Source organism: Arachis stenosperma, chromosome 10, assembly GCF_014773155.1.
Source record: "Arachis stenosperma cultivar V10309 chromosome 10, arast.V10309.gnm1.PFL2, whole genome shotgun sequence".
NCBI lineage: Eukaryota > Viridiplantae > Streptophyta > Magnoliopsida > Fabales > Fabaceae > Arachis > Arachis stenosperma.
Window position 1 is genome coordinate 119,372,551 of NC_080386.1, and position 71,301 is coordinate 119,443,851.

The window sequence follows — 71,301 nt, forward strand, 5'->3', positions numbered from 1 at the left end:
TTTTTTGTCTCCAATTCAATTTTAAGTTTGTCCACCTGAATTGAGAATTTCAGAGTAAGCTCAAGAACTATAATCATATACGTGACAAATTCTCCAGCTCATTCATGCATAACCTGATTTTGCAGTTCACCAGCACGGGCATGAGCCTTCCCAACCTGCTCCTCAACGTCCAATGAACCTTTTTTCTGAGAAGAAATATTAATTTGGAGTTATTTTTAATATAAAAATAAGTCAAAATGCTCCATGAATTATATTAAATTATTAAGTATGAAATATAACTAACAATTTTTCACCTATTAATTAAAAATGAAAACTAAGGAACACAATGAGCAAATTATTACCACAAAAATCTATAGTCCTAAACACCTCACCTGGAGAGAAGCAACCTCATTCTGCAGGGACTCAATGGTGCTCAGTCTTTCTTGGATAACTTTTTCCTTTTCTGCAATTATCTCATCCTTCTTCTTCAGTTCATGGGATTTTTCACTGATTTTCGATTCTTCAAAACAAAAATTAGGCACCACATGTATTGGCCATCAAAAAGTATTAAGAAAAATAAATATATAAAACCAAATCTGCTTTTAAAATTATCTCTTCATAAAAACTACGGAAAATAGCAACTTGCTCGGACATCAAGCATCAACAAAATCCATAAATCGCTTCTCAAAACACAAAAAATTTCATTTCCTTTCAGTAATTCTAACTAAATTATTAAGAAATGATAACTAAACTAAATCAGAACGCGACAAACACAACGCCTCACTCACATCACTGTCCTAATAATATAGAAATAAAAAAAATAAAAAAATAAAAAACTGATCACAAGCTCTGAGTAACCGAACGGCGTAACTACCAAATACCAAGCTTAAAATCAACGAAACCGAAGGAAATCAACTAATTAATTAATCCATTTCAGTAATTGTTTAATTAATTAATCAACTAATTAATCATCAAATCAGAATCATAACAAAAATAGTAAGTAAATAGAGAGAAGAGAAGAGAAGAGAAGAACAAACCTAGGTGTTGGATCTTAGAGTTCAGTTGATCCAGTTGAGCAGCAGCAGCGGCAGCGGCAGCGGCGGCGGCACCTCCATCGACGGAAACATCGTCGGCGGAGGCGGCATCGGCGTTAACGATAGAGGAAATTAGGGTTACAGAGAAAGCGAGGAAGAAGAAGAGAAAGAAGAAGTTCTTAAGAGGCGCCATGAAGAACACGATGATTTGCTTTGCCGCCAACAAAACAACAAAGCGTAATTATTCACAGCGCCACAACTGAAAAACAAAATAAAAGAAAACAAAATAAAAAATAGAAACCAGAGAAGAACAATGAATAATATACTTGAAAGTGTGTTTCTGTTTCTCTGGTTTGTGATGAAGAAGATTGATAGATATTTAAGTAACGGTGCGGCTCAGTTATTAATCATCCTTCTTTCTTTCTAAGCTAGGCGAAGCACCCAATGAAACTCAATTTAATTTTTACCTTTTTTATTTTTTAATAAATTGAAATGCTACTCCTATTTACAGTACTACTAAGTATCAATAATAATAATAATAATAATAATAATAATTTATATAACCTGTAAAAAAGCTCTAAAATAAGTTCCCTTTTACATATGAGGAAATATATAGAACCAATAGAGTATCTATATAATGTGTATAATAGGGTTTACAAATGTTCGATTCCATAGAATATTAGGTGTTTATTATTCCTGGTATCCGTATGATTATTTTAAATAATATGAGTGTATTGTGTTTGAAAAATTAATAGTATTTTATTTTAAATATTTATTTTTTAACTCATAATAGGCTAAATAAATAGTCTATTGTACACATTATACAAATATTCTATTGGCTCCTAACAGGATTTTTTTGCATATATATTTTTTTCTTGGTATCTAATTTTTTTAAATATTCTCAAAAATATTTTTACCATTTCTAATAATTGGAAGATCAAAGTATTTGTTTATCATATTAATAAAATTTTTATTTATTATTATGAAATATTGGTTGATGTTATAGAAGATATTCATAATATTGTATTGTATAAGAAATATTATATCTGATTAATTATATTAAATAGTGTTAAATCTCTAAACAGATGATAATAGAAAGTAAATCCATATTAAATTGGATGTGTCTTTTTTCCCCTTGCTACAAGCTTACTCTAAGAAGATAATAAGAATTAACTGCTTAACCAAAAAAGGGGGAGTTTAATATTAAGAAAAGAAACATATGTGGTTGGATTAGGAGGATTTGAGGAGGCCGTGTGCCTTTTGGAAAGGAATCCCATCTTTGAGAAAAGAAAATAAAATAAAGTGCACTCAAAACATGTGGCAAGCGAGGGGCACACAAAATCTGCAGATCCCCAATAATAACTTTCTTTTTTATTCTTAACACAGAAACTTTGAGTCAGGAATTTTTAATATTTTTTATTATTATTTGATTAGTATAAATATTAAATTACTTTTATTAAATAAATTTTATTAATTTATATGTATAAATTTTGTAAAATATTGGTGTAAATTATATTAATTTATGTATATAAAATTTTAATAATATATGTACAAAGTATATATTTTTTGTGTGTAAAACGTCTATAAATATGACTATAAATTATTATTGGTCATGTAGTATTATTCTTTTTAATATTAACAATATTTTTTCTTTTGTACTAATAATTTTTTTTAGTAACCTATAAAATAGCGTTTGTTTTGGGTTACTAAGACTAAAATTGGGAGACTAAAATTCGGTATTATGTTTGTTGGTCTAGGACTAGAACTAAAATTTAAATTTCATAATACAATTTCAATCCTTTCAATACCTTCAAAAAATAGGAACATAAGAGACAAAAAGTTTTGGAAACGAAAATTGAAATTTAACTAACATTTTCTTTGAAAAATACCCTCAATCCAAATTAATAATTCCAACTTTGCCATTTGTGCTAATTTCTTCCGTTCTTCTCATCTCCTTCCCTTGTCAAACGCAAATATACCATCACCAAAGAGCCCTAGCAGAAGCCCCTGCCTTATTGCCGCCGCCAAAATCACCACAACCTCATTATCATCAATCCCACCGCGAACAAGATTAGTCTCCAAACAAGGTTAGCCACTGTGTTTGTGTCGTTTTTCAGTTTGTGGTCTCTTCTTCAATCATCTCTTCTTTTATCTATTCGGAGGCAGAGCCTTGCAAGAATCAGGAGACAATGAAGTAGGTGACGGCACAGTAGAGGAGGAAAAGAGCAGGGCGGTCGGAAACTGCAAGTGCGGAAAGGACTCCAGCGGAGGAGAATGGCAGCGAGGGAATGAACGTGAGAGTGTGCCTTCAAGACGAACTCCCATCAAGAGTGCATAGAGTCATCACAGAGGTAGGGCAATTGCGTAGTGGTGACAATGGCTGTAGATGAGGAGTTCGACGACGACGGTGAGAAGTGGTGGTTGTTGTGATGGTGTAAGTCGATGGTGGGGTTAAAGCCTTTTGGGCTAGGATTATTTGTTTTTGAATTTTTTCATTTAAAATAGTATTTAGTCTCTATTTTTATTTTGAACCAAATAAAATACTAAAATATAATTCAGTCATGTATATTTTTATACTAAATACAATGTCCCAGTATTTATCTCTCAATCTCTGTATCTTAGTCTTAGTCTCTCTTCCAAATGTTACCTAATAATTATGAGATAAAAATTATTTTCAAAGTCATAAGTACTGATACTCTATGATGTATTCTGTGCATATGTAATTAAATTAAACGCTTTCAATATTTATTTTCTCATTTTATATATATATATATATATATATATATATATATATATATATTAAGAAAAATTTGATTATACTAATGTAAAAGAGTTTAATTATAGTGCTATGATAACTTTAATTATTTTATCATGTCAACGATACAAAGAACACACAAAATAATGACAGTTTTTCAAGAGATTTGGGGTGGTTGAAAATCATCGCAAAACAGACTTTAATTGCAAACACTTGAGTGGTGTTATAGTTTATTAAACTACTTTCCACCTTAGCCCATTACAACAATAAAGAAGTCTCGTAGTCTACAAATTCAGCCCAATAGAATACATAAATTCAGGGAAAAAGATCCTCTCCAGTTTTTTTAACAATTGATAGAATCCAGTGTGATCTATCACCTTTGATTCTATGAGTGGGACCAGAAATAAATAAGAGAGAGAGCACAATGAATGGTTAGATTGAACACTGGATACCATCTAGTTTTTTTCTCACTGGAGAGGATCCACTCCCTAAATTCAGTTACAATTTTATTCTCTATTATCTTATCTTATCTTATCTTTATGTTATCTTCTTATCTTATCTTATCTTATCTTATCTTATCTTACTTTTATCTTTCGTAAATAATACTATATATATTTAGTTTTACCTTCACAATTCAATCAGTCAGCAATCAATAAAAATTTCTTCCTCTTTTCTTTTCCTATTCTTTTACAATTTTATCATGGTATCAAAGCCTTAATATCCTCGTTGAAGAGGATACATAAGCTATCATCTTTCTGGTGAAAAATTACCTCACTTTTTTTTTAATCTCCTCCCACAATGAATAATCAATCTTCCAATTTAGCTCAGAATCTCTATTACATCTATCCAAGTAAAAATCCAACATCAGTCTTGGTTACCCCTGTTCTAAGAGGAAATAATTATCATTCATGAAATAGTCACTATGGCCTATCTGTGCCTTCTTCGGCAGTTCCATCTGCGCCTTCTTCCGACAGTTTCGTCTGCATTCTATTTCAGCAGTCATGTCTGCATTTTATTTCAGCAGATCAATCTACATTTTGTTTTAACAGTTCCATCTGCACTATTATTGCACTCCACGCGCCCTCTTTTTTTATCGTGTTCTACGCGTCCTCTCTTATTGCGCTTTACGTGCCCTCTTTTATTATGCTCTACGCGTCCTCTGAAGATCAATCTTACCGCGCTCTACGTACTTTTTTTAAGATCACTGCTTGCTCTCTCTCCCTCAAGCACAGCATCTCCTTTAATATTTTTGCCGTTGGCAGCTCTAGTTCTACCGCACGCATCTCCCTCTGCGTCACTACGTCAGAGGCATTTTCCTCCACAATTTCATCAAAACTTATCCAAGCTGTGGATTATTGACATCTTCCATCCATCAGCTTGCAGGGCGTATTAAACTACTCTTCCACCTTAGCCCATGATAACAATGAAGAAGTCTCGTGGACTATAAATTCAGCCCAACAGAATACATAAATTCAGTTACAATTTTAGTCTTTATTATCTTATCTTATCTTATCTTTACTTTTATCTTTCGTAGACAATACTCTATATATATTTCGTTTTACCTTCACAATTCAATCAATCAACAATCAATAAAATTTCTGGGGTTTTTATTTAAATTAAAAAATATAATATTTACCGATTTAAATAAACGTATAAGTATTTACCAAAATACATTTAGGGTTATATCTCGGATACAGTGAGAGAAACCACAAAACGAACATATCTCGCGTGCACTGACCCCGTTCTATGATATGGGACGCGCTGGTCAGGAGATATGACCATGAGAGCATCTCGGATACACTGCATTGGAGATATGCTCATATTCTGACATGGACCAATGCATCCGAGATACGTGCAAGGAAGCAAGACAGAGGTATTACATCCAAGATATAGTCAAGATCCAATGCTTTTTTATGAAAGTATTGTAATGTTGTAGATGAAAAATGGTCCCATAACAATCGAAGATAGTAGTTATACAGAAATTATGCTTCATTACACATTAAGCACATTTAATAACAATCAGTACATTAAAGTGACAACATTGGAACAAAAAGACCTAAACCATAAACTGCATGCGTCGTCATGGATCTGAGTGGGGCGCATTGGGACACCCATGTCTGGTGTGGTCCTCTCTGCGGCAGAGCCCACATCTCTTCTCTGCACGTTCAATGGCATCCATCTCATTCCGGATCTGAGTGGATATCGGGTTACCCGATGTCTTCATCCTCATGGCAGAGTTGGGCTTCAGGCGTGCACCATATCATGGAGGCCATATCTTTTCGTCTAGTATCAGCGAAAACTCCCTCTCGTATACCTTGAATACAGAGGCCATTGTGTACACAGGGTCCACAAAAATACCCCACTCAATACTCGCAGCTGCACATGCCGCCAGGGCGTGTTGACATGGGAAATGCAATGACTGGAATAGACCGCAATCGCATGTACGCTCGGTCATATGAACCCAATATGAAGTCTGTGACCAACCATCTACTGGCTCCATCTCTTCCACGTTAAAAACGGATGCCCTACGATCACAATGGGTGACTAGCACCATCGGCAGACTCTCTCTGTTCTTATCTATAGCTGCTAACAGCTGCTGCGAGTAGATCTGACCACCCTGTAACTGAGCATGGGCTTCGCGTCCTCTGCGCATGAACAACTGTTGTAACCTCTCATACATTGCCCAAACAATCGCTGCGACCGGAAGATTCCTCGTTCCCTTCAGCCCAGCATTTATACACTTCAATAGGTTCGTAGTCATGTGACCATACCGACGACCTTCGTCGCAATGTTGCAACCACAATTCCTTCCTGAAACAAAGAGCCCAATCCACCATATCATGGGATAGTGTACCTAAAATATCCAAGTACCAGTTGCATCCTTCCTTACTCGGATTGTACGCCACATTTATCAGATACCTCTTATCCTCGGTCGATTTGAACCTGGAGTTGAAGTTTGAAGCCATGTGTCGGATGCAGTAAGCATGATATGCTGACGAGGGATGCCATCCACTGTGAGGTGCATTGAGAGTGGCGCGAATGGCCTGTGATCTATCTGATATGATCAGGATTCCTGGCTGTGAAGTAACATGTTGTCTCAAATTTGAGAGGAAAAACGACTATGACTCCTTTGTCTCAGACTCCACTAATGAGAAAGCTATAGGAAGAATATTGTTGTTACCATCTTGAGCCACATCAATTAAAAGCACGCCCCGGTACTTACTGTATAGATGTGTTTCGTCTACCGATATAAACGGCTTGTAATGCTTAAACACTTCAATACATGGAGGAAATGCCCAGAATACCTTATCAAACTTACTCCACTCTTCGTCAACCATATTCCCATTGTAATAAGGGACATCAATGCATTCATGGATTGTACCTGGGAGGCACACCTGCAAGGCTTGTAAGAGTGCCAGAATCCTATTGTATGACTCCTCTCAGTCGCCATAGATCATGGCAATTGCCTTTTGCTTTGCCATCCACACCTTCTGATACGAGGGCTTAAAATGATAACTTTAATGGACAGCACTTTGCAACACTGGGATAGAAACCGATGAATTAGTCTTTATCATTGGTAACACAACCTTGAAAATCAACCCACTATCCAGTTGCGCATGGTCTTAAGACATGGTTGGTGCCAGAAAGGTATGTGATCCACCGAATCGACGTACCTCCCTGCGAATTATGATCCAATGTCAACAACATGCTAAACAAAGACTCCACGAATTATGATCTAATGCATCCACAATATAATGTAAAATATACCAGTAATTCAAGTTCTATCGTAATGCCATACGAAGACTCCACGGACAACCATTGGAAAATTGCTTGCATCAGCAGTGATATTTTAGCCTATCTGATTTCAGCACTCTGTACTCCGTATTTCGTCAAATATTGCAGTTCTTCACCGCCATTAGGGCTACTTTTCGGTCGCTGAACCTATGCCCAATTTGGAATTCTACCCTACCATCCATGTTGTAATCCTCCCTGTCCCCAGCGTTCAAAAGATCGTCCGAGTGCATTGCATCCAAGTTCAACATCTGATAATGGCTAGGAACATCCGACAATCGAGGAATGGCCAAAGGCGGAGGTAGCAGAAACATAACAACGCTGCCACTAGGAGTCTCCAGCACAAACTCATCTTCTGACACTGTATCACTTGACAACCCGGACCCGGCAACATAGTTAGAATCGCCCTCACTATCGGAATCATCGACACTACCATGAGGCTGGGCATAGTGAATCAGTGTCGCCTCGAGCGGCACGACTTCAGGAGCCGAAGGAGATGACCCATTCCCAACAACTACATCATGGACCACAGCATACAACTCCATCACATGTTGGGGCATTAGTCGTGTATGTATGTCGAACATTACCCTCACATGCTGATCCCCATCTATCCAAAATAATCAGTTCGTAAATCCACTATTCGGAAGTACATACAGAAATTTATATGCAATACTCCCAACCTCCTTTATTCCTACTTCTCTCATATTGCTTAGCATGATCGTCTTTAGCGCATCCAGGATATCAACCTGGTAAGTACGCAACATCACAGTATTGTCAGACTAAAAAGTCACTCCTTCATCACCTTGTCTGACTATCCCATTCGAATAAACCACCACAAAAAAGTATTGATTGTTCACCATCAAAACAAAATCAAAAGAAGAGAAAGAAAAGAATGGTTTGTGAATTGTGTGAGGAGAGGTATTATGATGGTCTCCATAAATAGACTTATTGTATAACATATCTTGGATGTTGAGACCTTAATATAATCTTGACTATATCTCGGATGCAGTTCCCCTGTCTTGCTTCTTTGCACGTATCTTGGATGCACTGGTCTATGTCAGAATATGTGCATATCTCAGATGCAGTGTATCCGAGATGCTATGTTTTTCGTATCTCAGGTATGCCCGGGATATGACCAGCGCGTCCCATATCACAAAACAGAGTCAGTGCACCCGAGATGTGTTCGTTTTGTGGTTTCCTCCACTGTATCCGAGATATGACCATAAATGTATTTTGATAAATACTTATACATTTATTTAAATAGATAATATTATATTTTTTAATTTAAATAAAAAAATCAAAATTTCTTCATCTTTTTTTTTTCTTATTCTCTCACAATTTTATCGTGGTGAATTATAAGGTAAAGATGTAAGTTTACAGATCTTTTCTTTTATGTGATGAAAGAGAGATTGAAAATACTAGGACCCACATGTTGAACATTAATAAAATAATAAAAAATAACTATAAAAGGAATTTAACTCTCTCTCTATACAACCTCAATCTATATAGTAGAGTACCCCTTTTATCATAGTTGTCCGTGATCAAAAGATTTTATTGTAGTATTCATAGTTTAGTTGAGGTAGTCCTAATAAATTAAGAGGTTGAGGTAGAAATCTATGTTTAGATAAATTGTTATATACAGAATTAGCAACATTAAAAGTCATATTTGATGGTAAGAGGATGCATAAATTAGGACTTGATCAGCTAAATAAACATATTATAGATACAGTGCTTTAAGTGTAAGAGATTGATGTAAAAATCTATGTTTAGAGAAATTATTATATACAGAGTTAGTGGCACCGAAGATCATATTTGATGATAGTAGAATGCAATTGTCAGAGAACCCAAGACAATAAAAGAGACATTGAGTTATGACTCTTAAAAATTTTAGTTACATTTTTATCATTTTTTATGTAAATCATTGTAGGAAAACACAATTTTTTGTTTATATGTAAATTATTTTACTCTACAATAATTTAATAGAAGTTAGTGATCATTGTATTAAATTATTGGAGAAATTTAATAATGTATAAATTTTTGAATGTGTAAATCGTTAGAAGGATACCGCATTACTAAATTGTGTCGCCCTCTAACGAATTTACTCATTCTCAGCTTTACTTATTAATAAAATCATAGAGTCTATTAGGTAGCGTTTGTTTGCGAGATAGAGACCAAGAAACAGAGACAGAGAGACAGAGACCAAGAGACAGAGATAGAAATAAGTATTAGTATTGTGTTTGGTGTGAAAATGTACAGGACTGATTTATATCTCAGTATCCTGTTTGGTTTAAAATAAAAGTAGAGACTAAATATTTAAAATTACAAAAATGCCCTTTAATTTTAATTAACAACCCTACCCCCAAATCCAATTTCATTTTACTCAGCATGCAACCCTAACCCGTCTTTCTCCTCTCCTCTACCCTCTCTCCTTTCCTCTCCCGTGAATGAATCCTGGAGTCTGACCCACCGCCGGTAGCACCTCCAAAGGTCTGAACGACGACGACGCCTCTCCAATTCTCTACCAGTTCATCTTCATGGGCCAGTTGCTCTCCTAGGTTTGTGACCTTGCTGTCATTTGCGGGCCCCTGGGTTTGCGTCGCCATGGTCTTGGAGCTGTGCCTTTGGTCTCCGCGGTTTCTTTGTCAACGGACTTGGTATCTTCTTTCAGCTTACCTTATTTGCTTCTTAATTTTGTGAAGTTCGAAGTTGATAATTTCGTATGGCATTTTTTATTCCCTCATTTTCTGATTTGTGAAATCCTCATTTTCTATTTTTTTCCTCATATGGATGAAAATGTGTAAATCCCTCACTATTTGATTTGAGATTTGTCCTGCTTTGCTTAAAATTGGTGATTTGTGCTTCATCAATTATTGAAGATTTCTGAAGTTATATCCGAGATCTTATTTGCCCTCATTTGCTTTATATTTCTGATTTTTGTGTCATATTTTTTTAAAATTTGGGAATTTATGATTGCTGAGTGTTGATTTCATGGTTTGCGTATCATATAAATTTTTTTACCTTACTTGTGCTTGTTAATTGCTTATTTGTGAATTTGTGATTGTTATATTTATAAATTTATATATAAATTTGTGATTGTTATGATTGTTAACTGCCTTACCACTAATGTCAATATTGTATACTAAATCACCACATGCTTTAACTGGTGTAGTTTCATCTTCAAACATATGATTGAAATATCTTGAATTGAAAAATTTGTTTTGATTAGTTTCATTAAATAATTTTACTTGGACTAGTTAATTTATTCTTGTGTTGTGTTACTATTTCTTGATAACTTGGTAAATGATTTTTGCTTACTGTTAAATGTATAGCAGCCTTGTTAACAATGGCTTCCACAAGTAGAAAAAATATGTTTGAAGCTTGATTTTTGTGTTATATTCTTTTCGTATAAAAAAATGTTGATGATGGAGCAATAATAGTGAGTGGGGTAAAAATGTTCCTACGCCATGCTGGAGGTACAATTCTTAATTGCAAATTTGCAACATGTGATTCTTAGTATTCTATGTTATATAGTTTATGATGTGTATCTCATTACTGCTTTTTGTTTTATTTGTGCAGCACCTGATCAATTTATGCGGGAAATTGTTCTATTCAAGTTTTGATTTAGGTGCAGCTATCAAGAAATTCAACCAAAATTAAAAGTCCATCATCAAAATAGATCACAATTTACCCTTATAAACCCTAAATAATGATGGCTACTTCCTCAGTTCTAGTTGTAATGATATGAAATAAAGTACTTGTTTATTATTGTTTCCCCTCATGTGTGCAAGCATGTATATATGATGTCTTATGTTGTAGTGAGGATTGTTACAAAAGTGTTTGATGTACAACAATGTAAGGTCACTATTGCTCAAAAGGAATATCAAGACAGCTATAAATGCTTGTGTAATTTGAGATCTGTTTAATAGAATATGTTACTTGTGTTCTGAATTTAGCAACTATGTGCATCTTTTCCCACTTCTTCATGTACATACTTCAATAAAACTAGTATAGACAGTATCATATCACCAAAATTTTTATAACACTCATAAACACAAATCTACTGCTTCCGGATAATGCAGGAAAATAATCTTTATTAAGAATATATGCACTTCTCTACAGCTTTATACAAGTTCAAAGTTCAAACAAAACTCAACAGTGAGCCGGTTGCTAACTCACCAATATGAATCTAACTTAAGCATTTAAATCAGTCACAATGAATTCTCACCAAAGCTATTTTGCAGTTTTTCATTCACACAGCATGGGATTTTCTAAGTAAGACATATGACCGGTGAAAAAGTATATTGATAGTTTATCAGAATGGGACAGTTGATGACCAAAAATTATCAGAATTTTTATTAACATGATCATGACCATAAATATTGTACTTAACCAACAATTCCTGCTCAAGCGACCAAAGCAAAGGCCATATCACAATACCAAAAAGATTGTACGAAGAACATACACCTATTCAATACATACAAAAATAAAGGCATTACCAAAATATCTATCCAAATGTATACCAAACATAAGTTTGTACGTTAAACCATCTTAAATATAACTATCTCACAAAATAATAAAATCCTATAGTGAAAAACTTAATACCCTTAGCCAACAGTCAACTTCATATAATGGAACGCACAAGGCCAATCATCTGTGAATATGTCAAACCCCGAAAGTGTGCATACACATTAGAACTCTCAGCAAACTTCAAAATCGCCCTCACCACCTCGTCATCACCGAACCCAAGCTGTGTGAGCTTCTCACCAACCTTAAACTTCTCGTTCACACCAACAATGACATCAGCAATTAGTTGGGCATTCTTTCTTTGGTCAGCCGAAGATTGCTGGATATGGTCAGCCATCCTCACCAAAACGTCAGCTTGCTTTCTCTTCCTCCCATATCGCCTTGTGCTGCCTGCACTTGCACCAGCTTTAGAATATGATGCTTGTCCTTGCATTGCAATTCCTCTATCTAATTCTGGTTGTGGGGATATCTCAGAGTCATCAAATCCAATTGCAGTGTCTTCTGTCTCTTCGTTAACCTGTTCCTCCGCATCGAAGCCACTAACTGTTGCTGCTCCCGTGGCTCTATCCCTGCCAAATATACCCTCTAGCCGGTGAAAAAGAGGAAAGAGCTTGCCAGAACTGTAAAAATTTGTTGGATGTGCATGTGAAAATATAAACCCGATTTAACAAACATTAATGAGGTTCCTGTTGTAAAGCTAGTTACATTAAAGAAGTTCCTAATAAAAGTGACAATGCCACAGCTACATTCTCAAATAATTGGTAGTTACTATGACAAACACAAATATTATTTTACTCTAAATCCCATTCAGAGTGGCTCGGATACAAATTTAAAAGTGACTCAAATTCAGTATAAACCATATAGTTCTATACAAATCCTAAAAGAAAGATAATTAAAGGGTACCAAATGCTTATATGATATCCTAAAAAGCATGAATCACATTCACCTTCAATCATGCAGCAAGGACATCTTTGCTGTCAACCTCGACTAATTGTTTCTCATGATTCCAGCTGAATCTACTGCATTCAAGCATGTCAGCGGCGTACTGATACTTCTCCTTCAACCGCTTGTGCTTGTTCTTGCAGTGCTTCGCAGTCGGGGTACAACAAGGGAAGGCCTCCAGCATCTTCAGAGCTAGTTTCTCGAATGTTCTGGGTTTGAACTGCCCACAGTAAGCCCTCTAACCGTCTACCACAAATTTCTCCATGAAGCCAACAAAAGTATTAGTCTCTTCATCACTCCACATGTGTTTGTTCTCCATTTTTATTTACCAAAATTAAGATAATCAACCTTGTGCAAAATTCATTTCTATGTACATGAATTAACTAAATTGAAATCAATTAACATAATGTAACAAAAAATAATAAAACAGCAAACAATAACAAGAAGTGAACCACAAATAGTTAGTTGCCATTACAAATTAAGAGGTGCTATGACAATGTTTCTCGTCTCAACAAGTGATACAAATTAAAATTCAGCCATTACAACAATACTCAATTGATTACAATATTCATTACGCTGCTCTTACAACACTACTCCATACGACTTGTACGCCACTCTTCATACATCTCAGTTGCTATGTTGTCACGCCAGTGAGTTCACTTATTCATGTTTTCAACCACATCAATAATTCCATCATGTTCTTCATCTCCATCAGGCATAAATTCTTCCAATATGCTACCTTCCTCCTTCGGATTGATACCCATACTCTTTCGAATGAAATTTTGAAGCAAACAACAAGCAATAATTATTTGAGATTTTGTCTTTAGAGGGTAAAAGCTAGGGCTTCTTAAGATGGACCACCTCTTCTTCAGCAAACCAAAGCATCGCTCAATGATATTCCTGGCGGAAGAATGAACCCTATTAAAATATTATTGGTAATTGCGCAGTGCACATGCTCCTTGGGTCCACTCTCTAACATGATATCGAGTGCCTCTATACGATGCTAGAAAATCCGGACCATTTGTGTAACCAACATCAACTAAATAGTAATTACCTATAGACAAGTAATGCAGACAACATAAGCTTAACTATCGTGAACTCAAGCTATATGTATAGGCTTATATTTAAAGATGGCATAATTACCGTGGGGTATCTTAAGACTATTACGACGAGTTATTGCATCTCGAAGTACCCTCGAATCAGATGCCGATCCCTCCCATCCACTGAGTACATAAACAAAACCCATCTCCCGGTTACACACTCCTAAGACGTTGGTGCAGATTTTACCCTTTCTTGTTCGGTATCTTGCCTTTTCAGACTCGGGAACTGTCACCTCTAAATAAGTGCCATCTAATGCTCCCAAGCAACCCTATCATCCATAGAAAGTTATGATACTCAGATATGGAATCCTTCAGGCAAATATGAATCATACACAACATCGAATAAGCTCTACCTTAAACCTTCTCCATGTAGGGTCAAGACAATCCTCTTCAACTGGTGTAACCTTGACAAACAAAATGCTTTGAATACATATTACAACGTTCAAAACTTTATTAAAATACTTACTAACTATCTCGCCGGACTGCTCTGGCAGGCTTACATGCATGACCATTCTCTTTAAGTCCTCCTTGAACTTCAAGCAGCTCACCCAAATTAGCAAAGGTATTTGTGTTCATTTTTAACTTCCAAATACAATTCCGATCACCCTCACCAACAATACACTCTAAAGCCTCACGTCTAATTCTACTATTCATTCTTCCGCCTAACGACAGTTGGCCACTAGTTCTATCCCTAAAGTAAACAAATAGCGTAAGCACAAAGAACAACATCAAATCTTCATGCTTGGATCTCATCTCTTCATAAAAATACACGCATCGCTTAATAATTTCCGACCGCTCCATTTCTTCTAGCAAAGTCGTTACATTAAAAAATGCATAAACATTCAAATTAATCTAACAATTCTTCATGCAAAATCTGCTTTATCTTCTTAGAACTAGAAACAAGAATAAAAAATTGGAATAAAAAGATAATTAACTCTATTTACTTCTCAATTTTAATTAAGTTTCAACTTGAAATCAAAATAGAAAATACAATATAAACACAATAAAAAAGATAATATCGATTTTTCTCTCTCGTTTCATAAACTGAAAGTGACTTTTTCAGGTACTTTAAGCAAATAAAAGTCTTTCAAAAGGCAAGAAAGAAGATTCGGTAATTAAAATGTGAAGTGGTTCACACTTGACACAAATAACTGTGCTGTCATTATCACCTAAGCCGTATCAAGCATATTTATATGATATCATGTACATTCAACAATTTCACTTACCAGTTTAGAGAACAAACATTCTTTCCCTCAAATAGATATGTTAATAATTGTATCCTACCTAACAATAGTTCTAATATATAAACCAGAATGTTGTTATAAAGCTGCACATATTGAGGTTTGAAGCTTCACTAATCCAAGTATTACAAACCAAACAAAGACATCGAAACTTATTAAAATGGCCAAACTTAATCACTGACCCTGCTATCAAACTGACCAAACTTAACAACTGATCCCAGATTGTTCAGTAATTAGTTCTTACGAGACAAAAAAATGAGATAAACATCATAAACTCATGTTATTATAAAGCTGAAATAAACAGGTTAGTTAGCTTAGCTTTCGTTCTCATCAAAGAAACTTTCACAAATTAGGGCATGACGGAAAAGATGAAAGGAACAAATCCACGAATTAGGGTATGACGGAAAAGATGAAAGGAATCAGTAAATTAAACAACTTTTATATATAACTAACCTGGGTCAGAGCAGTTAGGATGACGAGTTGATGGTTGACATCGACAGCAACCGGCGAGAGGCGGTAGCTTCGTTTTTTGACTTTTCTGTGAAGGTGAAAGAGGGGAGATGAGAAGATGGGAACCAAGAAGATGACTTGCAAGCGGCCAACCACTTACCTAGCAGTTGCGAGGACAGCAGCACGGTGAGGCAGCGGCTGTTCTTGAGATGGTGCTTCAAAGGCTTCAATGGCTGTTCTGAATAAGAATGAGAAGATGGAGTCACGAGGGTTGATCAAGAAGCCCTGATTTACAAAGGATAATTTTGAAATTATTGAATTAGAATGGGGTAATTTAGGTACAAATTATAATTGAAATTTCTGTCCCCGTCTTTAAAATTTTCTGTCTCCAGTATCCCTACTTTTTGGAGGTACTAAAATACTGAAATTTTGAAGATAGAGACAGAAATTTAAGTACTAGTCTCTAGCTCAACAAACATAATACTAAGTTTCTATCTTTCAGTCTCAGTTCCAATCTCTGCAAACAAACGCTACCTTAGAGCTGAAAATGAGACGAGCTGAGTCAAATTATACCAAATTCAAGTTTATCTCACAAAAATTAAGCTTGACTTACAGCTCGAATAATTAACAATCGAACCTATTTCTTAAGCTCAAGTTCAGCTCACCGAAAGCTCACGAGCTAGTTCGAACTCATGAGCTGGCTCAAATAATAGAAGCATAATCTATAATTCTATATCAATAAATTATAACTTATATATTGTTTATCTATTAATAATTTATAAATTTTTTATTTTTTATCCTACATTAAAATTAAATATAAAAAATAAATATGAAATTTTAAATAATTAAGATCATTAATATATATAATTATATATTACTATAATATATATATATATATATATATATATATATATATAATATTAAAAGTATTGATTAAATGTATATAAAATATGTGTATTAATAATTTTATATAGTAAAGTATCGTTTTTGTTCCCAACATTTTGGGTAAATCTCAAAGTTGTCCTTAACGTTTGAATCGTCCTATTTAAGTCCTTAACGTTTTAAAATTGACTCAATATTATCTTGCCGTTAGGAATCTGTTAACGGAATTGACGGTGGGACAAAATTTAGACGATTTTGAAACGTTAGGGACTTAAATAGGACGAAAACGTTGAGGACAAAATAAATTTTAATTTTATCCTTCACTAATATCAATCTTTTAGGGTACATAGTTATTCAATTATTTTTTAATCACATTTAAGTAAATTACACTTAATCACATTACTTTGATTTTAAATAAATTTATTTTTTTATAATTTTTACTTATCATATTTGTAAAATGACTAGAATCACATTACTTTATTGTATATGTATCATTTTTTCCCCACAAGTTTATGTACTAGTTATTCTACAAATATTTTATGATAAGTAAAAATTTTTAAGAGTAAAATTATAAAAAAAATAAATTTATTTAGAATAAAATTAATGTGATTAAGTATAATTTACTTAGATGTGATTAAAAAATAATTGAATAACTATGTATCGTAAAAAATTGATATTATTGAAGGATAAAATTAAAATTTATTTTTATGTATCGTTTTTGTTTTCAACATGTTCGTCTTATTTAAGTCCCTAACGTTTTAAAATCGTTTCAATTTTGTCTCACCGTCAATTCTGTTAACAGATTCCTAATGGCAGGATAACATTGAGTCAATTTTGAAACGTTAGGGACTTAAATAGGACGATAAAAACATTAGGGACAACTTTGAGACTTACCCTAAATATTGGGGACAAAAACGATAATTTACTATATATATATATATAATCAAGTAAGCTCACGAGTTAATAAGTTGAGCTTATCCAAACTCAAGTTCGACTCATTTAATTTATGAGTTTAATTTCAAACTCAAGCTTGATTCACCAACTCACAAATTTAGCTTATCAAACTATTAATGAGTCAAAGTCAAACTGACTCATGAACACACTTCCAGCCGATGATTTAGTACCATGATCCCGAACTTCTATTAAATGATCGCATAATAAGTTTTAAATTTATATTCTACCATGATTTACATAAAATAAAATTGGACAAATAAATAAGCAAAAATCATTTATGACATCTCAAGTAATATTGAGGTCAATTTAATTCATGTGATTTTCATATACTTTGAGTTAATGTAGGGTTTAGTATTTTACTGATAAATATTAGAGCATGATTTGGATAAAATAATTAAATTAAGGAAATTATTCTTATATTTTTAAGAAACTAGAGGATAAATTATCCTTACCATGTATAATCATATGATAGGTTTAATTATGTATGCATTTAATATCTAACTTTTAATTTATTTAACTTTTTTTTGGTTTCTAAACGGTATCTCCTAATCTGACAGGTAAGGATCAATCTACCGCAGATCTGAGCTCTATTTAAGGGTCTATCACTGACCAATAGATTACTGCATGCATAAGGCGGGATTCGAACCCCCGACACTTGATTAAGCGAACGAGTAAATTGACCACTCGACCAACCCAAATTAGTTAATTTATTTAATTCATGGATAAAAAAAAGTTTTTAAATTACACATTAAATATATTATGCAAATATCTTCTGAATTTATACTCTTAACAAGTATTAGTTATTGATAAATTAATTATTTAAAATTTTAATTTAAATACAATATTCCAAATTTAAATAATTAAATATATAAAGATATTAATTATATTATTTTATATAAAAAATTAGTCATTAAATTAGTTATTCTTATAAAATACGTATTAAAATATAAAATATATTTTAGATATAAAAAATAATATAATATTTATATGTAAATATAATAGTTTAATTTAATGACTAATTTTTAATATAAATATAATATTTTAAAGTTTATTTATTTTATATATTAAATATGTATATAAATTATAATACAAATATATGATAAACACTAATTTATCCGAAAATTACTTTTGATATTGAATTAATAATAGTAGAATGTTAACCTCAAATATGATACTGTTTAATTTAAGAGTATAGAAATTAAATTTTTTAAATTTTGAAAATACAAAAATTATATATTTTTATTTTTTAAAAATAAAAAATTTGAAATCGTACTTTTAAATTTAGATTTTTTTTATTATTTTTAAAAATATAAAAAATTATAATATTAAAATATATCACTGATATCATTTTTATTAAAAAAAAATGAGCTTAATTTATCTTCTAAGTTTTTAAAGATACTATAGAATATAAGGTTGGAGGAATGAATATTGAATGGTGTAGTTGAGTGGATGGGTGTTTGGGGGTTGGGGGTAGGTGTAACGAGTGAGAGCCGCCAAATAAGGTTTTACTCACTTTATAGATTTGAAATTAAATCACCTATGATAGTGACCTGCCACATTTATATGTAGTAGTCACAGGTGGCTCCCTTTTAAAAAATAGCACATGCAATATTACTTTACTATTAATTAATATAAGAAAAAGGGAGCTTTCAATAAAGTTTTCTGTGCTTCAAATTTCTACATGTCATTCGATTTCTTTATCTTAACCCGGATGTTAATTACCGTTGTTGAATGAACAAATAAGATTGGTGAAAGTGGGATGTAAATATGATATAAGTTATAAATTTAATGATGATTAATTTTTTATTTATATTTTTTAAATTTTTTTCCAAAATTTTATCTTTTAGAAAATAAAAACAGTTATCAATTTTTTTTCCCCAACAAGAGTGTCTAATCTGTTAGACAAAGTTATGTCATGAGAAAATTGTAGATATTTGTTAGTGGAGAATAGGGCACGAGGTTCAAGTTTATATGTTGTTTAAGAGTAAATTATTATTTTTTTATTCATAAATATTTATAATATTAATAAAATTATTTACAAAAAATAAAAATTGACGTACTCATTAAAAATAAATTCTGATTTATAAAATTATTCATATTTTAAAAAATTATCCAAAATGATCAAATTACTTCTCTTAAATTACTTCTTCTAATTATCAGCTATGTCTGACTATTTGTGGTTATGGCATAGTTTGGTAAATTGGAATCCTCTTGGAATTGGACATCAACGATTTGTCTAACTGTTATTTTATAGTTCCTAGATATTTGATTAATTCTGAAGATGAATATTCAAAAAGGTTTTTAAAGAATTTCACATTGAATATTTATATTTTAAAAAAGATTTGATTATGTTAAGATTTTTGAATACTACAAAATAAAATATATAAATTCTATTTTAGTTAAATTTATTATTTTTAATTTGACAAATAAATTATCAAAAATATAACAAGAAATTTTATATATCTTATTTTTATAAAGTTTAAAAATCTTAATATAATAAAAAAATTTTGAAGACAAAGAAATTTTTTAGAAATTTATTTAAATATATACTCTTAAAAAAATTTTATGGAGTGTAATTTTTTTTGTTTTTCATGATATCTCTTAGTTTGACAGCTTAAAAATTAATTCATTGTGAATTGAACTCTATTTAAGAGTTTGTTATTATACAATTTAATTTTTTTTTTCCGTAAAAAATCTGTTGAATGTGTTTTTTTTAAACTGGAAAATCCGTTGAAATTTATCTTGCCAATCCAACTAAACAAGAAGATTGCTAATGACTTTTTCTTTGGGTCAATGAAAAAGCTATTTGGGCTAAACATAGTATTGGTATCAAACTGCTTGAAAAGACAAAGTGAATCAATAGGCAAGCCCAATATACTACCCGTTTTTGTTTTATGGACTTTTTATAAATAAAAAACAAAATGTTCCTAACTCAGTCCAAAAAGAATGTTCCTTGATTACTTCTTATTTGTTTCTTACTTTTCATTTTTTTAGACCAATTAGAATGTTGAAAAATGGGAATATGTTGTGATAAGAATGGGAAGCGGATGTGCATTCCTATGAGGAACTTATTTTTTTAAAAAAGAATAATATTAAATGTATGTTGAAATTAAACTTCTAATATATGTATAAATAGATGTCTTTGTCTTTAAGAGAAACACAAGCACACAATAATAATTTTCTCTCTTTCTTTGAGCAATATCTCTCTCTTATAATATATATATCTCTCTCACTTTTATATAATTATATACACATTATTTCATATAATATTAGTAAATATATATATGAATTATTATTGAACTAATTATATTAATATTAGAATCTTTTATTTATACATTTTTATTTTATATTTAGTATATTTTTTATTTATTTTATAACAGAATAAGTGAAAACTGAAAAGCCATAAATATATTAGTTCCTTAATAAAAGATTTTGAGAATGAAAAAATCTTTCTTGGAATTCTCTTAGAATTCTACCTTACTCACGTGATTTCCTTTAACTCAAGACGGACAATTAAATTTCTAATAATAAATTTCAAATGTCAATAATTTTATCTAAACTAGTAAAAAAAAAATCCATAATAATAGGTCGATTGAGTTAAATTCTATTTTGGTTTTTGAGATTGGTGAATTAGACTGATTTAGCCTCTAATTTTTTAATTGTCACAATTTAGTTCTTCAGATTAAAAAAAATATACTAATATAGTTTTTCGTGTATCTTTCGTCATCAAAATTTAACACCGTTAGTGGTGTAGCTAAAATTTTGTCACGTTAGACATATTAAAATGAAGCTAATTTTTTTGGATATGCAGATTCTGTGTGTGTTGTGCATAGGTGTGGAGGTAGGTGGTGTTAGACATGAACGTGGGATAATTTTTTTTTGAACTATAAAGTGAAAAAATCGGACTGTGCGATTTCTTTGTTAAAAAAATTTTGAACACAAATCGGATGGTCCGATTTGTGAGGGAGGAAAAATTAGATGGTCCGATTTGTACTTTTAAAATTTTTTTTATTTTGAAAACAAAAATCGGATGGTTCGATTTTAATATTAATTTTTTTTAATTGTTTAAAATACAAATCGGACGGTCCGATTTGTGTAATGTAATTTTTTTTAATTTTTTAAACACAAATCGGACGGTCCGATTTGCTCTTCACACCACAACTGCGTAAAGCACCCATACACTCCATAACTCTGTCCTATACCATTCTGTCTTTCATATCTAAATTAAAAAGTGTTAAAATGACGTGGTATGCGTTTTGGCTTTAAAGAATGCACTAAATAACGTCGTTTGAGGGTTTGAACAATATTAAAACGTTATATCCCTCCTTTTTAATATTGTTCAAACCCTAAAATAACATTATTTTATGCTCTTTTAACGTTAAAATGTAAAATATCATTTTAATATATTTAATATGGCAAGATTTGAATTATCTCATAATATTAAATAAAGACTATATTAGTACATTTTTTTAAATTTAAAAGACCAAATTATAATAATTAAAAAATCAAGAACCAAATTGATATAATACATCAATCTTAATGGCTAAAATGAAACTTAACTTTAGATTGATCACTACATCTTAATGATAAGCCTCAATTAATGATTTAATAGGTTTTTAAATCATATATGTTATTTAGATTTATATATAGTGAATAATTTCACTTCACGGCTTGTAAATATTTCAATAGATGTTCCCAATCAATGAATAGAAAAAATAATTAATTTTTTAACATTCAAGTATCACACTTAGTGTAGACTATAGACATCTATTGATGAATCATTTTTAGAATTTCGTTTGAACTCCACTTTATTATATTAAAGTTTAATTTGATAAACAGTTTAATTAAGTTTATTTTAAAAAAATAGTTTAAATAATAAATGATTATATTAAAAATAGTTTATAAATAAGTTTTGTATTTAAATTTTTAATTCTAAAAATATTTATTTTATAGAAATATAATAAAAAGTTGTAGTATTATGAGAGAATTTATTTTTTTAAATTTTTTTATAAATTTTAAAATAATTTTTTAAAAAACTGTAATTTGATTTTAAAAATAATACTAGACATTAATACTATTATTTTATATAAGTCAAAAACTCAAAAGAGTTACTTTTAAAACTTTTATTTTCTACACTAACTATTTTTAGAATTAGAAATTCAACTACCATCTATTTAATAAAAGTTTTATATTTAATTTTTAAATAAGTCCAACAATTCACTATATAGTTGCTCTTTGTATTTTTTTATATTATTATTTTTTTACAACATCTTCTAATTCAGTAGGTGAAGATTAATCTAGCGCAAATTTATTCTCTATTTAAGAGTATATAGATGAACTATACATTATTACATATATAAACTTATTATAAAGTAAAATTTAAATGCTGATACTTGATTAAATAGACAAATATACTTATTAATTGACTAATTTAAATTGGTTATTATTATTATTATTATTATTATTATTATTATTAGAAAAAGTATAGGTATCAACATATTATCTGTTAACTTATTATTAATAATGATTAATTATTATATTTTAAACACATATATAAAGAGATATATCTAAAAAATTATCTATAAAGACACTTTTATTAAACACAATTATAAAAAAATATTTTTATTAGACACATCCACAAAAATACTTCTATTAAACACTCTTATAAAAAAAAGTTAGAAATATTGGCAGAAATATTATTGGTAACGTAGCGAAATTGTTATTATTATGGCCATGACTTTGGGGATCAGATCTCGCATCATTCATTCACCTGGTTTATACATTGAATTTCCAACTCTGTGAAATAATACTTCTAATGAAAGGAATTAAAAAATAATCCACGTGATATGAACAATAATTCATGCTACGAGAAGGCCAATAAAATTGAAATTTTAATACATTTAAAATTTGTTGGTACAGCAACAACAACGCGGTTTCTGCCATGCCTCCTTTCAAAATTTGTTATATGATTAAATCAAAGTATCTGTCTAATTCGATCTAAAGCTAATAAAATATTATTAATTATATTCCCACTAAAATGTTAAGCATATAGAAGTATAATAGATTTTAAGATTTGCATTGTGTTTCTTTAAGGAAGCTACGTACTGCCTACAAGAACAGAAACATAACCAAGCAAATGGACATTATTATTGTTGACCACTTTTCAATTTCCTTTGCTTTTAATTTTGATTTCAATTGAAAATAAGCATAATATATATATATATATATATATATATATATAAGCTAATTAAGTTAAATGAAGTTAAGGTATATATATATATATATACACATAAGCTAATTAAGTTAAATGAAGTTAAGGAAGACATGGAAGAATGGTACATACATACATAGTACGTGTGACCTTTATTAGGTAGATCTCTCTCTCTCTCATAATGTTTTATAAAAAGTAAAGTATTAAATTAGTCTTTTTATATTTAGATTTAATTTTGTTTTGGTTTTTAAAGTTTAAAGTATTCTATTTGAATCTAAAAAAGTTTTATTTAATTTTAATGTAGTCCTACTATAAAGTCAATGTTCAATGTTAAATAATTAACTTCACAGTTTCACCAAATCTTAATGTCCTTCCCTAAAGAAGAGATACAAACTCGAGAGACGCAGGATGCATTACTACGAGCCATTAACCTTGGTTTAAGCACATGGAGAACATTGTCGAAAACTCACTTTTCGCAGGAAAGTTCACTGGTGGCGACAAGAATAAGACCATCGTCACCTCTACAGTGGGGAACTCCCCTTGATAATCGAAAAATTTGGTTATATAAGTTTTTCATATTTGAAAACTGAGTTTCGTTAATTATTTAACATTAACTTCACGGCATGACTACATTGAAATTAAATGAAACTTTTTTGGATTCAAATAGAACACTTTAAACTTGAGGAACCAAAATATAATTAGGTCCAAACGTAGAAGACTAATTTAATACTTTACTCTTTTATAAAATATAAAATAATTATTGAATATAATATAATTTAAATTCTAAGATATACAATCTTATAAAATAAAATAAAAAAGTGTACCTAATAATGCATATACAATAGCTCTTATTGGTGCATTTATTTTGTATATATATGCCAGCTGCATTGTGATTCTATAGTAGTGCCAAATAGTTGGACAAAATTATTGCTACTATTTAATTATATTGATAATTCCACCATCGAAGGGCACTAAGTAATTTACAATTGTAACAAAATTAAAGGGGGTAATATAGCATTGATCCAACTATAAAAGAGGTGCTACAAGAGCATGTTTATGCACTCTACCAAATTCTTACATTATTTCTTCCTATATAGTAGTAGTAGTGATAACATTATTTTGTTTGTGTCTCTATATGTTATATTGGTGTACTAGTAATAAAAATGGGCATAACAGAAGCATGTTCAAGGTTCATTGTTGACTTCTTGCAAGCATTCAAACACTCATCACCACCAAGCTCAATTCATGATGAGCTTGATCAAAATCACCATAGCCCTGATTGCAAGCCCCAGAATTTGCTAAAGCTCGACGACAACACGGTTCGCGCCCTCATGACTGTGTTTGGCATGCAAAACAATGGAAGAATCAAGAAAGAAAATGCTAGAAGAGTTGTGGAGAAGCTTGGTTTGGTGCATGACAAAGATAATAGCAACAAGGCTTCATCATCACCATCAAGATTTGAGCTTCATGGTGATGGTGGATTGTTGGAGGGCGACGAAGTGCCGGTAGAAGAGGTTCTTGGTGATTTGGAGGACATGTCAAAGCGCAATGAGCTCTTGCATGAAGCATTCAAGATCTTTGATGAGGATGGAGATGGTTACATTGATGCAATGGAGTTGAAGAGGGTGCTTGATTGTCTTGGTTTGGATAAGGGTTGGGACATGAACACAATTGAGAAGATGGTTAAGGTTGTTGATTTGAATCTTGATGGCAAGGTTGACTTTGGTGAGTTTGAGTTGATGATGGGATAGCCTTAGCTAGCATAGTATTCTTAATGTTCATTCATTTCTATTTTATCTTTTTTGAAAAAATAGGACTAGTTGTTCAGCTACCAATTGTAAATCATGTATTTATTTCAGCATTTTCTCTAATGAACCTTTTTTTCTCCTTTTAATAAATTATTCTGACATCGATATTATACATAACACTTTATTTTGTGACAACTATACTAACTTCTTTAAAAGAAAAAACCAACCATGTGGTGGAGGAGATCATCAAGATCCTGCTGATAGAGACCCCAAATCAAATTGTTTCCATGTTTTCAATTGCAATGTTGTTTCTCTAATAACGAGTGTTCAAAATGCTAAATTTTATTGGAGTCTTGAATTTATAGCAACTTGAAATAGTTGGTATGGCATCTTGGAAAAGGTTGGATGTTAGTTGCTATTTTTCAATGAGAAATGGATAAAGCAATCAAGTCCCTTTATACAGAAGAAAGAAATACATCAAGAAAGGACACACTATTTTAATGAGCATAATCCACAAAGGAAATGTATCCAAATACAATAACAATGTAACCTACATATACAATCTAATTGGAACAGACATACAAAATATAAAGTTGGATCTAATTGGACCCTACACAAATCCTAGTAGTGAGCATAATAAACTCTTACTGCTGCCAGATGTTCATGGAGTTTAGAGCATCGTTTATGACTCCATTGTTTATGTCATTGTAAGGAATATCCAAGTTTCCCAGCCCACCAAGACCTGGATGATTCTGTCCTCCACCACCACCATTATTGTATAAGGCATCGTTTGAATGGACAGTGATGGTCGGCGACACGTGTGCCATATGAGGCGGCGCGCTCAGTTGAGAATGAGGCTGAAGAAGTTGGTTGTTTAACGTGGTAACAGAGCCTCGAGTGACCATATCCTCGGCTAACTTCACCTAAAAGTAAATAGCATGTGTGTGATTGATGACTAGCACCACCATGTAATTCTAGCAAGATTTTTCAGAAATGAAATGTACCTTAGCTCTCAAGGCTTCAACATCTGATTTTAGCACTCGGTTATTAGTATCCGCTTCATGAAATTGTTGTCTAACATCATTGAACTGCTTGTATAGGGTTGCATTTTCCAGTTTCAGCTTTTCAACCTGAGACAGTAAAGATTAAGACTTCAATTAAATTAAACAGGTTCAGAGAGAACCAATAACAACATCTCTTGAGTTCTTAACACTACTCAACAATACTTCTGCATAACAAATATTCAATTAAGCTTTAGCTTCTTCAACTTACTGCTTAAACACCAGGTAACTTTACCTGCATCTCAAGGTCAGCTAAATGCGCTTGTTTTCTTCTTCTTGACCTCCTTGCAGATTCGCGATTAGATTCCTTCCTGAAATCACGATATGTAATGTTTGAGGACGACAAAAAAAGAAAAGAAAAGAAAAGACCATCTATGAGTTCATACCCCATTTACAACACACCTTCTAAGACGCTTCACATCAACAGGATTTGTGCTTTGTTCACAAGGACCAGTTTCATCATCCTCATCAGAAGGCTCAGAGGAACCACTTGTAGCTACTTTGGCTTGATTGTCTCTGTCACTTGGTTTATTAGAAGATACCGGGCTTCCAACTGCCATCATTTTGCAATTCAATCCAAATTGTTAAACTAAATGAACTAAGTTTAAGTTTATGAGCTATAATAAGAACTTAAGAGAATTAGTAATACTAAACTAAACTAACAGCTATGTATATAGATATTGCTAATTAACATAATTACCAGTGCCACACATGGATGACTGGGAATCATTAGTAGCAGAAATGGTGGAATTCTTGGTAATGACGTTTTGGGAACAGACAACGGTATTGGCATCTGCTATTCCCCCACAAGTTGAAAATGAATTTACCACATAGTCCTGCAATTAGGAAAGGGTGCATAAGCTGGAATTCTGTACATAAATTCTACTATGTATAATCATAGCTTCTTATAGCATTTCACTAACATCTATTTACTGCTAAGAAAAATAAGCTTTCCTTGGGCAGATCCTTTTCCCTCACACACCAGAGGTAGAAAAGAAAAATAAAGCAATTCTTAATGTAACATTATATGCTATCTAAATGCATGAGTTTAATTTTGATGTAGTCTGAATTAAAGCTGAAAGTGAGTCAAGGTAGTTCATGAGCCAGTTCGAGCTCGACTCATTAATAATTCGATAAACTAAACTCGTGAGCTGGCTCGATTATATATATGATATTAAAATATAGATTAAATGCATATATATATAAAATTTTACATATACATTGGTGTTTTTAATTATTTAAAATTTTATAGTCATTTTTTATATATAATTTTGATGTAGGACATAAATAAAAAATTTATAATTGATAGATAGACAATACATTAATTTTTTTTAAATATTTTTTAATATATATAAGTTATAATTTATTGATATAAAATTATAGATTATGTTTCTATTATTTGAGTCACCTTATGAACTCGAGCTAGCTCGTAAGTTTTCGTTAAATCGAGTTTGAACTTACGAAATAGACTCGATTGGTAATGAGTCGAGCTGTGAGTCAAACTTAATTTTCGTGAGTCGGGCTTGAATTTGGTCTAACTCGACTCAGTTCGACTCACTTCCAGCCTTAATCTGAATGTAAACATTTTTATTAAATATTGGCCATTTGTGAGAAATAATTACTTTTGTTAACATAATAACAGAAATAATGTGTACACTTTTGTTTTTTCAGACTAAAAGTATGTAAAACTTAGATGCCAAAAACAAACTAACTAATTGTGTAGAAATACTATGGTCTTTGTTTTAAGATATTGTCAGGAAAATAAACTTGCAACTAACATATGCTTGATTTTTTTTTCTTTGGGTAGATTAGCATATGCTTGATTAACTTTGCATAAATTATTTTATAAAGAAGTATGCAATATGTTGAATGAACAGTCTTTCAAAGACGAAACTAGTATTATAGATGCAGATAAAGTTTCCGATAATTTTATATTTTTTCCAACTCAACAGAAAAGGCTCGATTGATCAGACTAATCTAACAAAAATCTTTGACATAATATTATGTGGTGATTATTAGATTAAATGTACGGTTATAGGCATCTTCTTCTTCTAATAATAATTCTAAGAACTAATTTCTGCTAAAAATATGCTACTAGACTCAAACTTGGTCATGATTTTCTTCATTGGGTTACCTTTTTTAATACTCAAGATATGATTTTAAACTATACTAAATCGAACCGATATTTAATTAATGTATATATCTTTTCGGTGATATAACAGCAAAATAATAGTGTAAAATTAGAAATAAAATTCAATGAATAATATAATATTTACATCCAAATAAATGATTTTAAGACAAAAATAATATTGATATAATATATGATTCATTGAAGTTTATGTTTTTTTTTTTTTTGGTTTTTTTTTTTGGACTGTATTAGTGAGTTTTTCATGGTTTTTGATCATGGAGTTCAATCACCCTTTATTTTTTTGATAATGCATTAGTGAGTTCAATCACCGTTTTCTTAATGGCTACCTCAGCACGTAGGCTCCAAGACAAACTTTGTTTTTGTCAGGGAATCAGACAAACTTCAAGACTCAACCGATCCTGAACCCTAAGGGCTGGGCCGGGTAGCTGTCTATATTTTTATTATAAAATATAAAAAATCAATAAAAAAAAAGATTTATACCATAAAATAAAAAAATATTTCCATGAGAGGATTTTACTAGTCCTCATAAACTGACAATTACAAAAGAGCACATCTCTATCCATATATTTACTAGCGGCCTATTAAACTTTTATACTGTTTTAATTACTAATATATAGAATAATAAATAATTGTTTAGTAGTTTATTTAATTCATATAACAAGTATACATAAAAGAAAAATACAATATATCAATGGAGACTATTTTCGTCTTGAAACAAATCTGCAAATTACTCAGGAATTTTAAGGTTGAAATAAAAAGGAAAAGGTGGATACAAAATTCTTCTATATCTCTTTCATATACAGTAAATTGTATATAATTAATATTAACAACAATGAGTAAGGAATAAAAGACATATAGGACTTTAACTATTATTTTTCTGTTGTCTAATAGGAGGAGAATCAAAATATCTCAAAAAAAAAACTCTTATTTTTAACGATTAAAAAAATCTATAAATAGAATAATATTATAAATCTAACTTTTTCAGTTAATATCAATTAATTTTCTAAAAATTATTTTTATTTATCTTAAATTTTAATCATAAATTATAAATATTTAACTTAAATTTTATGCTTTAAATCCTTAAAAAAATTAGTTAATATTAATTGACTAAAAAATAGGTTCCAATCTTTTTTCTTAAATAAATTTCTTGATATCGAAAATATTCTAAACAGGCTCGAGTGCTAAGTGACAAAGCAAAATTAGTCTCGGCCAGAAACCATGGGCCCCATTGTCCCACTTGAAATCAAGCATGCAAAAAACTTAAAAAAAAATAAAATAAAAAATAAAAAAGCAAGAAAAAGTGGCTTATACGGCTATATGCGAAGCCAAAGTGGTGCGTTCACACAAGTTTCCCAAAGTTCACATCAGCATGTCCCAGTCCCTCTCATTCACGAACCCACTTCATTCATTATTCACAACCACCCCCACACCCTGATTTTCATTTTATTAAACCCTCTCAAGTCTCAACCAAATACCTCCTGAAAATTCCTACACTATCATATCATACCACACTTACTCTAAATTATTTCACAAACAAAACTATTGCAATCATCTTCCAACTAAATCATTTTTCTTATTTCTTTTATTTTTATGGCCGAAATTAAAAGTTTATTATTATTATTATTGTTGTTGTTGTTAATTAATCAATTAATTAAGGAAGCGTTGGGCGCGCAAGCTGAATTCAACGGTCACGAGTAACGAGGTTGCCACGTCATCCGAAAGGTCTTAACGCCTGATGACGTGGCATAAGACGGCGCCAAAAGTTACTTTTCAGTTTCAATGAAAAACTCACCGGATTTTCGGCGCCGTCACCGACATAGCCGGAGAATCCGCCGGTGAGGACGGTGGCGGATAAAACGCCGCTGCCTCTCAAGTCGGCGGGCTTGACGTCGTCCCCGTTGGGAGATCCGTTGGATGCTTCGTCGAATCCGATCATCGTCCTCCACCATTCAAGATCCGACTCCGTCGCCGCCATCCTTTTGAGGTCGCCGAAGTCCGGGAACACCGCCGGCAGTGGCGGGGATTGAGGCGCAGCCAGAACTCCGGGCGGTTACTTCGGAGAGAGAGAGGGAGAGAGTAAGAGAGAGAGAGTGTGAAGAGAGGGAAAAGGGAATGAGTGAAGAAGCTGGAGGGGTATAAGTAGGAAAATGGAATTTGTTTAATTAATTAAAAATTAATTAAAAAATAGAAAAAGAAAGAAAATAAAGGTGAAATGGGCGGCAGATGATGTTAAAACGTACCAGAAAGTTAATGGCGATGTGAAATCACGAAAGTGACCCGATTCCTCACGTGTAATTACGTGTTGGACCCGTGAAACTTCGTGCTTGTGTTTCGAAGAAAAATTTTTTTTTTTATTTAATTAGATGCAATTAATTAAATAGCCGATTTATTTCATTATTTTTATCTAATTTGTGTGCGGTATTGAAAATTCAAGCAACAGATTATGACTTATTGACTTATCAGATGTGCTAATGATTTGACACGTTGTTAATTGAGAATCACATGTGGCACCTCAAATTGAATTCTTGGGTGAACGGTTTGTAAAAAGAATTATCTGATTTTTTTTATAAATAAATAAATTAGTTTTATACTCATAAAAATAGTTTTTATGTTAAAATTATCTAAAGATTAATTATATTTATTCATATATAAATTTATCAGTATTACGAGATTTTATTAGCAAAAATGACATTTTTTATTTTTCATAAATACAAAATTAATTTTATTCATTCATAGATAGATTTTTTAATATTTTAAATTTTTATGAATAAAATAATAATTTATTAATAAAAAAAATGTTAATAGAGAGTTTAATCTTATGAAAATATGAAACATAGAGAAGAGTATTGAGAATGATTAAAAAAAAATCTTCATTGCGATATTAAAAATAACTATTATAAATTAAATAAACTTTGAATTTATTTCCCAAAATATCAAAAACTATTTAGAAACTTTTTAATAACATCAAATAAAATAATAATCTAAAATGCCAAAGAATAAATAGGTGTAAGATTATGAAAATTATATTTTTACCATTATAAAAAATTATAAGTACAATGATCGATTTTGTGACTAAAAGAATTAAAGATTAATTTTTTATTTTGGTTGCTAAAACAATCGCTAAATTAAAAAATAATAATCGATTTTAACTATCAATTTTATTTTAGTTGAAAAAAATATTATTAATCGCCAAATCAATTATTATTAGTGACCATTTTCGTTGGTTATTAAAATTGATCGTTGAATGAAAATTGACCATCGATTTAGCAGTTAACTTTTTTTTAGTCCTAAAAATTTTATATCAATCACTATTGTAATAATTTTTTGTATGTACTATATAATTTTTAATTTTGAAACAAATACCCTTATAACAAAGATTTTATATTAGTTAAATATCTATATAAATTATTTAATTTATTGCAATAAAACTAACATTTTTATATTATAATTTAACTTTTTTCTAATTTTAATAAAATCATTGATGTATTGTAAGTTACAAATAAAATGTAATAAGATCGAACAGTCCACTACTATACGAATATTTATAATTTTTTCTTAAAAGATTTTTTTAGGTTACATGTATAGTAACCAATGCTTGAAATTAACCGAATCTCAAATCTCATCGAGTAAGTTCATTTATACAATTATGAGTTCAAGAAGAAATAAAACCTCTGTTCTCTCTCACACTTTTTTTTATGGTATAAATTTACAACAAAGGGAATAATTGAGTGCGAAATGGGAATAGGATCCCCCCTCATAAAAAAAATTCCCATTTCACAATGAATAATGATTATTGTTGATTAGCTTATTGAATAAATGGAAAATAATAGCCAAATTAAATACTATAGATCTTGATTTGATTTTAAATCTTGTGTTATGATAATCACAACTTAACTTTGTTACCATTAGTGTTCGTACATTTATAGTTTAGATTTAATTATTCTTTTGATTTATATATAATTTTATTAAATTTATAATTAAGTTTTTATATATTTTTTAGTTAAATTTTTATATTATTTTTTATTTTGTAATTAGATTATTATTAATGTAAAAATATTAGAATTGATAGAATATATTTTCATAAATTAAAGATACATATAATTAAGAATCTAATTAGATATTTGACTATATATTTTTTTAAAAAAATTATTTTGTTCATTTTAATATTTTTGACACAAAAAAAATTTAATTATAAAATTAAAAATAATATAAAAATTTAATTAAAAATATATAAAATTCTAATTATAAATAAATTTAATAAAACTATAGATACTAACAAAATAATTAAATCTTTAATTTATTGATTGTTCTAACCACTTTGATTTTGATTGGCTAATGGGGGTTAATAGTCAAAATCATCTTTGGAAGATCATCTTATCTTCATTTTAATTTTCGAAAGATAAAATTAATCAAAGTAATCCCACAAAATAAATGCGTTGATCAAACTCGTCCTTTTGTCATCTGAGTGGCTAACATGACTGACGTTCACTGACTTGGAACGTTAACTGACAACATAGCAATCCCAAAACGATGTAGCTTTGTTTTTTTTGCCCCCAAGTTGTGATACGACATCGTTTTATCTCTAGAATGGATATTCAAATGTTTCTCCCTATCACCACTCCTCGATTTCTTTCCTTGAAAGTGCAATCCAAAACTACCTCTTCTTCGACGAGTACCATCTATCCCTCGCTGCTCTTGGCCCCGCCATCATCCCTCTTAGCCTCATCAACTTCCCTCTCCCTCGCTGTTCGCCGCTTCCACTCTTTTGCCATTCTCGCTCAACGACGTTCCACCCGTAATCGCAGGCGCTGTCTGCTTCCTTTGCCTCAGGCTCCACGGCTTCTGCACTGCCTCCTCCACCCCGGCCACTTTAGCTATCTCTATGTATTCTGCTTTGCCTCATCCTCTTTGACCTCATGTTCATTATTGGTGTTGCTGATGTGGTTATGAAGTGGAGGAGTGTAGCTTTTGTTTTAGTTTTAGTTGTGGTTGTTGCTGTGGTGGTTGCAAGGGAAAACAACATAGCGGATAGTCTTTGGTGGTCGCGATCCAACACGTGGTAGGCGGTTATTATCGGAGTCAGAGTCATGCTCGTGACTAGGGATGCCAATGGGTCCCCATGGGGGCGGGGACATGCCCCCCGATCCTCGCCCCCCGCCCCCAATATCTGTCCCTATCCCCGTCCCGTCCCCACGACGGGTAACGGGGACCCCATATCCGCCGGAGACCTGGGTCTCCGCTGATATCTGCGGATCTTTGTAAAAACTAATAAAAATTAAAAAAATGAAACAAAATTTGAGAAAATTAAAGATAATCCTCAATTGTCATTACAAACATAATATCCATAGTCTTTAAAGACTTAAATCGCAATAACAACAAACATAAACATCCAAACATATCTATAAACAACCAAATATTACATAAACAACAACCATATTCATAAATAACCAAACAAAGTTTATCACATCGTAAAAACATAATTCCACAATCTCAATTTTCTTTTCATCCTATAATGGTAGTGATGGTAGATTCCGACTTACTTGAATCCTACATCGACAAGAAAATAATTTAAAGTTAAAATCATATAATAACTCAATAAATCAATAATATAAAAACATAGTGTGTTATAATTCAGAATCTAATTACCTTAATTAGAAATCAGAATCAGAAATTCAGAAATCAGAATCTAATTACCCTAATTCAGAAATCTAAATTCAGAACCCAAAATTAACTCAAAAATATAAGTTAAAAATTAGAAATTCAGAATCAGAATCTCATTAACCTAACTCAGAAATTCAAAAATCATAACCTAATTACCCTAATTCAGAAATTCAAAATCTAATTATCCTAAATAGAAATCAGAATAAAAATTCAGAAATTCAGAAATCAGAACCTAATTACTCTAATTCAGAAGTTCAGAATCTAATTACCCTAATTAAAAATAAAAAATTCAAAAATTAGAACCTAATTACCCTAATTCAGAATCTAATAACCCTGATTAGAAATCAGAATAAAAAATTCAGAAATAAGAACGTAATTACCCTAATTCAGAAATTCAGAATCTAATTACCCTAATTAGAAATCAGAATCAGAAATTCAGAAATTCTTGAACCAGATCAACCTAATTTAGAAACATAAATTCAGAAACCACAAGACTGACTTACCCGATGGAGAAAAGGAAAAGACCAGCAATTTGGCGGACGAACGGCAAAGAGGAGAGGATGACGACCGGCGACGAGTCTGCCACGACGGGGAGAAGATGACGACCGGTGATGACGCGACGAGGAGAAGAAGACGATGTGGCCGCGACAGTGAGCTTGAGACCTGCAGTGAGCAACCGAGCCACTTTGGGGGTGGGAGGCGGCGCTGAGGGACCCAGAGAGTGGGAGGCGGCGGTCGGCGGTGTTTGGGAAGAAGACAGGAGGGGCTGAGGATTTGAACTTTGAGAAGAAGTGGAGAGGAGAGGAGGCGAAACTGCGGTGCTGAGGGACCTAGAGGGTGGGAGGTGGCAGTCGGCGGTCGCCGGTCGGCGGTGTTCAAGTAGGAGACAGGAGGGGCTGATGGTTTCAACTTTGAGGAGGAGTGGAGAAAAGAGGAGACGAGACTCTCACGCTCTGTCTTTGAAGCAGTGAAGCATATGTGAGTATGTAATGGCCAGGGTTTCTCCAATGGTTCAAATATTATATATATCATGGATATTTTTGTCTTTTCATATAAACAGAGATTTAACGGGTCTCTACGGGACGGGGACCTCTACCCCGCCCCCGCCCCTTTTATTATACGGGACCCCGTCCCCCGTCTCTGCGGATAGAAATTAACCACATACCTGCCCCCGGCGGGTAAATATAATCCCGCGGGTACCCGCCCTGCCGGAAATTTTTGTCATACCTAGTCGTGATCGAAAACATGGCGGCAAAAGTGGTGGCAGTGGTGGTTGTTGTTAGAGGTGGTTGCGTGGTGGGTCTTGGCAGTGCTGGTAGCTCCCTATTTTAGAAACGGTAAAGTGAAGTTGTGAAGAGGCTGAGATTTTAACGGTGTTGTAGTCATTCATATGTTTTCTCTTCTTTGTTTTGTCGGTGAAGAAGAAAAACAACAACAAAAGTTGGTTGAAACTCGAAACGTTGTCGTATATAAGGTGAAAAGGTGAAAAACCCTGGCGTAAGGGAGAAAAATTGAATGAGGGATGATTGTAGAAGATGATGATGAATTTAGGATTAGAATTTAAACACTGAAATTGATTTGACTTAATTTAACAAATTTATCTGCTCAGCATTATCAACATGGCTAAATTTTGGGGTGTATTACGCTGTCAGTTAATACTAAAATAACGAAAGGACGAACTCGACTAACACAATTATTTTTCAGGAACTATTTTAATTAATTTTATTTTTTAGAGATCAAAACAAAGATCAGATGATCTTTTAAAGACAATTTTGATCATTAACTCGATAATAGTGGTGGGAGAATTTTATTCAAACTCAACCACAACTCATTATTGTGGTAGACTAGTAGCTGTTCTATTCACAACAGAATAGTAAAAAAATGAAAGGCAAATATATACTAAGATACAAGTAGAGTAGTTAGGATAAATAATATTATCAGTTTAAATAAAGGTTATATATCGTGGATTATTTTTATAAAAGTTTATATTAATTTAAAATGATTTGAAATGTTTTTTTATAGATTAAACTCTACAATAATATACAAATTAAATTTAAAAGATATAAATTGATAGATTATAGTCATATATTGTTGTTCACTTTTTTATAAACTTAGGTACAAATTAAATGATTTTTATGATATGTTGTTATACTGTTGGATCAATAAAAATCAATTTAAATAAAGAAATATGAAACATGCATGTAACTTTGTTTTGATCCATAATTTATAACATGCATCTCCACATGCTTCTACTCTAGAATAAAACTTGCGAAAATCCTTTAACTAATCACCATCCTTATTATTTATTTATTTATTTATTTATTATTATTATTATTATTATTATTATTATTATTATTATTATTATTATTATTATTATTATGTGATAATAAACTACAAAAAATACTCATTTATTGTTAAATTTATATCCAATTTTATATATAAATCCGATGGTTAATAATTTTATTGTCGAATTTATTGTGCGATAAAAAAGACTTTTACGAAAATATATTATCCATAGATTTTAAATGAAACTTGTAATTGATGTTTATATTAGGTAAATAGTCAAATTCAACATTGAAAAATCACTCGTTTTTTAAATAAATTTGTCTTTCAAATATTTTGAATTAATCGTGCTAGTCCTTCTGTTATTTTCTTTGTTGACAGTGCCAAAATTTATTAATGTGGCGCGTTAGGTGATACTACAATATACATAGAAGTCTTAATTGACTATTAGCATGATAAGTTTATGAAATTATATCAAATTAAAACCTAATTGAGGGGAGAACTTAAGGCATTGGAATCCCTCAATTAGGGATTGATTTGATCTAATTTCATAAATTTATCATGTTAACTGCTAATTAGGACTATTAGATGTATGTTGGTATCACTTAACGTGTCATATCAACAAATTTTGACACCGTTAGCAATAGAAGTGATAGAAGGACTAAAATAACTAATTTAAAATTAAAAAAAAATAGATTTGATTAAAAAATATCTCAAGACTAATTTAAAGAATGAATAATTTTTCAGAAATTAATTTAACTATTTACTCAGTCTATATTAGATGTAAAAAATCATGATCTGAGTTGATTTTAAGCTAGAGAGGTTTGAAAGAGGAATTGAAAGAGAAGAACACGAATCAAGTGAAAACTTCATAAGCTTTATTTCAAAAATAAAACCCTATCAAAAAATAATCTAACTCAACCTTATATACTATGCTCTAAATAACAAACTCCGAACCTATTAACACAAAACTGAAACTAACTGTGCTGATATAGAATCTACACTAACTAATTAAGCTAAGTTGGAGCTAAGTTAATTTCTATTTATAATTTGAACCTTGCTGCAAATTATATATTATGTCAAACCTTCCCTCAAGTTAGGATTATACAAATCTAACAATCTAAACTTGGATACATTCGTAGAGAAAGGACCCGGTGGCAGAGCCTTGGTAAGAAAATATGCCAACTGATCTTTAGAGCTGACTGACATGAGATGAATAAACCCTGAAAGCAATTTCTCTCGCACAATGTGGTAATCCACCTATATGTGCTTTGTTCTTTCATGGGAAATGGGTTACGAGCAATATGAATTGTTGATTGATTGTCACAAAAAATGGTAATTGGCCTTTAAAGTGGCATGCTAATGAAGTTCATCAAGAAGGAAATTCATCATGCCTCACAAGTAACAGCTGCCAAAACTCGATACTCAACCTCTATTGAAAATCGTGCCACTGTTTTTGCTTTTTACTCTTTCAACTTATAAAGGAGCCACCAAGCATGAAGCAGTATCCAAAAATAGACCTGTGAATTTCTGCACAAGTTGCCTAATCAGCATCAGCGAAGCCATAACTGTGTGAATCTGAAGCCGAAGGGAAGAAGATACCTTTAGCTGGCTTTGCCCTTCAGATATTTAAGGACCCTGAAGGCAGTATCTAGATGAGTAGTGGTTGCACAGTCCAAAAATTGAGTCAGCCTCCCCACTCTATAAGAGATATCAGGTTGAGTATTGGTCAAGTAAAGCAAACGCCTAACGAGCTTCCTGTAAAGAATGCAATCGGCTAGCGGTGAACTGGATTCTCGTGAAAGCTTCTGAGTGCGAGTATAGTCAATTAGAGCAAAGAGACCACTCAAAATAACTAAAATCATTAAACAAATCAATTGTGTACTTCCTTTGGTAAATGTGAATGCCTGAAGTTGACCTTGGAACTTCCATGCCTAAGAAATATTTAAGGTCTCCTAAATCCTTAATATTGAATTTTGCATCCAAAGTGGCTTTAATGTAATTAATCTCAGCTAGATCATCTCCAGTCAACACCAAATCGTCAATATAGACCAAAATTGTAGTGAAACTTTCGGGTCTGCGCTTCACAAAGAGAGAGTGATCATCCACACATTTTTGGTACCCTACATCAACCAGAGTTTGAGCCAGCTTAATATTCCATTACCTACTAGCCTGCTTCAACATATACAATAACTTTTGCAACTTGCAAACAAGTCCTGGTTTCTTAGTGCTCAACCCAGGTGGAACCTTCATATACACCTCATTGTCCAAGTCACCATGGAGAAAAGCAGTATTGACGTCAAGCTGCTTGAGGTGCCATCCTTTTGCTGCAATAATAGGCAAAATTACTCTCAAGGTAGTCATTTTGACTACAGGGCTGAAAGTATCAGCATAATCGACTCCTTGCACTTGCGTGAAGTCCTTCGCCACTGAATGGACTTTATGTCGTTTAATAGAGCCATCCATGTTAAATTTGACTTGAAATACCTACTTACAACCAATAGCATTTTTGCCATGTGGGAGTTTAGTTAGTTGCCATGTTTGATTTTGATCCAGAGCCTTGAGTTCTGCTTGAATAGCCTCTCTCCAGCAAGGATAAGTAGCAGCCTCCTCATAGGTACTAGGTTCTGAATTTGATAAAATGGCAAGGAAGAAAGCTTTGTACTTTGTATCCAGTTTCTCATAGGATAAGTGATGTGAGATAGGATACAAATTTAATGATTCATGACTGCTGACAGTGTCAGTTATCATATAGTGATAGTCCTTCAAATAAGTGGGAAGTTTCTTATTTCTCAAAGATCTTCTGGAAATGGTATCATGAGAATGCATAATATCATAATGGTTCATGTGGTTTGTATTTTATGATCCAGAGGGTAATTGTGGTGCTATGATGGTGATGTCTGAATTGAAATTGGAATGTGCAGGAGATGAATGCAATTCATTATGCAAAGTGGATGTGTCAGGAATGTGAGTATTCATTGAATCCTTATGCAAAGGATGCATGTCAATATGTGAATTGGATAAGGTGGCAACTTTAAGGTCCTACATCGGTTGGGGAGGGGAACGAAGCATGCCTTATAAGGGTGTAGATACCTTTCCCTAGCATGACGCATTTTGACGAGTGAGTGTGGGGGGCTTCGGCTATCATCCCTATCGTCAAAGGCAAAACCGTGAGGCCTTGCGTTCCAAAGCAGAAAATATCATACTAGCGGGTGGTCTGGGCTATTATAGATGGTATCAGAGCCAGAGCCTGGATCGATATGCCAGCGAGGGCGCTAGGCTCCCTTAGGGGGGTAGATTGTAAGGTCCCACATTGGTTGGGGAGGGGAACGAAGCATGCCTTATAAGGGTGTGGATACCTCTTCCTAGCATGACACGTTTTGACGAGTGAGTATGGGGGGTTTCAACTATCATTCCTATCGTCAAAGACAAAATCGTGAGGCCTTGTGTGCCAAAGCGGACAATATCGTGCTAGCGGGTGGTCTGCGCTGTTACAGCAGCATTATGAATGTTTATAAAATGATGAATGTAAAGTGAAGGCTGCATGATATATGAGTCATAATTAAAAATGTCAATATTTGCTTTATGGGATGTACTGATGTGGTACTATTTGGACCTGAATTGTGTGGCATTTATGAAGCTGAATTATGAGTTGAAAAAGGGAAATAATTTTCATAAAATGAGCCTTTCGAGAGACAAAAATATATTTAGATTGCATGTCTATGAGGCGAAAGCCTTTGGTTCCATCCTTAAACCTCAAGAAGGTTGCTTTTCGAGCTCTCGGATCCAATTTGGACATTGAAGCAGTAAGAGTAGAGGCAAAGGCTAAGCAGCCAAAAACCTTCAAATTCAACATATCAGGAAGCCTATTGTGCAGAATTTTAAAAGGACTAACATCATTAAGAGTGTTGGTGGACAATCTATTAATTAGGTGAACAACATGAGCCACAACAAATTGCCAAAAGCAATGTAAAACATTTGATTGAAAAAGTAAGATTCTAGTAACACCTAATATATGTTGATGTTTCCTCTCTACAATCTCATTTTGTTTTGAAGTTTCTACACAAGAGGTTTGATGGATAATGCCACTAGTTGTAAAATAGGATTTAAGAGTAAACTCAGGTCCATTGTCGATTCTAATGCATTTCACTTGTTTATCAAATTGCACCTTTACAAAGTTAACAAAATTCTAAACTAAGTGAGAAGCTTCTGATTTAGTTTTCATAAAAAAAATTCATGTAAATATGCTCTTTCCATCTACTACAGTTAAAAAATATCGATGTCCTTTATTCGATGAAATGGATATAGGACCCCAAATATTCATAAGAACTAAATAAAAACATTCATGAATTTCAGTCAAGCTGTAATCAAAACTTAATTTCTTTTGCTTGGCCAAGTGCTAAGAGTCACAAGACACTTTATTATTATTACAATCTATAAAGGAGCAGTTTCTTTTCATGATGCTCAATTTATGCAATGGTAAATGACCTAATTTAAGATGCTAGATATTCTTGATGCTTGAAGGAGTGTGAACTTGGCCACTGTTGCCAATGAAGAAGCCTTGTCAGAAACATATTTAAAAACTCTAGATTGACTATTCATTGTATTTAACTATTCTCCACATTTAGCTATGCAATCATCTTCAATGTGAATCGATCATGTATCTTATAATGCTCATAATTTATTAGTAACTGGCAATTTAAACTTGAGGTCAATTTTTTGAAACCAAAATCAATTTAAAATCAAAAGAGGAGATGCATAAAACATTTGTCAAATAGAACCGGTTAGAAAATTCAATGGTACCAACAATAGTGCTTATTGTTTTGTTACCGTTGAGTAGTTTAACAATTATTGGTTCTATTTGTTGAAAATTTTTGAAATTATTTATATTAAAAGTGACATGATCAGTGGCACCCGAGTCAATGACCCAGAGTGCAAACTTTGGTTTGACAAAAACTTATAATTTTTATACTAAAGTGCAAAAAAATGATTTTACCTTGAGTTGAGGTTTGAATTGAATTGGTCAGAACCTGATTTGTACCCTGAGATGGATGTTGAACCCGCTTTTCTTTGAGAAGGTCTAGTAAGGCTAACCTTTGCTCTGGAGTGAATTTAAGGCTATGCACTTCACTGTTCTCTTGATGACAGTTGGACTGTGATTGTTGTTCACTAAAATGCTCACCATTTTCTTTAGTGAACATGTAATTTGTGATAGCATTGTACTTTTGTCTTGGTTTTAAATTTGGAAAAAATTCATCCTTCATGTAGCATACATCTTTGGTGTGTCCTTGCTTCCTACAATACGAGCACATCATTTTAGTTTCCCTCCCTTGACCTCCATGTGCAGCTCTTCCACGCCCTCTTCCTTTGCCTCTGCCGGCTAAGGAATCTTGGAATGGTGGCGAGCCTCTGCCGTGGCTTGAGTTGAACAACAACCTCGAGCCATCCATACTTGTCAGTTGCCTCTCCTGCTGTGTAAGCATCGAAAACAACTTGTTGACACTGGATAGGGGACTATTAGCATGATTTGGGATCTTACAGTTGAATATTGCTCGTTTAGGCCTCTTAAGAGCCTTATCGATTGGTTTTTAAATATGTGCATTCGCATTATGACTAGTCCACAAGAGCACTCTTCAGTGCACATCACAAATTAGGCACTTGTCTAAAATTATTTAGCTCTTCCCCAATCTGCTTTAATTTTGTGAAATAGCTCATAATGCTCAAATCTTCTTGCTTAATTGCAAACAATTCTTCTTGCAATTTAGTAACTTTAAACTGATTGCCTTGGTAGTATTTATATCATAGATCTTTTCATAAATCAGCAGCTATGTTACTCCATATCACACTCTCTAAAATTTTAGAATTAAGAAATATGTTGATCCATGAAACAATGTATTCTTGCATCTCTCCCATGCATTAAAGTTAGCATCACCTTCATCAGGTCTTTTGATTGTTCCATCAATAAACCTCAGCTTATTTTTGGACCTAAGAGCTAGTGTCATCACACGAATCCAGCTTCCATAGTTACGAGGTCGAGGAGTAAAAATGATTGGTGTAATTGACGTACCTGAATTTTTCCCAAGGTGTATGAAATAGGGACTCAAAAGATCTTGCATCGAGTTCATGTTGCTTTATGACATTTGCGACTGAAGACTTGAAAGCTGATTCAGAAGATGCGCCAATGCATTCACATCCATTTGCATTGCGCCGCTCGAGTTGTGTGAGCCATCCTCTGGAGTTTGATTATTTACCATTTGAGATTCTGTCATGATTGTAAATCAATGAATCTTGCAAAAATAGATTCAAATTTTTTTCCCTGACACTTGTTGATCGGAACACTTGCTGCACCAATTAAAAAGTCAGTGAAATAAGCCATCGTCAAACTCTATCGTGCGAGTTTCAGAGAAGAGGCGTTAGGGATGTACGCGGATGGATTGGATCGGATATGGCCAAAAATTCGATCCGATCCGCATAATCCCCATCGAATCGGATTGGATCGGATATTGGGTATACTCGCATAATTGAACATTCTCTTTTTAATCATATTTCTATGTAAAAAATTCAATAAAAATATTTATTTCACACTTTTAAACCTATTTATTCATAAAATATTTTTAATCAAACTTTTCTTAAATAACAAAAATAAAATAATATAATATATGTATAATAACTACTAATTAAAACATACAAACAAGTAAATATAATACCACATATATATTTATTTATTTTTTAATTGTTATTGTGCGGATTTTTTGCGAATCCATGGATTGGATACACGGATGCAGTGCAGATATCCGCGATCCGATCCTTAAAGGGTGCGGATCAGATCGTATCCGCAATTTTTGGATCGGATACGGATATTTATCGTGAATCTGTGGATACAATCCGATCCATAAACACCCCTAAGAAATGTAAAGTGAGAAGAGGAACATATGAAGAGAATTAGTAAGAAAAAAACGAAATGGCAGGATCGAAAGAATTTGCAGAACCAATTCTTTAAATTTATCTTTTCGCACTTGATCACTTTTCACGGTCACCACGCTATGTAAAAAGAATCATAATTTGAGTTGATCTTAAGTTAAAGAGTATTAAAAGAAGAATAGAAAAAAGACTAACATGAGTCAAGTAAAAATTTCACAAGCTTTATTTCAAAAATAAATCCTTATAAAAAAATCATCTAACTCAACTTTATATACTATGTTCTAAATAATAAATTTCGAATTTATTGGCACAAAACTGAAATTAATTATATTGATATCGAATCTGCACTAACTAATTAAGCTAATTTAGAGCTAAATTAATTACTATTTACAATTTGAACCTGGCTGCAAATTACATACTATGTCACAGACCTCGAGCAAATAGTACTTCAATTATTTCCTTGGTACAGAATAGAACTATTTGGAATTTAGGTTACTCGTAGCTAGGTAGATATATAGGGCAAGTACATACACATATAATATTATTACATTGGTTCAAATTTCAATCCTAGTGAAATTTCAACACACGTTATATAGATTATACAACTTTTAAAAGTAATTAGGCTATATCATCGTTTCTTTCGAACATACATAATAAAGATTAAAAAATATTTAAAAGGTCATTATAATTTATTATTTTTAATTATTAATATTTAAAATATAAAATAAATATATTGTTGAATTATTAAATTAAATAAATTAAACTAAAAAAATTAAATTAATAACTAAATAATAATTAAAAATAATAAATTCTAATAATCTCTTACTATTTTTGATAAAGATTACTACTGTTACTAAAACTATAACTAATAATAAAGCATTTGTTGCCATTTTATTAGTTTATCTTAATTATAACATTGTAATTTGTAAGTATCCATATATATATATTCTTTAAATGGGGGCATCTAGTGTACAGATGCATTTGTAAAGATGTTTGTCTTTTATGGTTATTTGTTGTTTTTAAAAGCGTATCACTAAAAGTGTTGCTTAAAGAGAAAGTGTTACCCTTAATCGTTAACTTGGCTCTGATACCAATTTTTAAAATGTAATTTCTATTAACTCTTCGTATTTTGCTTTTATAATTTGTATAGATTTGGTTAGTGGTACTTTATAATTTGCAGTTTCAAAAAGTATTGACCATTTCTACTATTACTAATTCTGATTTTTATAGTTTTTCAATCTTGTTTTAATTTATAATATTCTTTTTTGCATGGATTATTGTATATAAGATCTTTTATCTGTTTGTCCTTTTTTTTAATATAATTTTTCAAATCCTCAAAAACTTCTTTTATTTCTACACTTTCTGTTGTTTCTAAATATCTTTTTAATTTTTCAACTTCATTTTCCATTTTTTCTTTCAACAGCTTTAATTCTTTTAAGTCATAATATGATTTTTCAGGCATTTATAAATTTTTTAAGTTTAGCTCTAACTTGTTTATATTTGTTCTTATTTCTATCCTTTTTATTATAAGGTCATTAATTTCGAATTGAAGATTATTTAATTCCTTTTTATACTCCTTTATTTTACTTTTTAATTTTTTCGCCCTCTTTCTTTTTATTTTGTTTTCTGGTTTTTCAATCTTTGTAAACTTCATTATTTATCTTAGAATTTCTGCAAATTCTATCATCGATTCATCACTATTTTCTAGAGATTCTATTATTTTTTCTAACTCTTCAACTTCTCCTTTCAATTTGTCATGGATTATTTTTAGAGCTTTAAATGCTCCTTGATTTATTTCAGAAAACTGTAAATAATTCAACCGATTTTCTCTTTCAAAGAGCTCTTGTTTTTTGTCTTGATAAGTTACATATATTTTTTCTTTATTTATTGTCATAACTTAGTGTTTAGGGTTTCATTTAATTTTTCGACCTTTTTTGTTAATTCTTTTATTTCAGAATTTTCTTCTTTAAACTTTAACTTAGATAAACTTAAAGGGCTATTAATTTTGGATTCTCTTATTTGAAAATTCGATGAAACTAATTTTCCTGATGGTTCTTTTAGTAAAAGAACTGGGTTTTCAATAGCTTTATATTTTGGTATTTCTGTCTTTACAATTTTCTGAAATAATTCATCAACATAAATTCTTTCTCTGTTTTTAAATATTATACTATGATGGCTATTTGTTAAAGCATAATTTATTGCATATGTAATTGAAAATGGTTCATCATCTTGTTCCATTAGATTCTTTCTGTGAAATTTATAAGCCAAACTTATAGATCTTCCAAGATTTTCAGTTGACAAAGGTATAGCATATCCAAGATGGGCATTGAATTTAACATTTACGTTTGCCAAGTTTCCATGAACAATTCCAATTATTTGATCTATTGGGTCATCAGTAATTCTTTTGTCACAGATTGCTAAGCTTATTGGTGAATTAATTCCTTTCATATATGTAGATTTGATTAAGACTTGTATAGTACTAATATGGATCCATCCAATTTTAGATCTTTTTTGTTGATCCTTAATTTTCTCAATCTGTTTACTCAATTCTTCATTTATCAAAGCTATTTCAAGTTCTCCATTGGCAGATTTTATCTTTATAGGGGCTTCAAGTTGAATTTTTCCATAGTATATTATATTTTTTCTATTAAAAACTTCTTTTAAAAGATTTTGTTTATTAAAATTTTCATTTGATTTGAGATTTAATTCTGTTTTTAGAACAGCCTGTTTTTCATTATCTAATAATGCAGATAATCTATAGTAGTCAGATTCTTCCGTTAATTCTAAACTTTCTAAATAATTCATAACTAAGAGATTAGGATAAAGGCGTACCTTTCTGGAGAAAAACTTCTTTTATTTAGAATATTTTACATAAGATGTTTTTTATCTCCAGAGGGGAGATTGTAGATACTAACTCCAGAGGGGAGTTTAGAATTGGTTTTTCCTAAGGGAATTCTTCTTCAAACTATAGAATCGCCTCGGCAGCTTCCTCCTTGCTCTCCTAGCATATGAGTACTCTTAGCCTCCTGCTTTCTATGGTTTGATGCCTTTTACAATTGCCTAAGCAACCTATTTATAATGGTTGGGTCTGATGGACAATTCCCATCCTTACCCTTCTTATGACGTCATTGCTTACGTCATTGTTTATTATCTTGCACCAGCTACATTGTTGGTGCTCTATGACCTAAGCGCTTACGTCACTATGCAATAATGTTGAGAGATGCTTCAGATGTGCTGTCCTCCTCTTTCATCATGTGACCTTCAGATGCATTGTCTTCTTCCTTTATCATGTGGGTTGATTCCGTTTTATTATTGCTTTCTTCAGATAACTCTGAAACATATAGCTGGCACTTGTGGTCTTCTCTGTCTTTTATCAGATAGCAGAGATTCCTCTTTATCCCTTCGGGGAGCTTTTCTAAGAGTCCAGATAAGTTGTAGAATGCTGATTCAAATTCCACTAAGAGTCTCATCTCTCTTTCTTCAATTTCATTCCTTTTACTGGACACAAGCAAAGTATTTCTGCTTTTATAATTGATTCTTGTGTGAGATTCCCTTGTTATCTTTTGAGTTCTTTCGAAGACCCTTGCTAGTGTGCTGGCTAGTCTTCCTTCATGACTGTAAATTGTTAAATCTTGAACTTGATCAATTGGTTGAAAATTTCCTGGGAAGACGGACATGAAGATTACTTGATGTGCTGGAACCAAGCATTCTTCTTCTTCATTAAAAATAGGTTGACTATTCGTAAATTTTAGGGATATATCCCTTGGATTTACGTTGTCAATCATATTTTTAAATCTCTTTACTGTATCAATGAATCCTGCAGGAAACTCACTAATAATTTTCAGATCATTAAAAATTAAAATTGTATCAATTAATCCATACTGGAAAAACTGATAGGTGTCGGATGGGGAAGCATCTGGAAATATAACCAGCTTTGTTAGCTGTTCTTTGGCAATAGGATAATATCCCAAGATTGCCCTTTTTTCTTCAGTCCAATTCAGGACTATGTTAAGGGTTTCTCTGAGATTTGATCTACAGACCCTTTTCTTTTCCTTGATTTCAGCCCTTGTAGGAATATTTCTTATTATTCCTGTTCTCTGGGTTTGAATTGGAGCTTTATCTGCTCTTTTTAGGGTTTGCTCTGGATGAAGAGCTTCATATTCCCTGAAAGATTCCTTTGCTTCTTCCAGTGTTAAAAACCCTCCTTTATGAATTATCCTTGATTGATGTGTAAATGGTGCTGCTTTTTCCCAGGCATCATATACTCCTTTTATGGGGCCATTATAAATTACATAATATTTTTTATCTTGGGTGGATTTTTTGATAATTTCAGCAATTGTTTTGTTTTATGGAATTTTTTCTTCACCTGATTTGTCCACCACGCTTAGCTGGCTGAACTCTGATGGTTTTGGTTGTTGTGTTGATTTCATTGCTTCGATGGCCTTCTTGAGGGATTGAATATGTATCCTTATTTGCTGACAATGCTTGCATTTTTCGAGTTCTTGTTCGTATTTTTGAATTTCTTGATCTAATGCGTTGTAGACGAACTCCATTCTCTTGTTAATGTATCTGCAATAACATTTTTGTCACCCTTAATATATTCAATTTTTATTGGATATTGTAACAAAAATAATTGTCATCTTACCAATCGTCCATGATTATAATCAACTTTTAAATTATATCGTATAAAACCTGTTAGGTAACTTGAATCTGCCCTTAATGTAAATTCTTTGGGTAGTAAATCGATTTTCCATTTCTTAAGAGATTTAATTGCTGCCAGAGTTTCCTTTTCATGAGTGGTATATCTCTGTTCTGTTGGAGTAAAAGTTCCTGAAATATACCTGCAAAGTAATTCCTTTGGGGGATATTTATAATCTAGTGATTCTTTTTCTTGTTCTAAGCTTTTTATAACTTTCTTAGCTTTTAGACATCCTGACCAGGTTATGTCTGATGCATCTGTTTCTACTATTAAGTAGTCATTTTCTTCTGGAATATAAAGTTCTGGAAGTTTTTCACATAATTATTTAATTCTTTGAATTTGCATGCTATCTTTTTCATCCCATTTCCATTCTTTTTTAGTACTTATTTTTGAAAATAAGCTTTTAGTGTATTCTGTTATATTCTTTAAAAATCCTTGATCAGAAATATAATTTATACACCCTAAAAATCTTTGTAATTGTTTTCTATCTTCTATTTTATTAGGAAATAAATTTACTTTTTCTAGAACATTTGGTTGTAGTTTTAGCTTTCCTTCAGTGGATAGAATTAATCCAAGAAACTCTATTTCTTGTTTTGCTATTCTTGCTTTCTTTTTGCTAAGAACTAATCCTTTTTCTTTACATCTTTCTAGAACTATTAATAATTTTTGAAGATGATCTTCTTTATCCTGTTTTGTAAAAATTAGTATATCATCAATGTACTAAAACAAATTCATTTAACTCCTTTAGATTTTCTTCCATAAATCTTTGATAAATACCCGAGGCTTGTTTTAATCCGAATGGTAATACATTCCATTCGTAGAGCAACACACTTGTTGATTCTTTTGTTGGGCAAGTAAAAGCAGTTAATTTCTTTGCTTCTTCGTCTAAACGAAGTTGCCAATATCCTGATTTTGCATCAAGAGATGAAAACCAAGTTGCTCCTTTGATTTTTTCTAAAATAGAATCTTTTCTTGGAAGTTTATGAGCATCACCAATAGTTGCTTCATTCATTTTCTTATAGTTTATTACCATTCTTCGTTTTCCCCTTTTAATTTCATTATTGTTTTCAACGTAAAAAGCTGGAGCCGCATGAGGACTTTTACTTAATCTTATAATTCCTTTTTCCAAAAGATCTTTACATTCTAGTGAGAACTCTTCTCTATCTCTTGCGGAATAAGGAATTTTATTTGGAACATTTATCTCTTTTGTGGGATCTTTTAATTTAATGCTTACTAATTCGTTATTTGTATTTTTAATATCTAAAGGATTTTCAGCACAAATTTCATTCAAAAGTTCTTCTATCTTTATTTCAAGATTATTTTTTGGAATATTTATCTGAAAGTATAGATTTAAATAACATGTTTCTAATATAGAAAATATTTTAAATTTTAAGATCTTATCTATAGTAGTAGTTGGTATTTTTATATGTTTTGATTTTTGATTTATTGAAGAATCGTGTGGAGCTTTTAAAACTATATATGTTAATTCTTGAATGAATGGATGATATAGCTTTAAAAAGTTATTTCCTATGATAAAATCCATTCCAGAATCTAACATATATAGATGGAACAATGAATCTATAATTTTGAATAAAAATTTCAACCATCTCTGCTTTTTGGTCAATTTTATGTATTGATTTGTCAGCTATTCTAACTCTTAATGGTTTCTTTAATTTTTTCCAATCAAGTTTTATATTTGAACTAGCAAAGCCTTGTGTTGCTCCAGAGTCTATGAAAGCATTTATAAATTTTTCTGTTATTTTTATAGTAATAAATGTAGCATTATTACTCAGTCTCTGAGTCTGTTTCTGAGACATATTCAAAAATATAGTCTAAGTTATTATCAGATTCTTCTAGTGGTTCCATGAGACAAGATTTAGCAATTTCTATTTGTTTAGTAAGATCCTTTTTATCCTTCTTTTTTGGGCATTCATTTGCGTAGTGTCCTTCTTCTTGGCAATACCAACATTTACAATTTTCTTTTTTATTCGGGCAATAGTTATTTCTTTGTCTTTTGTTTTTATTGTTATTTTCTTTCCTAAAATATCTCTTTTTTCTCCAGTTTGGATAGTATTTTCTTCTTCTAAATTGATATTTTCTTTTTCTTTGAAAATTTTTATTAAGACCATATTTTTGAGGTATCTCTTCATTATCCTGATAGCAAATTCTAATTATATTTGCAAATCTTTTTTGAGTTGCTTCTTGCATACAACGTTCTTTTATTTCCTCTCTTATTGCAGAGGTTGCTCCACCAAAATTATTTTTAATTGTTCCTCTATTTATTTCTCTTATAAATCTTCCCATTATAAATTCATTAGCAGGATATGGAAGTTTTGTTATATACATACTGAGATAATGATTTTTATCTTCTTCTTTTAATTTGTAATAATGTATTCTATATTCACATATATAAGACTCCACATTACATAAATCATATATCTGAATATTAGCTAAATGGTTTTTTGCTTCTTGATATTCTTTATTATAGACTTCTTGTCTATGATCTATAATATTTTTTCCAAAAAATTCTTTATATAGAATCATCATTATATATAATATCTTATCATAAGCTGTTGTTTTTGTTTCTAATTCTTCTATTATTTGGTTTTCTATTGATGTCATATAATCTCTTATTGTTCCTTTTGTCTCTTCCAGATAATTCACTAAGTTTTGGATTAGTAAAGGCTTCTAATAAGAAGGAATTCAACCAATTTTCGAAAATTTCTTTTTCGTTCTTTTTGCAGTCTAAATCGAGCATTCTTTCTCCTTCCATTTCCTGGATTTTAGGAACGTATTTTGATGGTATTTTTGTATATTTTGAATCTTTATTTATAAATCCTTTTTTAAAAGCATAATTATCAAAACCTGTTTCCCATTTAAATTGAGATTGATTATCCTTAGATGTTCCAGCTTCATTTTTTACTTGTATTGGAATTGCTGGTTCTTCGTCACTTGAATAGTCTAGAATGTGTTCTTCATTTTCTATATTTTCATCATTTACTAATTCTTCTTCTATTTGAAAACCATGTTCCATAATATTATTTTCTTGAGCCATTTTTAATTGTTTAAAAAGCATTGTAACTTCTTCTAATTTTTCTTCAATATTCATAATTTCAATGGTGGTTTTACTTTTAACTCTGTTATGTTGATTATATTTTGAAAATTTTCTTCTTTAGGATTCTCTTTTTCCTTATTTCTTTGAAATTTTATAGATACTAATATTTCTTCAAGCATATCTACTATAGAATTTAATTGTGGGTTAAAAGTATGATGAAGATGTGGGGAATCATTTCCATGGTAGCATTTTTTAGAAATTCCATGTGAAAAATAAGTTTTTTCAGGTTTTTGAAGTCCCTCAATAAAACTTATAGTAAAATAAAGATTTTGAGAAAAATCATTTTGTATTGATTTTAAGAATTCAGTGTCATTACAATTAACATTGGTTAAAATCATTAATTTTTGATCTATTAGTTTTGATAATTTAATTATTTCTTCTCTTAAATCTTCTAATTTACTTTTTTCCATTAGGTGACGCTTTTCTTTGTGAAAGGTTACGGTTTTAAGTTAAAAGTGTGTTTTTAGAATATGTGGTTTAGATTTTACCACATAAGCACATCTTTAAAACAACATTTTTACCATATATTTCATCATATTCTTTTAGTAACATTAAGAGCCACAAAGCTATATAGTTGCAACAGTTGGCAATCACATTCTTAATCATGATAAAGTTTTCTTTCTTAACAACAAATGAAAGAGCTTTGGATCTTCCATCAAGACATTTTACCTTTTTATTTTGTTATTTTCTCTAACCCATAATTGAAATTTGGCATGTATATATGTTCAAAGCAATAATTATTCTTTCATAATTATTAATATTATTGGCATATAAGCCAAAGTTGTTCCACACTATGCCCTATTGCATTGGGTTCCAACTTCTAAACCAAGTATAGGAGGCTTGGCTATAAATAAAGGTGGCTTATGTCACTTGGTTTAATCTTCATCTACAATTTCATAGCTGTAACCAATTAGGTTGGAATTTGCATTGGAAATAATCTAGCTAGTAGTATGAGTTAAATTTTATGAAGATGGTGTTTTAATGAAGAGTGATTTTTTTTATAATAGTAGAGGAAAAAAATATTATGTGGAATGCATACTTTTTAAAAAGTTTTAGATATAATTTTTATTTTTTATTCAACTTCACTCTTCACAAAAAAAAAAAAATTCAAATAATTTTTCTTTTGTAGGGACCACATTTCATATAAGAAAATGACTTTATTATTATAATTGGATAAGATGTGGAGATTAGGTTGATTTAAGTTTCACATCTTATTTAATATATATAAGATGAATCAATTTGTTAAACAAAAGATTTTCTTTTTTTTTTTAATTTTTGTTGGAGACTAATTTGTTGATTTTTCTTTCGTTAAGGATCAATTTATATATTGTAAAAACAAAAACTATTGTAGACCAATTTAAAGTATTATTCACTCCCAGCGCTTATAATCAAGGCGGTCTCCATAACCGTCGGGGATCTATATTGCGGTGGTTCTAAAGGGAGAAAAAATCGCCGCTAAACGCCGCCTCTATTGTAGTGAATAAATTTATACAATATCAGAAAGGATTATGGATACAAATCTAAAAGATCAAATCCAATAATCTCTCTTTTAAATTTTTTAATTGTATTTATCAAAAATCAATACCAAAGCCAATGATTTGGATTGATTAGTCCATTAAATATTGATGGAATGGGGTTTGGTGAATTCTTTATGTTGGGCCATTCAAAAGTGAAAAATACAACATCATCAGAATTTATTATTTATTATTATTAATTAATTATTAATATTTATAAAATATAAAATAAAATATATTATTAAATTACTAAATTAAATAAATTGAATTGTTATTTAAATAATAATAAAAAATAATAAATTTTAATAATTTTTAGCATTTTTCGTTAAAAGTCTTTCTAATAATATGGTAAAAAAATGATGTATTAAAAAATTTTATTCATTCAATCAGATTTAGATTTATGTATATATTTATATTTGTGGATCGGATGTCGGTTGTTTTAACCAAATTTCCAAAGCAATTTTGGAGTCATTGAAATTGCTTTGAGAGTATGGTGTTAGATATTATTTTTATTTATGTATTCTTTATTATATCATCGATCGGTTGGTAGTAAAATTTTGAAGCCAACAACACTTGGTGGGACTTTGGCTGCTTGGCATAGAAGCCAAGTCCCCCATAGATTGGGAATCCAATGCCATTTACATGGGAGGCTTAACTATTAAGCACCTTCAATATTGAAATTTTAAATGCTATTATTAATGTTGGAACTTGGAAATGATACTTTTATACATATAGTCTCTTTAAAGGTGTAATTTTTTTGTTAATTTTTATAATTTATCAAATTTTTTATTAGGTTTTCGCTAATTGCCATTTTAAAGAAAAAAATACAACAATATTAAAATATTAAGTTTTAGAATATTTCATAAATCATTCAACGTCAGACGCTAAAACGAATATTTCAATGACAAATTATATTATTTAATAAAAATGGTTAAAAAGAACCTAATTAAAAATTTTTATCTAATACAAGAACTTAATTATAAATTTTTAAATTATAAAAATTTAATTAAAAATTTAATAAATTATAAGAATTAATAAAATAATTTTTTTGTTTTCATAATGTAAAAAGATCTTTTAAGGATGGTTTAATTTGGAAATTTTATTTTTCCCATACAAAATTTGTGAATGAGGAATATTTTTTAATTTAAACTCTTAATTTGGTGTAGAGATCACCCACTCATGCATCTTTTACTTTTCTAAAAAGAATTATTTTTATTTCAACTTTTTAAATGTATTATTATTATTATTATTATTATTATTATTATTATTATTATTATTATTATTATTATTATTATTATTATGTTAAATGTTAATGTGAGAATAAAGATAAAGGCATATATGGTAGAAGAGTATTTACTTTAAAAAAATGGCTTTAAAGTCAATAATTCAAACAGCTTTATTTGTTGTCTTTTTTCTATTTAAAAAAAATAGTTTTCTAAAATATTGCTGTCAAACAAGATATTTTTTTCGAAATTGATTTATTTCTTTATAGTAATTCCTTTTAGTCAGACATTACTTTATACTTGTATTGAAGCCTAACATAGGCAGCACCAATGAGATTGCGGTCCAAATTCCAAACCCCTACAAACACAACACACAAATAATAAAACCTTAGAATTTATTTTTTACTTTTGAAAAAGCATTAAAAGCAAAACAAAAAGGCATCAAATATATGTGCCTTAATAATGTGGTTTTATGTATACGTATGATGTAGGGAAAGTGACAGAAACACAAGACATGATATGATACGAGATATGTCGATACGTAAATTTTAAAATTTTATAAAATATGAGGATATATATAAATAAATTGTAATGATATTTTGATATTTTATTAATATTAAAATATAAATTAATTTTTTAATTATTTTTAACGTTTTATTTTAATTATATCAAATATTTAAAATTTTTTTATTTTAATAAATAATAATATATACTATATTTAAATTTATTTCAAAAATATATATTAAGAATAAGACTGGATATACTGACACGTGATGGTATTTAGATGTGTCTAAATATGTCCGGTGAAAATTTTTTTAGTTTTTATTAAAATACATTTTAGATACAACAAATACACATATCAAACAAATATCAGTAAATATCGTATCTAAAATATGTCTGATATATAGATATGACAACTCAACGAAGTATTTATGCTTTCATAAATGTATACATAGGCAAGAATGGAAGGAGAAGAATGAAGAATGCATGCATGTATTGTATCTATGTATGAGAGGGGGCAAGATGTGAGTTAGGGCACTTACAAGTGGGTTTCTGATTTCTTAAGGTGGAAGTTGTTCAATTAAAGTAAAGGATTTTTGATTGGGACAAGCACCGACCCTAAAGCATAAAGTTGGTAACATATTATTACTCATACTTTATGGGTGGTGTTAAAAAAGCAGGTTAACCCTCACTTTCTCTCTCACTTCTTCTAAACCCAACTAGCTATACATTTGCATTATTATACGTTAGTTACTACGTTACCAATTATATATTTCTTTTCCTATATTTTATATTGATGGGTATCTCCTTATACTAGGTGACACTTTTTAATTATTATACTTATGTGTGGATTAATAGGCACGTAATGTTTAGTTAGGGTTTATATTTGAATTTAACTAATTTATGTTTTAAGAGCACATCTTAAAAAAATAATAAATTTTTTTAATATTTTTTATATATTTAATACATTGAAAATGTAAAAAAAAATAATTTTTACAATAATTTTTGTAAATTCTTTTTATGATATGCTTTAATCTATATCCTTGGACACAAATTAGCAAAATCCTTTATATTTATATTGTTGAATAATTTTTTATACGGTGTGAGCTTTATGAGTTAATCGCTGAATTGTAATATCTTATTTTATAAATTAAGAATAATTTTATATTACTAATAAAATTTATTATTTTTTATTAATATTTGGTTAATATTCTAAATTTTATACTCAAAATTCTTAACTTTAATAATATAAAAATAAGATGATGCCCAAATATTGATAAAAAGTGGTAGTGTCTAACTTTTTCATAAATTAATTGTGTAAATTTAATAAAAATTAATAGGTTTAAATAACTATTTGTTCTCTATATAATAATTATTTTTTTGGTTTTGGTTTCTCTAAAATTCTTCTTTCAATTTTGGTAAAAAATAAAAATAAAAAAATGTGATTAGACGATTGTATAAAATATTTTATACTGTTAGTATATTAGAATTAAATTATTTTATTTTCTAATATAATATAATTTTATAAAATACAAATATATACCAACAGTTAATTATATGTATATTTATCAATTTCTGATTTTTATGTCATTCGACAAAATTATTTATTAACATAATATAATATGATTAAATAGATAAATTCATAACAGATAAAATCTTATTTAACTATACAATTAATAAATTTCCACCTTTATATGTTATATACATTGAATATAACTTTAAGTAAAATTCGATGTCGTCAATCATATTACACAAAAAAGATCAAGCTAAAGATTCCCTAAGTGGGAGAATATACTCATAAAATTTATGAAGTTGTTTGTGATGGAAAAAAAAAGTCCTCACATACATTAAAAGAAAGGATTAAAATTGTATCCTTATGAGAGGTGAGATATGAGTCAATTATTGAGTGCATCAACCCCAGCTACTATTATTGTTGTTATATTGTTTATAATTATTTCTACTAACTTCAACCTTTTCTGGTTATCATTACGTGACGTACTAATACCTAACTTTCCAAAGATAGAGATTTTTGCACTACTTGTCTTGCATATAGTTGCATGCTTTTAAGAAGAAATTTCATGTACCCACTAAAAAATATCTATGATTATATTTATTTTTATCTATAATATTTAAAAAGCATCTTAAAAATAAAGTTAATTAAATAGTTATTATAAATACTTTTATAATACACATTAAAAGTATTTTGAAGACATACAAACAATTTTCAATTATGCATCTAATGATGAGTCTTAGCAGGCTTTAAAACCACCCTGTGATATTTTTTACTGGCTGAAATTCTAAAAGACTTATAAGAAAAATGAAAATATATATAACATTTTTGTGATTATTTATTTATTTATTTGTGGAGTGGGGATTTGTTGGTTTTCTGATCTGTTGGCACAATATTCATTACATAACATACATATGCGTTCGATTTTCCTTTATACTTTGTCTCCCCAAACATTAGACATAGAGCACGTCACACGTGTGTTCAACTAATACTTTACATTGAGAAGAAATATGAAACACATTTGATTTAAAATATCTGTAAATCTGTAATTAAATTATATATAATAAATTATAAAAAAAATGTTGAGTATCATCGATTTTATTGTCGTCTTTAGATTGGCGGTATAAATGTCGCCAGAAATTATTTACTGTCGAATTTATTTTGTCCGATGTTAATTACTAGCAAATTTTTCACCGATCTTTTTAATAGATTTGGCGAGATTGTGTTGATGGTTTCCGTCGAATTTATCCGACAGTAACTTTGGCGCCGTTTTACGTGTTTAGATGCCATGTTATTATCGTCGGATAAAATTGTAATAGTTTTATAAATCCTAAATTTTTTAGCACAATTAAACCATAATTAGATTAAATTTTAATTTTATAAACCCTAAATTTAACGTTGCCAGAAATCATAAAATTATTTTATTAAAAAAATAAATTATTTGAATGAAATAAAATGTCACAAAAGAATACAATGAAGTAGATAAACAAAAATGCGTACAACCTTAAATCCTACAAATCCCAGTAATATTCGTCGTCGTCGGTGATGCGTGAGCATCTTGTCTATCTTTTTCTGGTGAATTTGCACTTAAATTGTTGAGTTTAATTAAGAATTAATTATATTTTAGCCACTATGGATGCTATTTTGAGTTCTGGGCAAATTTTATTTATTTCAGGTAGCATTCGGCGGAATTTGACGGAGTTTCTGTAGCACAAGAATCAAAGGAGATGGCTGCGAGGAGCGACGCGCACGTGTGCCTAACGCGTGCGCGTGATTTGGAAGTATCCATGGCGACGCGTACGCGTGATTTGAGGATTTGCTCAGCAACGCATCCGCGTGACTTGCGAAGAAGACCATCGACCCGTACGCGTGACTAACGCGTACGCGTGACATGCGCCACGTGTAGAAATGCAGAAAACGCTGAGGGGTGATTTCTGGGCCCCATTTTAGCACCCAAGTTAGGCGCGGATCCAGTGAAGCCAAGTGGTCCCCACGTTAGAAGACGCAGAGTAGTTAGTTAATTCTGATTTAAATTTAAATTTGATTTTAAATTAGGAAAAGATATTATTTTTAATTTTAGATAATTAGAGTTTAAAATAATTAGGATTAGTTATAAATAGGAACTCTGTACATTTAGACACGGTACACATTTTTACCTGAACCTTTATTTTTCTTCTCTGAACCATGAGCAACTAATCCTCCATTGTTAAGGTTAGGAGCTCTGTCTATTTTCATGGATTGATTTGTTTGATCTTTTTAATTTAATTCATGTCTTGATTTATATTTCAATAATTGTTTTCGTTCTTTATTTTATGAATATGGGTGAAACGGAAGTATGACCCATGTTCTAATTGAGTTCTTGTAAAACTTGGAAAAGCTCTTTACTTGAACAACAGCTTAAAAACATATTATACTGAATTTCTAATTGTTTGTATTTAACAGGATACGTGACATATAATCCCCTTATTTCTGGATAATTAGGATTCTTTTGGCATGTAAACTAGAAATTGATCATCACCCTCTAATTGGAATTAATTGACCAAGAAATTGGTAATTAATGAATTTTAGAGAAGACTAAGAATGTCTAAGGAATTAGGGTCTAGTCACATATAGTTTGCCATGAAATTAAATCTTGCATGATTAAATTAATTAGTAATAAAAGTTAATCCGAAAATTAGATAACTCTGAAACCTTAACTATTTTCTCAAATATTTTATTCCCAACTCATTGCTGCTTACTTTCTGAAATTTTTAAAGTAATGTTTAATGCTCTTAGAATATCTCAAAATCATTTTCTGCTTGCCTAACTAATCCTATCAAACGCTATTATTGCTTGATCCATCAATCCTCGTGGGATCGACCCTTACTCACGTAAGGTATTACTTGGTACGACCCGGTGCACTTGCCGGTAAGTTTGTGGGTTGTAAAATACCGCACCACGTTTTTGGCGCCGTTGCCGAGGATTGATAGTGATTAACAATTATCAGTTGTTTGATTGCTTAGATTAGGCATTTTAATTTTAATTTTATAAAAATCTATTTTTTTAAAAAAAAAATTTCGAAAAATAATTTTTTTAAATAAATAAATAGTACCAATATTTTTCTTAATTTCTGAAATTAAGTTTGGTGTTGTGATTTATTATTTAGTATTCTTATTTTATTATTTTACACAGATTACCTCACTGGGAATTTTCTACACTCTGATGTAGAGATTCCCATCTTTTCTTGTTTTCTGCTTGTTTATGCGCAGGAACATAGACAAAAAACATATCTTAGACTTTGATCCTAAACCTGAAAGGACTTTCACGCGGCGTTTACAACAAGCAAAACTTTACAAGGCTGCAGAATCCACTATGGATCCAATTAATAATGATAATACCAATGCAGCAAACCCGAATGGGAATCAACAAAGGAGAGTACTTGGCTCTTTCTCTGCTCCTACTGCAGATCTGTATGGAAAGAGCATTGTGGTGCCTCCTATTGCTGCGAACAACTTTGACTTGAAGCCACAATTAGTCACCTTGGTACAACAAAACTGCCAGTATCACGGTCTTTTTCACGAAGACCCAAATCAATTTATCTCTAGTTTTCTGCAAATTTGTGATACTGTGAAGACGAATGGAGTAAACCCAGATGTATACAAACTCATGCTCTTCCCGTTTGCTCTGAGGGATGGAGCAAAGCTATGACTAGATTTCCAACCCAAGGAGAGTTTGGATACTTGGAACAAGGTGGTTACTGAGTTTCTCACTAAATTTTTCCCACCAAAGAAGCTGACTAAGCTTAGGGTGGAGGTTCAGACCTTTAGGCAGAAGAATAGTGAGACTTTGTGTGAAGCTTGGGAGAGATACAAGCTACTGACTAGGCAATACCCTCCAGATATGTTCTCCAAATGGACACAACTAGATATCTTTTATGAAGGTTTAGGTGAAATGTCCAAGATGTACTTAGACAATTCTGCAGAAGGTTCATTGCACAAGAAGAAGATACCGGAGGAGACTATTGAGCTTATTGAATTGGTTGCTAGCAACCAATATTTATACTCATCTAACAGGAATTCGGTGAACTCTGAAACCCCTCAGAAGAGAGGCGTTCTGGAAGTAGAAGCTGTTAATGCTCTTCTTACTCAGAACAAGCTGATGTCTCAGCAAATAAATCTACTTACTCAACAGATGGGTGGCATGCAAGTCTCAGCTATCAACACACAAAATTCACCACAAAAAATCTCTCATGACATGGCAGGTAACTTTATGTAAAATGATAATTATGATTATGCTCAACCTTCTTTTGAACAGGTGAATTACATGGGGAGTGGTCCTAGGAATCTCAACAATGACCCATATTCTAAGACATACAACCAGGGATGGAGAAATCACCCAAATTTTGGATGGAGGGATCAACCTCAGAGACCTCAGAACTTCAACAATAATTCTCAGGATGGTTTCCAACAGAACAATGATTTGGAAGCAATATTGACAGGTTTTAGACAGGAAACCAGAGCATCCATCAAGAACCTAGAGATTCAAATGGGTCAAATAGCTACCAGAGTTAATGAAATTAATCAGAGGACCACTAATAGCCTTCCTAGTAACACAATTCCAAATCCAAGAGAGGAATGCAAGGCTATCACCGTGATAAATGGACAAGTGGCAAGTACGGAAGCACAAGTTATGCAGGAAACCAGAGCCTCCATTAGAAACTTAGAGATACTAGTGGGCCAACTGAGCAAGCAAATACTTGAGAGGTCTACAAGTACATTTCAAGGTGATACAGTGGTGAACCCAGGAGAAGATTGCAAGGTTATTTAATTGAGAAGTGGTAAAGTAGCTGGCCCTGAGACCAAGGTCAATGAAGAGTTAGTTGGAAAAGAAGCTCCAGAAGAGAAGAAGGGAGAATTGGAGCACGCCCCTCCAAAGCGTGCAGACAACCCATTCCCAAATTCTCTTGACACTTATCCTACACTACCAAAGGCTTTTGAGTACAAGTCTAAGATGCCATATCCTCAGAGACTTCAAAAGGAGACAAAGGACAAGCAGTTCTCAAAGTTCTTAGAAATATTCAGAAAGTTACAAATCAATATTCCTTTTGCTGAGGTTTTGGAGCAAATGCCTATCTATGTCAAGTTCATGAAGGAGCTGTTGTCAAAGAAAAAGTGTTTAAAGGGAGATGAGACAGTAGTCCTGACTAAGGAATGTAGTGATGTAATTCAGAATAACTTGCCAAGGAAGATGCCAGATCTAAGGAGCTTTCAAATTCCATGCACCTTTGGGAGCACAACCTTTGAGAAAGCCCTATGTGAACTAGGGACAAGCATAAATCTAATGCCCTTGTCTGTGATGAAGAAGCTGCAAATCCAAGAGGCACAACCCACAAAGATAGCATTACAGATGGCAGATAAATCTATGAAGCCTGCATACGGATTAGTGGAGAATATATTGGTCAAAGTGGGTAAGTTATTTCTCCCAACAGACTTTGTGATTCTTGACACAGGGGAGGATGAGAATGCCTCTATAATTCTAGGAAGACCATTCCTAGCCACTGGAAGAGCTCTGATTAATGTAGAAGTGGGTGAATTAGTGCTTAGAGTGCATAATGAGCAACTGGTCTTTCATGTCTTCAAAGATATACATCCAATAGGTGAAGAAGAGAGGTGCATGCAAGCTGAGCTTATTGATCCAACCTTTCAAAAATCCCCTGATGATACACAACAGAATCTGCAGCTCAAACCTCCCTTGGTAACAATCAATAAAATTTTTCCTAACATCAAACCTAAGTTTGGTGTTGGGAATGCATCATCTACCAAGGAGAAGGTTCCCAAAAAGAAGAAAGTACCCAGAGGATGGAGAAACAAAAAGATCCCCACTGAAGGTTTCTCCCCAGGAATGAAGGTGATGTAGACCAGCAATCCAGCATGGGTTTATATAGTAATCAGAATCCTCTCTCTAGAGCATATTGAGCTACGTTATGGAGACACAAGAAAGAAGCTCAAAGTAAGGGGTGAAGAGCTGAGCCCCTATGATCCTCCTCCTTAGAGGAGCTGACCGTCAAACTAGTGACGATAAAGAAGCGCTTGTCGGGAGGCAACTCGATAATTTCGTATCCTTAGCTATTTCTATATTTCGTAGTAGTAGTTTTCCTACTTGTTAGTTTTTTTTCTTACTAATTTTCTGATCATGCAGCTATTTTATCATAGGAACTGAACGCCTCAAGCTAAAAGAAAAGAGAGCACACGACGTGCAACCGTCGCTGACGCGAACGCGTCAATCATGTGTGCGTGAAAAACAAATTTGACAGAGAGTTACACGGGAGCGGCGCTGAACCCATGCTTGGTGCACAAACATGACCGCGCGTACGCGTACTCCACGCGTGCGCGTCGTTTGCACTTATCACCATGCACGCATGTGCGCCATTGACGCATACGCGTGACCTGCAAAATTGATGTAAATGAGTGTTTGGGCAGAGAGTTATGCGGGCGCGTGGCTGGTTTTGTGCGAATCGCACAAAACCCAGGGCACGCGATCGCGTGCCTGATGCTAACGCGTCATTACGAAAAATGCGCAACCCATGCGTACGCGTGCCGTACGCGTACGCGTCGCTTGCGCCACCTAGTTTTCTCTCTCTCTCTCTCTCTCCAAATCCTAATCATCTCTTATTCTTTGATCATTTTATTTTTCTCTCCTCATAATATTTGTCTCTTCTATTTTCAATTCTTCTTTGCTTGAGGACAAGCAAACCTTTAAGTTTGGTGTTGACGCTGCACTTATTGGGTTTCTGGCATAAAAAGGAGGCGAATCATCTTTATTGAGGAGCACAACCTAAAGAATAAAGCAACCGCTAGGATAAATAAGGTGGTTGAGTTTCTTTCATTTTTAATTCCTCCCCTCTTTTTCTATGTTATGTTCCGGTTTTTTGCTATTTTGTTTTGTCTGTTGCATGATCCTTTATTAGTTAGAATCCTAGGACTAGTTTAGTTTTCTTTTAATTGCTTTAATACTGAAAAGATGTTTCATGTACCACTCACTAAACTTGAATCTAAAGAGAAAAGAAAAGAAGTGATATATTACATGAGAAATTGAGTTAATTTTAATGGTCTTTTTTACTTAAATGTGGTGGTATTAATGGTAATTCTGAATGCATGATATGAACAGTGCATATTTGTATTTGAATCAAGGGATGTTGATGTATAAGGAACAGGAATTTAGAGAATTATTATGACTTCTCTGAAATAAACAATAATTTAATCCTTGAAACAAAAGAAACAGCAAAAGAAAAAATATAATAATAAATAAATAAATAATAATAAAAGTAAGGTCCAAGGCTCTGAGCATCAATGACTAGGGAGGTCAGACATGATTAAAAGCTCAAAGAGTTGTTTTCCTAGTCATATGCTTGTGGTGTGATTGTGTCAAGTAATCCTTGAGACAGAACACTTAGAGTCGAGACCAAGTGCGTTTAACAGAGTATGCCAAAGGTTTTAAGCACCACTGTCTGGGAGTAACTGAAAGAAAAATCAAAACTCAAAGAGAGTTCCCCAGTTAAGTGCTTGTGGTGTTTCTGTGTCAAGTAACTCTTGAGACAAAACATTTAAAGTCACGGCTAGGCTCAAGGTGTAAAGCACCAAAGAAAAATAAATTAAAGTAAATTTTGTTGTGTTCAAGGATTAAACTAAAATATAAAAGATCAGAGAATTCATAATATTATCCGGATTCAAATTCCGAATGACATTAACATTCCTCTTATTCAAAAGAGAGTGAGATGCCAAAACTATTCAGGAATGCAGTTGTAAACCCCACTATAAGAAGAGACATGAGCTTAATCAAACTCTCATTCTCATGCAAATTCACATCATAAGCTTACATTAGTTTTGGTTGCTTGAGGACAAGCAACAATTTAAGTTTGGTGTTGTGATGCGTGAGCATCTTGTCTATCTTTTCCTAGTGAATTTGCACTTAAATTATTGAGTTTAATTAAGAATTAATTATATTTTAGCCACTATGGATGCTATTTTGAGTTCTGGGAAAATTTTATTTATTTCAGGTAGCATTCAGAGGAATTTGACGAAGTTTCTGTAGCACAAGAATCAAAGGAGATGGCTGCGAGGAGCGACGCGCCACGTGCGCGTGATCTGGAAGTATCCATGGCGACGCATACACGTGAGTTGAGGATTTGCTCAGCGACGCGTCCGCGTCACTTGCGAAGAAGACCATCGACGCATACGCGTGACTGACGCGTACGCGTGACATGCGCCACGTGCAGAAACGCAGAAAATGTTGAGGGGTGATTTATGGGCCACATTTTAGCACCCAAGTTAGGGGCGGATCCAGTGAAGCCAAGTGGTCCCCACGTTAAAAGACGCAGAGTAGTTAGTTAATTCTGATTTAAATTGAAATTTGATTTTAAATTAAGAAAAGATATTATTTTTAATTTTAGATAATTAGATTTTAAAATAATTAGGATTAGTTATAAATAGGAACTCTGTACATTTAGACACGGTACACATTTTTACCTGAATTCTTATTTTTCTTCTCTGAACCATGAGCAACTAATCCTCCATTATTAAGGTTAGGAGCTCTGTCTATTTTCATGGATTGATTTGTTTGATCTTTTTAATTTAATTCATGTCTTGATTTATATTTCAATAATTGTTTTCGTTCTTTATTTTATGAATATGGGTGAAACGGAAGTATGACCCATGTTCTAACTGAGTTCTTGTAAAACTTGGAAAAGCTCTTTACTTGAACAACAACTTGAAAACATATTATACTGAATTTCTAATTGTTTGTATTTAACGGGATACGTGACATATAATCCCCTTATTTCTGAATAATTAGGATTCTTTTGGCATGTAAACTAGAAATTGATCATCACCCTCTAATTGGAATTAATTGACAAAGAAATTGGCAATTAATGAATTTTAAAGGAGACTAGGAAGGTCTAAGGAATTAGGGTCTAGTCACATATAGTTTGCCATGAAATTAAATCTTGCATGATTAAATTAATTAGTAGTAAAAGTTAATCCAGAAATTAGATAACTCTGAAATCTTAACTGTTTTCTCAAATATTTTATTCACAATTCATTGCTGCTTACTTTCTGAAATTTTTAAAGTACTGTTTAATGCTCTTAAAATATCTCAAAACTATTTTCTGCTTGCCTAACTAATCCTATCAAATGTTATTGTTGCTTGATCCATCAATCCTCGTGGGATCGACCCTTACTCACGTAAGGTATTACTTGGTACGACCCGGTGCACTTGCCAGTAAGTTTGTGGGTTGTAAAATACCGCATCAGCCGACGGCAGCGGCGGCGTGGTCCACCTGCTGCGGCGGCGGAGGAGGTGCTGCCATCGGTGCCCCACCAGCAACATCGCTGCTGGAACCAGCAGTGCTGTTGTCTCCAGTGTGTATCTACTGGCTGTACTCTTCCATCTGCTGTCGCAACAGATCGAGCTACTCCAGCTTTTCTGTTAGGTTAGAGCTGACAGCAACACATGTAAGAATCTCTCGATATCTCTGCTCAGACTACTCCACCCACAGGTGAAGCTCCTTTGTTAGCTTCTGCACCTCCCCCCCTCAGGTCAACAACTTTCTGGAGATCAGCAGGATTGGTGATAGAGATAGACGCAGAGGAAGCCACCAACACAGAGGAGCGGATGCCACTGGCAAAGAACGACCCCAGCTCGAAGTGGCAATTCTTGTGGGGTTCAAAGGCGGTCTCGCGTCAAATTTTATCGGGATCCACCCCGTAGGTCTCAGAACCGGCTTCGTCGGCTACTAAGTGGCTGAGATTGTTGGGTCGCGGCTTCCAACCTCTGAGTGTAATCCTCCTGCGTCACACATGTTAGTTGTGATTAGGATAATAGTTAAATAATTGACTTTAAACCGAATAAAGTTGAAACTTAGGATTAATTTAAACTCACATAATAGCCCACAGACCGCTTGTCAGCAAATTTTTTCTTGCTTGCCTTCAAAGTATAGGTATACTTGAAGGTCTCCGTCAGTGTTGCCTCACGATCCAATGACTTAGATTACAAATTAATATATCAACTAATTAATAAAATAAACAATGCGAGACAAATATAAGCATGAACCAAAATCTTAATTGTAATTTCGAAAACATAATTTTAATTTTTTCGATTTCACTGAAAATATTATGAAAATTTTGATAGAGTCTCCCCTAAAATTTGGATTTAGCCACCCTTTTAAAGGGCTCCATCCAACATTTTCCAGCAATCTTAGAGCCTAATCTAACTCATTCTAACCACCTAAAGTCACTAAAACAGAAAATTAAACTAACATTTACTCTACTAACTAATTAATTAAATTGATAATAAACAAGAAAAGTAAAAAACTAATTCAAGTAACAACTAAAACATTAAACAATGTCAAAATATTACCACTTTGGACTTCGTCTTCATGAAGGTCGCCAATCCACTCGTATACCTCGATGACCTAGGCAAAATCCTGTTAGCAACGTTCATCAGACGGCGACACTTGAACCCCTCGTTATCTCTAAAATAAGCCTCCAAGTCATGCTTGATGTTTGAACGGATCCACGATGTCAAGTGGTCTTTTCCCTGACGAATGTCGCTTATCATTTGTTGAAACTGCTTGGCGGCGCGGTGGTCATAGATCTTCCTAATAATGATATTGTGCTCTGCATCCCATATAAATTTCAAATACACAAAGTGATTCACCAAGATTAGTGTTTTGGAATGAAATACAGTTCCTATACAGTAGTTAAGTAATTTAAACGAAATTGGGTTCTTACTACCCACTTCTAAAACTACCGTTCTGTCACATCAGTCGGGATCTGCGTGTAGGTTGGTCACGGGTGGTCGTATATGGACTTAATAACCTCGGATATCTCTTGTGTGTGCATTGGGATTTGGTTCAAACCTGTTAGAGAAAAGACCTCACATTAACAAACACATAAGATAAACAAACTTAAGATAAACAAACTTGATAAAAACAAACTTAAGATAAACAAACTTAATATTAAAAAATTAAACTCATGACTACATGCCATCGGGCCAAATCCTCAGCCGGATAACGGATGGTGGTGGAGGAGCATCAGTTCGAGTTTGATTAAAAAATTAAACTCATGACTACATGCCATCGGGCCAAATCCTCAGCCGGATAACGGATGGTGGTGGAGGAGCATCCTACTCGGGGGCATTCGAGGAATCACCCAATGCGGGCTCTGTCGACGTCGTCGCTGCATCTGCAGAGGGCGTAGTAGAAGGAGGCACCCAGTTCGAGTTTGAGACCATGATGAATTGCTAGTTTGATGGACCAGACTGTGACGTCACAGGGTTTGACGGGGTAGTTGGAGTAGAGGGTGATGACTGGGCAGCGCTGGGGGATTCTATAATAAGTTAAGAAGAAACTCAAGAAATAACAAATAATTGTAACAAATATGAGAAATATATGAATAATAAATAAGTATAACAAATAACCCAAAATACTTAAAATAAGAATTTTAAGGAGGAACCAATTCATGTTACAATTAACACAAATATCTATCAACCCTAAACATAATTTTAAAACTTTCAAAATATAATTTTAATTTAATTTCACTCAAAATCTTATAAAAATTTCGACAGAGTCTCTCCTAAAAATTTAGATTTCTCCACCCCTCAAGAATTTCATCCAAACCAATATATAAGGGTTGAAATCCTAATCCACTTATCAAGAGTCTTCAATTATTTTTACTAATTAACTCAAATACACAGTACATTTAGTAGACGAGAAAATTGTTAGGAATAAGACACCATTCCCTCTTGAGAAAACACCTTTGACAGAGAAATAAAATAGACACAACCATAACACAAGAATTTAACGTGGAAACTCCAATTACCGGAGAAAAAACTACGGCCGTTGTCAAATGACAACCAGAGAATATCACTATGTGAAAATTGTTACAACACATAGATTTCTTTCTCTCTAACACCGACACCCCAGTACACCCACACTCTCTCAAAGCAAATATCTAACTACACCTCACAACACTCTCTAATCAAAGAGTATAGAGGAAAAGAAAAATCAGATACAAGCTTAAAGTGTTTCCGACTAGTGCAAAAATAAATGGAGAACTTAGCCTCATATTTATAGCCTAGGCCACCCACTCCATTTGCTATCCTAAGCAATGTGGGACTAATTCAACCAAATCCTAACAATCTCCACCTTGATTGAAATAGTCACACATCTTCAGCTTCCATTGTCAACACCGACAATTTTTTGCTGCTATTATCTATACCGACAATCATAGTTCAGAGAACTATCATACTCCACCATGAAAGTATACTCACTTGGAATTAGACCACTCCAAGCATTTCGCCTTGGTACAGATCGAAACCTTGCTGAAAATTCATGGTGCAACTTCCAAATTGACTTTTCCTGGAAGTTCTTCAGCAATCGACCTAACTCCGCCACACACCTTGCATCTCAACGCCAACCAATGACCGTGTGCAATTGTGGACCCGATTGCCACAACTTATCCTTATCCATGGCAGTGCGACAATACCATGAGGATACTTCTTGTCTTCAACGCCTTGTGCAAACCTGATTGTATCAACACATCCTTGACTTGTATTTGCCACAAGCCAAAATTGATTCTTCCATCAAATTTCTCTATTTCAAGCTTCACAGCACTTGAATATCCTGACATTGTTGCAACCGTATACTGGAATAGTATAACTCAACTGTAGACCATGCACTAGGAAGGGTCCCCAGGAAAGAAAGGTGGGTCACAATGGACACACTTAAATACCAAGTCTTTCCTTAGCCAGAACCTTTCCAAACTGCACTCACAGTGTCACACTGCCTTCCAGCAACAACAATAGCAACCAAAGATCAACCTCAAGTTACAGGACAAAATTCTTTTCTGATGTGGAAGGTCAGAGTAGGCTGCAACCACAGAGCATACTAAGAATAAATCCCACCGAACCGAAACTCTGATACCACTTATTGGGAATAAGACACCATTCCCCCTTGAGAAAACACCTTTGACAGAAAAATAAAATAGACACAATTACAACACAAGAATTTAACGTGGAAACTCCAATTACCGGAGAAAAAGCCACGGCCGTTGTCAAATGACAACCAGAGAATATCACTATGTGAAAATTGTTACAACACATAGACTTCTTTTTCTCTAACACCGGCACCCCAGTACACCCACACTCTCTCAAAGCAAATATCTAACTACACCTCACAACACTCTCTAATCAAAGAGTATAGAAGAAAAGAAAAATCAGATACAAGCTTAAAGTGTTTCCGACTGGTGCAAAAACAAATGGAGAACTTAGCCTCATATTTATAGCCTAGGCCACCCACTCTATTTGCTATCCTAAACAATGTGGGACTAATTCAACCAAATCCTAACAAAAGTATAGGTAAACAATATAAATGTTGAACAACGTGAACAACGATTTAAAAAAATGTTAAATTAATTATTAAAATTAAATTATCAATTTATTAGAATAATCAACTTTTGAATTTAAATTATTAGAGTTAGACAATGTAACCTCTTCATACCGTCAACATTATGTTCCCGTTCCATCTCAACCCTCTTTCTCCACTCACACCGTTATTCATGCCGGTCCTTTCCTCTGTCATTTAGCCCGACACGCCTCCACCTCCGTCGGTCAGTCCGATGCGCCTCCCACTATCCACTGCTGTCATTATTTTTGCGCCACTCTTTCTTAGAAGTGTTGCTGCAGTATCGCACCACCCTCTCATGGAGTTGCTGTTGTGTCGTGTAGTGAGCTTCAAACAAATATTAATGTTTATCAAACTCGAGTATAGTTCTAGTTTCATCATCTATCTATGTAACTAGGTTTGTGTGTGTTTGTTTCTGGATCAATCCTACTATCTTTGCAACTATATAGGCCAATGTTTTTTTTTTTGAAAGGTTGCTAATAATAATAATAATAATAATAATAATAATAATAATAATAATAATAATAATAATAATAATAATAATAATAATAAGTTTTGTGTTAAAAACTAAAAATTCAATAAATAAATAAATAATTTAATTTTTTTTATCTTCTCCTAAAAACCTTAAACATTTTCTGCACAACAGATTTGATATTCGGTCTATAATAAATTTATATTATTTCAAAAATTATTTTGTCAGAAAATTTGTTAGATGTTCATTTTATTAGTTATATGGATGGTTATTTTTATTCTAAAGTAGATGTTTATTTAATTTGGATTGGATTTAAATAGATACAATAAAATTTGCTAAATGTTTATTTTACTAGATATGTGGATTGTTATTTTCATTTTAAACCGACATTCTTGATGAAAAAGAAGCTCAACAGCATTGAGGCTGGCTAATAAGGAAGGAACTGACGCAATGAGAATTTGGGAAGGAGGTATGTGGCGATAAAAGTGTTAAAAGGTGGACGGTTAAAATGTAAAAGGTAAAAATAGAATTTTTGGGAGGTTAATTTGTGATTGGGGGTGGAATTTTATTTTTTTAACCTTGTTGGGCCAGAATTGTAACCCATTATTCGCGTTGTTCACAATTTTCATTGCTACCTAGTGGAACCGTTAATAGATATTTAAAGCAATCTAATTTTGTAAAATAAACAAACCAATTTTAAAGCAATCTAATTTTGTAAATCATATAATTTATTTTAATTTCTTCATCATCAAACCAATTTTAATAACCAGAACAATCAACACAAATCTAACATAATAAACACAAATCCTATTTTATAATAACTAATAACAAATACGAATAAAACCTAAACCCGAAATTCATAAATCCTAAATAGCATATATAATCAAATCCTAAATCCCTAAATTAACATATAACTAATCCCTAAATTAACATGTAAATAAATTTTAAATTATAATTTATATAAGAGAAAGATGCATGGAATCTGCAGTGACGGAAGGAGATGCAGTGGCGACAGTGCTGGACGGCGATGACGGCGGTGTGGTGCGGCGATGGGGAACTGGCTGGTTTCCGTGAGAAGGAGAGATGGCGGTGAGAGACTGAGGCTGGAGCGGTGGTGGCGGGCTGGAGCGGCGACAACGGAAA

The 71,301-nt window shown here is 32.1% G+C and overlaps 4 protein-coding genes across 7 annotated transcripts in view; 1 reads left to right on the plus strand and 3 right to left on the minus strand.

Annotated features, from left to right (window-relative positions):
- Positions 1-1,401, minus strand: part of LOC130955457 (uncharacterized) — a 6,517-nt gene extending 5,116 nt beyond the window's left edge. For 3 of the 4 annotated variants that reach the window (XR_009076754.1, XR_009076753.1, XM_057882306.1), the window contains exons 1-4: positions 1,017-1,401; positions 372-499; positions 114-185; positions 1-35 (exon numbers count right to left, since the gene is read on the minus strand). The exon at positions 1-35 is cut by the window's left edge and continues 79 nt beyond it. Coding sequence is in view for 2 of the 4 variants with exons in the window: in XM_057882306.1 (XP_057738289.1) it covers positions 1-35; positions 114-185; positions 372-499; positions 1,017-1,206 (425 nt within the window). In the remaining 2 variants the exon portion in view is untranslated. The remainder of the gene's footprint in view (positions 36-113; positions 186-371; positions 500-1,016) is intronic. The other variant, XM_057882305.1, reaches the window with a different exon arrangement.
- A 4,627-nt stretch (positions 1,402-6,028) lies between these two features.
- On the minus strand, positions 6,029-7,218 carry LOC130957570 (uncharacterized). Its single transcript, XM_057884413.1, has 2 exons — positions 7,150-7,218; positions 6,029-6,844 (listed from the first exon to the last, which is right to left on the minus strand). The coding sequence occupies exons 1-2, from the start codon at positions 7,216-7,218 to the stop codon at positions 6,029-6,031; spliced, it is 885 nt and encodes a 294-aa protein (XP_057740396.1).
- A 17,698-nt stretch (positions 7,219-24,916) lies between these two features.
- Positions 24,917-25,783, plus strand: LOC130958094 (probable calcium-binding protein CML43). The gene has a single exon (XM_057884992.1). The coding sequence runs from the start codon at positions 25,027-25,029 to the stop codon at positions 25,612-25,614; it is 588 nt and encodes a 195-aa protein (XP_057740975.1). The 5' UTR covers positions 24,917-25,026; the 3' UTR covers positions 25,615-25,783.
- A 221-nt stretch (positions 25,784-26,004) lies between these two features.
- LOC130958092 (basic leucine zipper 9-like) lies at positions 26,005-30,933 on the minus strand. Its single transcript, XM_057884991.1, has 6 exons — positions 30,614-30,933; positions 27,373-27,508; positions 27,075-27,225; positions 26,908-26,983; positions 26,616-26,741; positions 26,005-26,534 (listed from the first exon to the last, which is right to left on the minus strand). The coding sequence occupies exons 1-6, from the start codon at positions 30,794-30,796 to the stop codon at positions 26,256-26,258; spliced, it is 951 nt and encodes a 316-aa protein (XP_057740974.1). The 5' UTR covers positions 30,797-30,933; the 3' UTR covers positions 26,005-26,255.
- Between the last annotated feature and the right edge of the window lie 40,368 nt (positions 30,934-71,301).

Excerpts from the sequence above, each read along its gene's own strand:
- LOC130957570 (XM_057884413.1), bottom strand. The coding sequence starts at position 7,218 with ATGGCGACTGAGAGGAGTCATACAATAGGATTCTGGCACTCTTACAAG. Across the intron at positions 6,845-7,149 it reads CTTGCAGGTGTGCCTCCCAG|CCAGGAATCCTGATCATATC; the intron begins GTACAATCCATG and ends GTTACTTCACAG.
- LOC130958094 (XM_057884992.1), top strand. The coding sequence starts at position 25,027 with ATGGGCATAACAGAAGCATGTTCAAGGTTCATTGTTGACTTCTTGCAA.
- LOC130958092 (XM_057884991.1), bottom strand. The coding sequence starts at position 30,796 with ATGGCGGCGACGGAGTCGGATCTTGAATGGTGGAGGACGATGATCGGA. Across the intron at positions 27,226-27,372 it reads GTCATCCATGTGTGGCACTG|TTGGAAGCCCGGTATCTTCT; the intron begins GTAATTATGTTA and ends AAATGATGGCAG. Across the intron at positions 26,535-26,615 it reads TTGAAGCCTTGAGAGCTAAG|GTGAAGTTAGCCGAGGATAT; the intron begins GTACATTTCATT and ends ATTTACTTTTAG.